The following is a 72,089-nucleotide window of genomic DNA, read 5'->3' on the forward strand; positions in this document are numbered from 1 at the left end:
TCTAAGCAAATTATATTAAATTTTGAGCTAATTGAATTCAGTTGTCTTCTCTTCTGAATTCACCTTCTTCCAAATCTTGAAGCAACTCCTTGTCAAAGACACAATCCTTTTCAGAAGTGAAGCTGGATGGCCTGACTGGTTGAACTCCAACTGACTTTAGCTTATTCTTGAACTGATTGTACCTTTTAATATTCTTTTCACAATAAGCTTGAATCAGATCAGCTGTTTGAGTTTTCAACATGGATGAATATCCAGCAGTTCTTAAGTGATGTTCCATCGAGACAAGATGCTTAGCAGAGTAGCCTTTAAGAGATTGTTAATCGAGCTGGCAGATTTGAAGACAGTCAGACTTAAAGAATCTTACCTGATGAGGATTGTTGACCACTTGAGGACTAGCCCTGCTGGCAAACTCTTTGAGCCTTTCTCGAAGAACTTCATTCAATTCTGAGCTTCTCTTGACTTTGTTAAGAAGAACCCAAATCTCTGATAAAGAACGATTCTCAAACAGATGAAGTGATACCTTGAAAGATCCTTCACTCTGACAATATACAAATATGCTCATTTCATTTAGAGATCTGTCAAAGGCAGCTGTGATCCTTGAGACTTCAGTCTTGATAGCATTCATGTACACATCATTGTTTGGATTAGAGATCTCCAGCTTGTCAAGAAGATGTAGAAACTGCCTATCATTGTTTGTGCTCAGCTGAGGCATATCAAGTACTCTCTTAGCTTCATCCCATTTTTCACCAATCTTCAGTCTGACTTCTCTTCTCCTTTCTTTAGCTTTAATGTCATGAAGACGTTGCTTTTCAAGAGTTTCTGTTCGTTCAATGTTTTCCCTCATATCAATGATCTGGGATACCTTTTTGAGTTCAACTTTTTTTCTTTTCAACTCTGACTGCTGCTGCTGAAACTCTTTCTCAAAAACAGGATCCACTGGAGCTTCCTCTTCCCATTCTCCAAAAGCACTTTCCTCCTCAGCTTCAAAGAAACCATCTTTATCTTCCAAGACTGGTTCAGTGGGAATGTCAAAAATATCAAAGTCATCCTGTTCTCCACTATAGTAGACATCATCAGCCTTCCCTGTGCCTCCAGCAGAAGAATCTTTTTCTTTTCCCTTTCCACTTCTCCCTTTCTTCTCACCCTTAGTTGAGGAATCCTCTACAGACTTTCCTCTAGACCCTCCATGACCTCCATTACCTCCAGAGCCTGAGCCTCCACCAGACGGCCCTTCAAAGAAAGTCCTTTGTTCTTCATTAGGGCAGTGAGAATTTTTAATCATGAAATATAAGTGCTTCATCCCTTCATTGAGATGTTCCATGCCCGTTTCTATCTTTAGAAATCTGGAGGAGTCCAGCGAATGATTCATTTCAACCAGGTCTTCAAGAGAAGTCATTCTTGTATGGAGAGAGCAGAAGTTTGAAATGTCTTCAGCTGATAAAGTTGGAGATGCCTGGATTGAGTTAAGCTTTGGTACAACAGAGGTCTTCAAATATGATATTTCAGTCCTGATGAGAGCCAGCTGATTATTGACAGAGGTGGAAGAAGAAGACCGTTCAACCACTTGTGCTTTGAATGATTGAGCCTCAGCCTGACTTTTTGCAAGTTGTTCTTTCAGATCAACAATTTGAGCTAACAGATTTTCAGTGTTTGTGTCTGTGTGTGCGCTCACCTGAATATCTCTCCTGTTTGATTCACTCAACTCACGTGCTTGTGTATCTCTCAATATTATTGCTCGTGAGGAGTCTTCCAGATGCTGATCTTCTGTAACTGCAATTGAAATCACCCTAGCCTCTTCAAGAGAGGTCAGTGGTTGTGCAATGGGAATTCGCGAGTCCCGATCCTCAGTCAAACCTATCTTTTCATGTGAAATAGATGTCTGAATTGCTTCAGGGATAGATTGACCGAGTTGCCCTCCACTTTCTCCAGATAAATCTGCGAGTGGAGAATCCCGTGAGGGAGCCAGAGGTGTTGGATCTGGGAGGGGAGAAAATGACTCTATTAAAGGTGGCTGAGAGTCAGATTTTCCCTCAGAAGCATGTAACTGCTCTTCTGCCGTAACTATGGCAGGCACTGTAACCGACTCAATGTCCACTCCTCGCTCTGTGTCCTGAGTATCATCTATTGGTCTGTATGCTTCCATTATGAGTAATGGAATTGTGCTTGACTCAGTACATGATGCCATGGCCCTATGGCGAATTTCAATAGATTCATCCTGTTGAGAGAATGTCTCTAGTAACTGTTCAGTGGCCATTTCAAAGTCCATGTCCTGTTGGGAGGACAAGGATGGGCTTTCAGATGCCTCAGTAAATGTTCTTCTTTTCTTGGGAGGAGGCAGAGCCGAGGGTTCATTCATATCCAACAACATACTACTTCCTACTAACCTTCTAGGCAGCATTTTAGACAGTGGGGGAGAGGTTGAGATAGGTTGTGATTGTTTGTTTGGCTCTATGACCTGGGATTGAAGCTGTGGTTCTACAACTTCATGGTCAGCCCTATCAACCACTGAGGGTCTTTCAACAGAAGTAGGAATAGTTTGTGAGTGAGAAATTATTACCTGTAGCTTTGGCATTAATAGGAGAGACAGGAGGTATGAGCACAATATCTTGAGCATGAGTTGGAAATGGAAAAGCTTTAAGTATAATTGGCTGTGAGATCAGAGATTCCTGATCCCCCTCCTCAGCTTCTTCAATATTCTCTGATGGAGGCTTATCCATGTGCCTTCTTGCTCTCATTTTCTTTAATTTCCTTGATAGTGAAGGAGTTGCTTTATCATCAGAACTTACAGTTCTTTTCCTCTTCAAAGTATCAGAACTTTGAGCTTCAGCATTTATCTGAGAAGTTTTCTTTTCAGCTGCTATTTCTTTCTGAAAATCCATATTTTCAGCTTCAACAGTCACAGGTTCTGATGCATGAACCTGTGCTTCCTCATCATCTGACTCATCCCTTAGAATCATCTTCCTTCTCTTTGGTTGAGGTTGAGGAACAGACTTTGCCCACTTAGGCATAGAAGATGAAGGTCTGATTGAAGGTGCTGATGGTTGTTGTTGTGAGGATTAAGCTAGTTGAAAGTATGTAATAGATGGTAGGTTGAGTTGGTTGAGGTTGAGAGGTGATTGGTTGTGTAGTTGTTGGAGGTGCTGATGGAGGTTGGGTTAGTTGGACATCAGGATATAAGGCAGCATAGGTGGCTGGATCAGAATTTACCAAGACTTGTTTGACATATGTAGGAATTTGGAGGGGTCTCAAAACAGTCTTCTTATTATCAGTAGATAATAAGTCAGTAAAGGCTCTCTTAGCAAATTTAAATGGTTCAATTAACTCACTTGCTAGTTGGGGTGCATCAAAGCAACAAAAACTATAAATAATTTGACAGAATCTAGCAAAGTAAACTATCTTTCTATCTTCTGTCATCCTATCCCCAATAAATCCTAAAATAGCACTTGCATAATCAAAATGAGTTTTATTAATGAGAGCATACCCGATTTGTTGACTAAAAATTGGGATTGCATCAAAATTGGAACATTTGTTGGTAAAGGCCTTTGTGATGCAGTCAAAGAAGAAACTTCATTCCCTCCTTATGTGATGTCTCTTCAATTGACCCAGCTTTGCCAAAGTCTTTTCATACCCAGATTGGCCATCATCTGTTGAAGAGCTAGCTCCTCAACTGTTAAACTGTAGACACAGTTTTCTGGCAAATGTAAAGCCTGTCGAACTGTAGCCATAGTCACTACATGCTCATCCTCCCCTGTTGAAAAGATAATACTTGGGGACCCATGAGCACCACCATCATCATACATGCCACTTCTCCAAAACTCCAGCACTTGAGTTTCAGAGATTGCTTCCGGTTGGGTCAAAGCATACCCAATCTCAGAGTTAGCAAGGAAGTCCTGAATGAAGTGACGTTCTGATGAAGCTTCACCCTTTCTTAGAATAGCCAAGTAGTTGTTGGGAACAAACTTAGCTCTATTGAAAATAATGTCTTTTGGCGCCATTTCTGTGAAAAATCAAATGAGAAAAAAGAGTCTTTGCAAGGTGTTTGATAAAATGCCTGTATGAAAAATAGCTTCAGAGAATATTAGTGAGAGAGAGAATAAGAGAGATTAAAGAAAGAAAAGTAGGTAAAAGATTATAAAATCTTTTAACCCCCATATATATACTCTCTTTTGACAACTATTATGATTGAAGTAGAACATACTTTAGACACCTGGCAGCATATCATTAGTCAAAACATTATTAGTGGGCACGGGTAATAAGCAGAGTAATAAATGTGCACATGCAGTGTTTCAAGGAAAACACGCTTCCCACTTACTAAATGATTATGACTTTTTTATCTCACCTAATTATATTCTGATAAAATATGACCGTTACAGTATTTACCACAAATGAGTCAAGTAAATAAATAATGCCACGTAAGCATCAGAGTTTCCATCAGGATTTAATATCAGAACTCAACTATTATCAGATTTTAACAGTCATCAGAACATGGCTTCTGTACTCAAAAATTGAATGTTTGTATCAGTGATTCTTCATACAAATACTGATTTGTTTCTTCAGAATTTAATCATCAGAACTTCCATCAGAACTTGTCCTCAGAATTTATGCATATGACACTTAACTGTTTGTCTAAAATAACTTAATCACCACAGTAATTTTCATCATTCATATGGAGTGATAGTGTGTGTATTAACAAAATAACAGATAAAGATTAAAGTCTGATAAACTTCAGTACATCTTAGAAATAAGGCATAACTAAGAAAAGTGCTTAAAATCTGACATTAATAATGAAGTCAACTATAGAATAAATTTATGCAAGAATCCACCTCAACTGTTTGTGCTCATTATATGCATATTTTGAAATTCCTTTTTACACTGGCTTCTCAGTGTAAGTGAGTTACAACTACTATCAGAATTTATGCTATTATCAGAGTATTTCTCCAGTAATCAGAGAATGTGAAAAGTCACCAAGAAAAATTTATTTGCTTTTCTAATACATATTACTTAATACCAGAAATGCACTTGGGTATTCCCTTCCACATATTTACTCTAGATCTCAAAGGAGTACCTGACTTTAATTTTCTTTTCTTTTCTTTTCTTCAGATAAGTGAGGCTTATTGTTAGTCCCTTAACAATATGACAAGAATTACAGAAGGGGGGTTGAATGGAATTCTTGAAACTTTTTCTCGAAATAAAAATGTTCTAACTCGAATATATATATATATATATATAAGTGTGAACTGATTAGCACAATGCAGAATAATTACTTAAATGAATCAAAACACAAGTAATTAAAAACAAGAGTCTTTAAAAACTTTCTGGTGGATTTGAATGATTCCACCAGAGATATATATTATATATCGAGAGAACCCTGTGTGCAAAATGCTCAGAGCTGCTTACAAGTATTAAACAACTAAGAATGCAGAGAAATGCTAAGAATTCTGCTTACAAATGTTTCTCTGCGTGTATCTAAGATATTTCTAGTTGCTACTTCTTGGTTTATATATATCACCAAGATTACAAAGTAATAAGACAGGATAATAAAACAAAAACTACCTAGTCTATTACAATGCTACTTCATTACTCTATTCCAGAATCTTTAAATATCTTCATAATAACATGGAAATGGCAATGCTTCTTTGTTCTCGAAAACCCAATTAAATAGGCTACCACATTCCATTTGCATCCACTCGACGCATGTGACTGTGTTGTCCCTGTCAACAGATATTTGAATTCTTTATCCGTCAGGTTCATGATCATCCGTCGAGATATTGATCATCCGTCGGGTTGTTGATCATCCGTTGAATTCATTGTTTGTTCATCCGTCGGGTAGCAAACATACACTTGACTTCATTTCACTTATACAGAATTACAAGACATCACCTATGTACAATTAATTAACCTATTCTGCATATCTAACTAAAGTCAACATGACTTGAGTACTACTACAGTTTCTAAACAATGTGTATGCAGAAATGTGCTTCAGACTTATTGTTACATAAGCTACTCACTCGATGGATAATAAGTCATCATCCGTCGGGACTATATTTAGTCATCCGTCGGGACTATGAACCTTATCCGTCGATTGCTACAAGTTTTCACTAAGTAAAATCTACCAAGATGTTTTGTTCATGAAATTATCAAGTACACAACATTTACACAACAATCTCCCCAATTTATGTCTACTAGAACTGTAGCCATAAATTAAGAGACACTTGATGATAACAAAACATCTTAAAAATACAACTTTAAAAGAAAGTAGATATTACTGAAAAGTGCTTCAATTAACAAAATGTACAAAGTTTTGCTCACAGTCATTTTCAAGATGCTCCTCTAGCCTGAGCAGATTTGTCTAGTTCCTTGAAGGTCTGGATCTCTTTCCAAGCTTTCTGTTGTTTTCCTCAATCTGATTTTGGAGCTGCCTGTGGAATTCCAATTCATCAGATTCTGAGAGATTTAACTTTCCTTGCATTTCTAAAAGAGTCTCATTGCTGGAGATGCTCAATTGGTATTCTAATCTGAAAAATCTTCTCACTCCTTTGTCATCCATGAACTCCATCAGCCAGTAGGGCCTTAGATGCACTCTTCTTCCTGTGTAGGGGATAATTAGAGTCTTTGGGAGTGCATCTTTAGCTCTAACACTCCTTAGTTCTTTAATCTTCTTTAGTACCAATCTTCTTGCAGTAATATTGAACCCAAAGTTCTTCTTGAAGGATGAATAAACTTTAATCAATACATCTTGGCTTTCTTGAAGGATCCTGTGAAGTGGCCACTGAATCTCCTTTCCTCCTTTGTACTTGAACACTAACCTTTCAGGTAGGTTTCTGTATACATCAATTCCCCTCACTTTATCTAGTTCATCTAGATAGAGGTTTAGATCATAAAATTCTTTGATGTCACACAAGTACATGTAATCTCCCTTATTGACTTTAGATTGAGCTTTGACTATAGATTTGGATTTGAGAGGTGACAACTTCATTTTCTTGACTGCTCTTGACTTTGTTCTCTTTGGCTTGTTAAGGATTGGCAAATAGAAGTCAGGAATTTGTATGTTCTCCCATTCTACTGGTTCATCCTTAGGCACAATAGGTTCACCATGGATGTTCCTGTAAGGATCTACCACTTTGATATCTTCAAATACCACAGAGGGTTTGATGCTTGAGTTGTAGTTGGAGTGGATTCCTTGGGAAATTGATTCTCCAATTCTTTATCAACAATGTCCAGTTTCCTTTTAGTTTTTTTAGCCAATTCCTTGATTCTTGGAGATTTCTTCTGTTGTTCAACTTGCTTCTTTGATTCAATAACTTTATATGGATGAGAAGGAATTTGTTGTGATGAATTTACAGCATGTAGCTTGGCCAAGATAACAATTTGCTCTTTCTTTTGTTTAGTCTTTTTAGCATCCAGAGCAGCTTGCTTCTTTTTCTGCTTCAATCTAGCCTTTTCTTCTCTCTTTGCTTGAGCAAATTGAGGATGTCCAGCCACCACACAAATTTCTTTCCCATTCCTGAAAATTTTAGCAATTCTTCTTTTTGAAGCTGAATCAGCTGGATCTTCGTAGAAAGTAATTGATCTTGACAGAAGCTTCTTTTCATCAGGCTTAGGTGTCTCATACACAATATCCAAAGGGTTCTTCAATGATGATTTTGAGTAGTTTACCCTTAGTTTGAGAATTGTTTCAGCCTTTGGAGATTTGATGTAGGATGGCTGTCCTCTTTCCAGATAGTTCATGCTCATCTCATTCACACTAATTTGCTTGACTTGAGAGTAATGGATGGCTGATTTAACTGGCTCCTTGACAAGTTCAAACTTCTTCTGTATTTCCTCATCAATCTTCTCCCAGTTGACTAAACTCAACTTCTCCTAATCAGCTGCTCTAATGTTGGCTGCTGCTGCATTGATAATATCAATATCGTCTGTAACTAGTGGCTTTGAGATAGTAATTGAAGGCACAATTACTTTACTGATTTGAATCTGAAGCCTCTCCCCCTCACTTGGTCCTTTCTCCCCCTTTTTGTTATCATCAAGTTGAGTAGAGGAGGAGGTTTGAGCAACCATCAATTTTTGAAGTAAATCTGTCTGTTGAGCTTGATGAAGATGAATGGCTGTTAAAGATGCTTCCATGGCTGACATTCTTGTGTCCAAGGCATCTATCTTGGTTGACAGATCAAACTTTTTTCCTTAATTGCCTCTTGATGTCAAGCATTGTAGCTTCTGAAAGTTTAGAATCTATCTTGTCTGAAATGGCCTTCTTCATCTCCTCTATATCACCCTTCATGGTGTTTACATCCCTAGCATGCTGGAAGCCCTGGATTTGTTGAAGTTGCAGGGAGGCTAGATGTGCCTGAAGGATCTTCTTGGTGCTGGCATTAGTAGTGGTTTGAAGAGCAGTATTTGTCTGATTAATTAGCTGGATCAGGGTTGTCTTGAAGTAGTGCTCATCACAGTGCTTTGAAAATGCCCATGATGGCATACCTGATCTTGAACTTACACCTACTTCTCCCCCTTTGTCCATTGTCTCATCTTCACTATCCCCACTCCTATCACCAAAGAAATCAGCTGATCCACCAGTCTCATAGTCCATATCACCAACTGTAGAAGGCAAAGCTGTGATGGCATCCTTAGCTCTCATTATAGACTGTGTGGTATTCACCAAATTCAGCATCCTTTTTGTATTGTCATTGCCCTATTCAGCTAGGAGTTGATAAGCTGGAATAGGGTGAGTAAATACCTCAACATCAAGGGAGGTGGAATCTATAACAACTTTAGGATGCTGAGATAGTCCCTCCCTGTCTGCATCCTGGACATTCATTAACTCACTAGCAATGACATCCATCCTTATAGCTCAAGTACCTGCATATCTCTCATTTTCTCTCTTTTGTTGCATCAGGGTCTCACCCTGGCTCCCCACCCTCACACCCTCACCTTCACCTACTAAGGTGGGACTCCTCTCACTTTCTTTTGCCAATCCTGAAGAAATGGATTGCATAGTTTCACTCATTTCCTCTCCTTTTTCCTGGGAGCAACCCAGACTCTCACTCAAAACACTTTTCTCTCTCAATCCTAAGAGTGACTGTACAACCACTAAATCTTCTACACTTGAAATAAATGAAGTTTGAAGCTGTGCAGAGATACTCGACGGATGAGTGATATCCATCGAGTGAGTGGTTTTGCTATCCGACGGATAACTGCTGTTAAGCTTATTAGTCGGGATACAATCACTACTCGACGGATGAACAATATCCATCAAGAGAGTAGAAATGAATGAACTAGGAATAGAAACTATTGTTGACTCTGTGCTGATTGAAGATATTTTGGGCACAGATGATACAACAGTTCCTGAAAGAATTGGCAAGTGAGCCAACAAATAATCTAAAAGATGATGCTCACTTGCACTAGATTTTGGCTTCCCCAATAGAGTTAAAGAAGGGGAATCAGGAATTGATGTGTTTATCATATCCACATCCAGAGAATTTGTTGGTGAGTTTGGTGTTTGAGGTGCTTCTATGACTAGAGATTTTGGCTGTGACTCCACATTTATTGGAGCCATATCAAACTGAATTTGTGAAGGTGCAGTGACTGTGTCTTTAGCACCAGTTTGCACAGTGTGTGTACCCTGTGCATCCCCAAGGGTTTTAGATTTCTTCTTTCTGGCATAAGTTTGGGGTGAGCTTGTGTCCCTAACCCTCTTGGCTTGTGCTCTTGGTTGAGAGCTTTGTTCAATGACTATATCCTTTTGGGATGATGCAGCTAGAAATGAGCTTTTATCCTTTTTAAGCGCTGCAGTTTGTTGGAAAACTGCAGTGTGGCTAGGCTAGGATCCACTCAACTCTCTAACCTTATTCTTGGGGTTTCTTTTATGTTCACCCCTTCCCTCACCTATCTTGCCCTCCTTCACACTCCCCTCTTTGGTTTTAATGGATTTTTCAACTGGCATCTTTTGGGAGATACCAGAGGGGGCTTTCTTTGATTTGGGTTTGAAAATTTTTGCAGTTTTGATAGCTTGGGTAGGCAACTGTTTGGTCATTGACACAGTTGCCATAGCCACACTGGAACTCAAAGAAATTGGTGAGGTTGGAATAGTGGTAGGGATAGATGAACTTACCTCACTTACCTGAGGTGCTTGCATTACAGGAAAATAGAACAATGGCACATCCTTGTGATGATTGGCCCTGTTCAAATCTGCAATGAGCCTTCTCTCTTGAACCCAACAATCTAGTTTGTTGTTAGGGTTCTCAAGCACAATCTCTTCACATAGGTGGTTAGCTAACATCATAAAGAATCTAGCATAATACACATTTTCACCTCTTTTATTTAACTCTCCTAATTTAAATCCTAACTCAAACAAGACAAGGTCACTGAAATTATAGAATTTGTCTGTAACTAGCATGTAGAGCATGTTAAGCATTGAGATATTGACTGAATCAAAATTACCGACTTTACCTGAAAAGACATTTGTCACAACATCACACATAAAACTCCATTCCTTCCTAAGACCCATTCTCCTAATGTCACTTAACTTAGAAGTAGAAAGAGCATAGTTCATGGAATTAAGCATATTGATTATATCAGTGTCAGTGTGTGGTGAGGTCACGGTGTTATCAGGAAACTTGAAACATGCTTTTATAACATCACTATTGCTACAGAACTCTTTACCTTTAATGGTGAGTGTGATTATCTTATCTGTTGAGTTGTAGGTAGCAGTGGTCTACATCTCTTCAATAACTTCACATAAGATTGTGGGTGATTCCAGCATGACATAGTTGAGCTTGCAATTCTTCACAAAGTCCATCATCTTGTGATAGTCACCAGATTGCTGAATACCCTTGTTCACCAGTGCAGTGAAATTGTTCTTCTCATAAATGAACCCAGTTTGAGACATAATCTTTACAATAGGTGCCATTGTTAGAGAATAAGAGCTTGAAGAGAAAGAAAGTAAGTGCTTTGAGAGAGAATGAAATTAGAGCAGTTGAATTGAGAATGATAAAAGAAAAGCGATTGAAATGAAATACGCTTTTATACTATCTCAAAAATAACTGTTAAAAAATAATAAAGTAAAATAAAGTAACCAATAGAAATTGCCTACAATAGCCGTTTAAAAAATAAATTGTAAAAATTCCATCCATTATCCGTCGTTTTATGCTTACAAACTATAAGTATACTCGATGGATAATGTACAGGGAATTAACAACTGAGATTAAGATAATTCGACGGATGAGGATAAACTGTTATCCGTCGAGTCATAAAATATTCCAGAAAAATAATTGATTTTAATTAGCAAATAGTATATCGACGGATGATCAAGCTTGATGGATAAAGATCATCCGTCGAGATGTAAATTTTGACTTAGCCAAAATTTCATCCAAGGCTGAAAAATCAATTAAATTTCTGGCTGCATTTCAACTTGCAAATTAACTCATATAGATTTAAGAATAATTAAGCATACCTAACTCACTTACCAACCTTGAAAAGGTGGATTCATCCAGTGGCTTGGTAAAGATATCTGCAAGCTGCTTCTCACTTGGAACAAAATGTAGCTCCACAGTACCATTCATTACATGTTCCCTTATGAAGTGGTACTTGATATCTATGTGCTTTGTCCTTGAATGTTGTACTGGATTTTCAGTGATGGCAATTGCATTTGTGTTATCACAGAAAATAGGAATCCTCTCAACTTGCAAACCATAGTCTAGCAATTGATTTTTCATCCATAATATCTGTGCACAACAACTACCAGCAGCAATATATTCAGCTTCAACTGTAGAAGTAGAAACTGAATTTTACTTTTTACTGAACCAGGACACAAGCTTATTTCCTAGAAATTGACAGGTACCTGTTGTACTTTTTCTATCAATTCTACAACCTGCATAATCTGCATCCGAATAACCAGTTAGATCAAAACCATAATCTCTAGGGTACCAAATGCCAAGTTTTGGTGTTCCCTTGAGATATCTGAAAATTCTCTTAATAGCTATTAAGTGAGATTCTCTAGGATCAGCCTGAAATCTAGCACATAAACATGTAGCAAACATTATATCTGGCCTACTAGCTGTTAAGTACAAAAGTGAGCCAACCATGCCCCTATAACTTGAAATATCCACAGACTTTTCAGTAGTGTTTAATTCAAGCTTAGTTGCAGTGGCCATGGGAGTTTTTACAGATGTGCAATCCACTAGATCAAATTTCTTAAAAGATCAAAAATGTATTTAGTTTGACTAATGAATATTCCATCACTAACTTGCTTAACTTGTAAACCAAGAAAGTAAGTCAGTTCTCCCATCATACTCATTTCATACTTACTTTGCATCAATTTGGCAAACTTTTTGTAAAGTTTTTCATCTGTAGAGCCAAAAATAATATCATCTACATAAATTTGAACAAGTATACTAGAGCCATTAACATTTCTAAAGAATAAAGTTTTATCTACAGTACCTCCTGTGAAATGGTTTTCCAAAAGGAACTTTGATAAAGTGTCATACCAGGCTCTAGGTGCTTGCTTCAGTCCATAAAGTGCTTTCAAATGATAATAGACATGTTCTGAAAAATTTGGATCTTCAAAACGAGGAGGTTGACTGACATAGACTTCCTCCTCCAAATCTCCATTCAGAAAGGCACTTTTGACATCCATTTGATAGACTTTGAAATTGGCATGGGCTGCATATGCTAAGAAATTCTGATGGCTTCAAATCTTGCAATAGGAGCAAATATTTCATCAAAATCTATTCCTTCTTGTTGACAATAGCCCTTAGCAACCAATCTAGCTTTGTTTCTGACTACTATGCCATTTTCATCCATCTTGTTTCTGAATACCCATTTGGTTTCTATTGAATTCTTTCCTTTAGGCTTGGGCACCAGCTTCCATACATTATTCCTTTCAAATTGGTTTAGCTCCTCCTGCATAGCTAAAATCCAATCAGGATCCAACAAAGCTTCTTCTACCTTCTTTGGCTCTTCCTTGGTAAGAAAGCTACTGTATAGACATTCTTCTTGAGTTGCTCTTCTGGTTTGAACTCTAGAAGAAACATCACCAATTATTAGCTCAAAGGGGTGATCTTTTATCCATTTTCTTTGTTGAGGTAGATTAGCTCTAGATGAAGAGACCTCATTGTTGTCTTGATGTGTGATTGAGTTTAGATTGTTAGAAACTCCCCTGAGTTTGTGGATCTTTGATTTGAGAAAGGGGAACTTTCTATAGGTAATCTATCTTGATTTCTATCTTCTCTTGATAACCCGACGGATGGTGAGTTTTGAGTACCGACGGATGAGGCTGGTTGTCTCCCGACGGATAACACAGATTGCCTCCCAACGGATGAAGCATTATGCAACTCGACAGATGTTGAGTTTTGTGCTTCATTGGTAGTGGATTTTTCTGCATTATCCTTAATTACGGTTTCTTGATCTCTTTCATCATCACTATCATCACTAACCATCTCCACATTGTCGAATTTGAGGCTCTCATGGTAATTTCTATCTTGTAGTCCTTCAATCTTTTTATCATCAAACACAACATGTATTGATTCTACAACAATGTTGGTTCTTTGATTGTAGACTCTATATGCTTTACCAACAGCATATCCAACAAAAATTCCTTCATCTGCTTTAGCATCAAACTTCCCATTTTGATCAGTTTGATTTCTCAGAATATAGTATTTGTAGCCAAAGACATGAAGAAAATTTAGAGTTGGCTTCTTATTCTTGAACAGTTGATATGGAGTCATGCACCTTGCTTGATTAACCAGAGAAATATTCTGAGTGTAGCATGCAGTATTAACAGCTTCAGCCCAGAAATATGTTGGCAGTTTAGATTCTTCAAGAATTGTCCTTGCAGCTTCAATAAGTGGTCTGTTCTTCCTTTCCACTACTCCATTCTGTTGTGGAGTTCTTGCTGCTGAAAACTTATGCAGAATCCTATTTTCCTCACAAAATGCTCTCATGATAGAATTCTTGAACTCAGTTCCATTGTCACTCCTGATTCTTCTAACCTTGAAATCAGGATGATTATTGACTTGCCTTATGTGATTGATGATGATTTCACTAGCCTCATCTTTAGACTTGAGGAAATATGTCCAAGAGAACTTTGAGAAATCATCTACAATTACTAGGAAAAATCTTTTTCTTGAGATAGACAACACATTGACTGGTCCAAACAAATCCATGTGCCGTAGTTGCAAAGGTTCTTCAATTGTTGAATCAAGTTTCTTCCTGAATGATGGTTTAATCTGCTTCCCTTTTTGGCAGGCATCACACAGTCCATCCTTAGAAAACTCCACTAGAGGAATGCCTCTAACCAGTTCTTTTTTTACTAGCTCATTCATGGTCTTGAAGTTTAAATGGGCTTCTTGTGCCATAGCCAACTTTCATCCTGACTTGCTTTACTGAGAAGACAAGTAACAGATTCTGCATTAGATGAGTTGAAATCAGCTAGGTACACATTTCCTTTTCTCACACCAGTGAGAACCACTTTGTTGCTTCTTTTATTAATCACAATACAGGCTTCTGAGTTGAAGGTTACTGAGTTGCCTTTATCACAAAGCTGGCTAATACTCAACAGATTGTGTTTGAGACCATCCACTAAGGCGACTTCCTTAATGATGACATTGTCCTTTGAAATCAAGCCATATCCCACAATATAACCCTTGTTGTCATCTCCAAAAGTAATACTTGGGTCAGCTCTCTCCTTAAACTCTGTGAGCAGGGTATAATCACCAGTCATGTGTCTTAAACAACCACTATCCAAGTACCAAAGATTCTTTCTGTTTCCCTGCACACATCAAAATCAAATCAAGTTGATTTTGGTACCCAAGTTTTCTTGGGTCCTGCCTTATTAGCTTTCTTTTTCTGTTTCTTAGGCTTTATCTCATTTGACTTGGGGATATCAGATTCATCCTTGGTCATTTGAGTTGGGCCTTTGAAACCATTCATTGCAACAGAATTATCATGCATATTATAATCAACAGGGAATAGCATGCTATTAGTAAATATATTATTCCAGTAAGGCATGCTAAATGGCATTTATGGCATACTAAATGCAGCATAATAAGGATTAGGTGCAAATGGCATGTTAGCAAACTGTGCATTCATATTCTATGTAGATATAGCATTCATAGGCATGAGAGGCATGACATTCATGTTAGGAAAGTGAGGTGACACAGACATGGAAGTAGGCATGACAGATTTGCAATTAACAGACAAATGATTTACACTACCACACTTGACATAGATTTTTCTAGGAGCATATTTATCAGGTGTGTAGTTATTGTGTTTGTTAATCCCTACTTTACCATTTCTATTGTTTTTCTTTTTAGTCTCTATTTTTACCTCAATCTTTTCAAGTTTATCACTTAACTGTTTGACAGTCATGTGACCAACATTACCCTTTTTCCCTTTCTTAACTTGACTCAATTCTCCTGAAACTAAGTTCTTGGAAACAGACCCATACTTCTCATTCAGCTTAACAAGTTTGGCTTTACTGATAGGCTTGCTCACAGCCGACGGATGAGGATTTTCATCATTCGACGAATAACCCTTTTTTTATTCGACGGATGATCCTCATCATCCGTCGAGTCTACATCTGTTAGCACTCCATCTACCAAATTTGGTTCTAGTTTCTCTTTGTTCTTTTTCCAGGATGCATCACAGAAAGACTCAATTCCTTGAACTTTGGTGATTTGAGCATGGACATCCCTGGATGTTTTCCATGCCTTAATCACCTCTTGTTCACGCTCGAGCTGCTTCTTGAAAATTTCTTCTTTCTTCAAGGACTCAGTTAATTCCTCCTTGGAAATCTTACACTCAATTCTTAACTTTTCAAAATTAATGAACTGAGACTCAAGCACATTATTTCTCTCACTAAAAAACAAATTATTTTCTTTGATTTTAGCATTTTCTTTAGTAAGAGACTTAAGTGTAACACGCAAATGATATAACTCTGTAGACATGTCATTTATGGCATCATTACACTCAGCTTTAGATAAATGTGCAAGGTTTATAGTAATTACCTGATTACTTGAAGAACTTGTTTCTGTCTCATCAGACTTGGCCATTAGGGCTAGAATAACATAGCCGACATCTTCATCTTCGTCCAGACCATCTGCTGCCTAGTCATTTTCTTGTGTTATGAAAGCCCTTTCCTTTTGTTTGAGCAGCTCAAAGTATTTTTGCTTATAATCCACAGGCTCAAACTTTTTCTTACTGGAATCTGACTTCCTACACTCACTAGCAAAGTGCCCTGCCAAGCTATATTTGAAATATTTGAATTTTGATTTATCCACCATGTTTCTATTTGGCTTGGCTGCTCCAAAGTTCTTCTTGAACTTGAGCTTGGATAATCTCCTGGAAAGAAATGCTAGGTGTTCATCAATGCCCTCCATGTCATCTTGGCTCAAAGAATCTTCATTATCAGCTGCAAGCCCATTGCCCTTGCTTTCACAGACCCTTGAAGTTAACTCAACAGCTTCCATCTTCACTTCCTTCTCTTTTTCCAACTCAGCAACTAGTGCAATGGATCCACCTTTCTTCTTTCCTCTCTCCATCCTCTCATCTTGCTCTATTTCAAGCTCATAAGTTTTCAGGATGTCATAGAGTCTCTCCAAAGTAAACTCCTTATAATATTATGAGTTTCTTAATGAGACTGTCATTGGTTTCCATTCCTTTGGAAGAGATCTAAGGAATTTCACATTGGAGTCTTTTGTCTGATAGACCCTTCCATGCAACTTTAGAGCATTTAGTAGTTTTTGAAACCTACTAAAAGTGTCAGTGAGTGACTCACTTTCTTCATTATGAAAATGCTCATATTGCTGAATCAGGAGCTGCATCTTGTTTTCTCTAACTTGCTCAGTACCATCACAGATGATCTGTATTGTATCCCAAACATCCTTGGCAGTTTTGCAGTTGATAATGTTGTCAAACATATCTCTATCAACTCCATTAAACAGGATATTCATGGCCTTTTTATCCTTCCCGACTTGTTCAATGTCAGGATCAGACCATGCATGCCTTGGCTTGGGGACTGATGGCTCGTTTCCTCTTGCAGCTCTCATTGGAATATGAGGGCCTCTTTCTATGCAGTCAACATAGGCCTCATCTTGAGAAAGTAAATGAAGATGCATCTTTACCTTCCAATGATGGTAATTATCTTTATCCAGAAAATGGATCTTGACTCCAACATCCTTCTTGTTCATCTTGCTGTATTGTTTTGATCTTTAAACTCTTTGTAAGTTAAGAGCTTGCTCTGATACCAATTGTTAGTACCTTAACAAAATGACAAGAATTACAGAAGGGGGTTGAATGGAATTCTTGAAACTTTTTCTCGGAATAAAAATGTTCTAACTCGAATATATATATAAGTGTGAATTGATTAGCACAATACAGAATAATTACTTAAATGAATCAAAACACAAGTAATTAAAAACAAGAGTCTTTAAAAACTTTCTGGTGGATTTGAATGATTCCACCAGAGATATATATTATATATCGAGAGAACCCTGTGTGCAAAATGCTCACAGCTGCTTACAAGTATTGAACAACTAAGAATGTAGAGAAATGCTAAGAATTCTTCTTACAAATGTTTCTCTGCGTGTATCTCAGATATTTCTAGTTGCTACTTCTTGGTTTATATATATCACCAAGATTACGAAGTAATAAGACAGGATAATAAAACAAAAACTATGTAGTCTATTATAATGCTACTTCATAACTCTATTCCAGCATATTTGAATATCTTCATAATAGCATGGAAATGGCAATACTTCTTCATTCTCAAAAACCCAGTTAAATAGGCTACCACATTCCATTTGCATCCACTTGACGCATGTGACTGTGTTGTCACTGTCAACAGATATTTGAATTCTTTATCCGTCGGGTTCATGATCATCCGTCGAGATATTGATCATCTGTCGGGTTGTTGATCATCCGTCGAATTCATTGTTTGTTCATCCGTCGGGTAGCAAACAGGCACTTGACTTCATTTCACTTATGCAGAATTACAAGACATCACCTATGTACAATTAATCAACCTATTCTGCATATCTAACTAAAGTCAACATGACTTGAGTACTACTAAAGATTCTGAATAATGTGTATGCAGAAATATGCTTCGGACTTATTGTTACATAAGCTAATCACTCGATGGATAATAAGTCATCATCCGTCGGGACTATATTTAGTCATCCGTCGGGACTATGAACCTTATCCGTCGAGTGCTACAAGTTTTCACTAAGTAAAATCTACCAAGATGTTTTGTTCATGAAATCATCAAGTACACAACATATACACAGCACTTATCAAGCATGTGGTTCATCCTTAAGATTTACTGACATTCAGAATTTGACAGATAAGAAGCAAAAATCTAGTTTGTGACTTAGTAATAAGATACACAAAGTAAATTTGACTAAGCTCAACATCAGAATTTCTTATGTTAATGAATTTCCACATAAACAACTAATTCAAACATGGGATTTCTAGTATGTTAAAGACTACTAGGTCAGCATCTAACACATTAATCCTCATTGGATTGAATAGTCACAGAACATTCAAAACACTATCAGAGTATATAGATCCACATCAGATAACAATCAGTATTTAATGTATTACAATTTAAGCACAGATTACATGAATATAAGACAATCTATAAACACTGATCATGAAGTCTGATGCATGAGAATAAAAACTAAGCAGATTTAGAGAAAGAACCTGAAACCATTCCAAGTTCATTTACCAGTCTTGTAAAAGTAGCTTCATATAGTGGTTTTGTGAAGATATCTGCTAGTTGTTGATCTGTTGGAACAAAATGTAATTCCACTGTACCTTCCATCACATGTTCTCTTATGAAATGGTACCTAATGCTGATGTGCTTTGTCATTGAGTGTTGAACTGGATTACCTGTCATAGTAATAGCACTTTGATTATCACAGTAAATAGGTATTTTAGAAAATTCTAACCCATAATCCAGTAACTGATTCTTCATCCAAAGAATCTGTGCACAACAGCTTCCTGCAGCAATATATTCTGCTTCTGCAGTTGATGTGGAAATTGATTTCTGTTTCTTGCTAAACCAAGAAACCAATCTGCCTCCAAGAAATTGGCAGCTTCCACTTGTGCTTTTCCTTTCTATTTTGCATCCTGCAAAATCTGCATCTGAGTAACCTATTAGCTTAAAATATGATTCTCTAGGATACCACAATCCTAGATTAGCTGTACCCTTGAGGTACTTGAAAATTCTTTTCACAACTATTAGATAAGGTTCTCTTGGATCAGCCTGAAATCTTGCACAAAGACAGGTAGCATACATGATATCGGGTCTACTTGCAGTTAAATAGAGTAAAGAGCCAATCATACCTCTATAGTTAGTAATATCTACTGATGAACCAGTATCTTTATCTAACTTGGTTGCAGTGGCCATGGGAGTGGATGCAGTTGAACAGTCTTGTATTCCAAATTTCTTCAGTTAATTTCTAGTGTACTTAGATTGATTGATAAAAGTACCTTCTTCATTTTGCTTGACTTGAAGTCCCAGAAAATAGCTAAGTTCTCCCATCATACTCATTTGATGTCTTGACTGTATTAGCTTTGCAAACCTTTCACATAGTTTGACATTTATAGAACCAAATATGATATCATCAACATATATCTGTACTAAAAGTAAGTCCTTTCCATGGTTGAGGTAGAACAGTGTTTTATCAATTGTACCTCTGTGAAATCCACTTTCTAGAAGGAATTGAGCTAAAGTCTCATACCATGCTCTTGGAGCTTGCTTAAGGCCATAAAGTGCTTTACCAAGCTTGTAGACATGATTTGGAAATTTTGAATCTACAAAGCCTGGAGGTTGTTCAACATATACCTCTTCTTCCAATTCTCCATTGAGAAAAGCACTTTTCACATCCATTTGAAAGACTTTATACTTTTTGTGAGCAGCATAAGCCAAAAAGATTCTTATGGCTTCCAATCTAGCAACTGGTGCAAATGTTTCATCAAAATCAATACCCTCATGTTGAGAGTAGCCTTTAGCAACCAGCATTGCTTTGTTTCTTGTAATTATGCCATCACCGTCAGTTTTGTTTCTGAACACCCATTTTGTGCCAACAATGGATCTGTTCTTTGGTCTTGGCACTAGGGTCCAGACTTTATTTCTTTCAAATTCATTCAACTCTTCCTGCATTGCTTGCACCCAATCAACATCTTGAAGAGCTTCTTCCACTTTCTTTGGTTCGGTCGGAGATAGAAAAGAATGATAGAGACATTCATTTGATGTTGTTGTTCTAGTTCTGACACCTGCTTCAGGATCTCTAATTATTAAGTCAGGTGTATGTGCTTTAGTCCACTTCCTTGTAGATGGAAGTTGTTCTTTAGAACTGGATCCTCCCCCATGATCCATGCTGTCTCCATCAGCATTTTATGATGCTCCCACTGAAGTTATGCTCTCTGAGACTTCAGAATTAGAGTTGGATCCTTCAGGATTTGAAGAATCAGAGTTTCCAGGATTATCAGAATTTAGCTCATCAGAACTTGATGAATCAGAACTTGAAGAGCCAGTGATAGGTTCTGATGCTTCTTGAGAGTCTTGAGATGTGGTAGGATCATTAGCTTGCTCCCCCTGGATAGGTGCATTTTCCCTTTCAGTAGTTACCACCATTTCAATGACATCAGAACTTAACCCGTCAGAACTTACAGGATCAGAGTTTAAGTCATCAGAATTTACAGTATCAGAATTTAAATCTTCATTTTCAAATCTCAGCTGATCATGATCATTGAAATCTTCAAGTCCAGTAATCTTCTTATCATTAAAAGATACATTGATAGATTCCATGACAACCCTTGTTCTTAAATTATAGACTCTGAAGGCTTTTGTGGAAAGTGGATATCCAACAAAAATTCCTTCATCAGCTTTTAAATCAAATTTTGACAGCTGTTCGGGATGAGTCTTAAGAACAAAACACTTGCAACCAAATACATGAAAGTATTTCAGATTCGGCTTCTTTTTCTTCACCAACTCATATGGTGTTTTTCCATGCTTGTTTATGAGTGTAGCATTCTGTGTAAAACAAGCAGTCTGCACAGCTTCAGCCCAAAAGTAGGTTGGTAGCTTTGCTTTATCAAGCATAGTTCGTGCAGCTTCAATGAGAGTCCTGTTCTTTCTATCTACAACTTCATTTTGCTGTGGATTTTCAAGTGCAGAAAATTCCTGTTTGATTTCATGCTCTTTGCAGAACTCTTCCATGATTGAATTCTTGAACTAAGTACCATTATCACTTCTTATTATTTTAACAGAATCTTTGACCAATTTATCCAGCTGTTTGACATGATCAGTTAGAGTAGATGAAGTTTCATTCATCTTGTGCAAGAAATACACCTAAGTGTATCTTGTGAACTCATCCACTATAACCATAGCATATTTCTTCTTTGCAGTAGACATGGCATTGACTGGACCAAATAGATCAATATGCAGTAGATGATAAGGCTCAAGAATTGAAGATTCAGTTTTGCTCTTGAATGAAGATTTTCTTTGTTTTGCCTTTTGACATGAATCACAAAGGCCATCAGGAGCAAAAACTGATTCTGGCAGTCCTCTCACAAGATCTTTCCTTACAAGCTCATTTATGTTATTGAAATTTAAATGAGAGAGTCTTTTGTGCCAATTCCAGATTTCTTGAATTGATGCTCTACTCAACAGACAGATTGCAGAACCATCAGAACTTGTTAAAAGTCTGGCTTCATAAATGTTACCATGCCTATAACCTTTCAGAACCACTTTGCCTGTAGAATTTCTTACAACTTCACAGTGTTCTTCAAAGAAATCCACATGATAACATCCATCACAGGTTTAACTCACACTTAGCAGATTGTGTTTAAGTCCTGAGAAAAAAGTTACTGTTTCAATGATGACATTCCCAAGATTGATATTGCCATATCCCAGAGTTTTTCCCATGTTGCCATCTCCATAAGAAACTCCTGGGCCAACTTTCTCCACAAAGTCTGATAGCAGGGCTTTATTTCCAGTCATATGTCCTGAACATCCACTGTCCAGAACTAGGATATTTTTCCTGTTGCCCTGCAATCACAAAGACTACTATTGGTTAGTTTTAAGGACCCAGACTTGCTTGGATCCTTTGGCCTTTTTAAGTTTGTTATCATTTGCAGCGGATTTAATTTAAGAGTTTATGCTAGCATGCTGTTTATCAGAATTTATATCAGACTTTGCATCAGACTTTACACTAGAAGGAATAATACTAACTTTCTTCAAAGAAGGTTTTATTTGATAATAATCATAGTACAAACTATGATATTCCTTAAAAGTATAAATGGAATGCCATAAACTACCACAATGAAAACAAGGATTTTGTGGCTTAAACCTAACAGACTGACTCTTAACTCCTGATCTAGGAGGTAAAGAGTTTATATTCTTATTCTTCCTGCAAAAAGAAGCAAGATGGTTAGAGTTTCCAAAATTATAGTATTTCTTTCTAGGAGCATTAGGAACAGGCATATAATTATTGCTTTTATTCACACCTTCCTTACCATTCCTATTTTTGCTAGCTTCTTTTACCTTGTTGACATTTCTAATCTCTTTCAGCTTATACTTAAGCTGCTTCTTTGTCATTAAGCCTATGTTTACTTCAGCTAGTTTATCCTGTTGTAATTTGTCAAAAGTTGACTTTTCTTTAACTTCTGTCCTAGAGTCTTTCATCTTTTCACAATCAGACTTTACAGTTTTTGCTACAAACTTAACAGGATTTACCTTTGGCTTAGCAGTCTGTTTAATAACAATTGGCTCAATTTAAACAGTTTCTTTCTCACTTTTATCATCTCCATAACCTAAGCCCTCTTTCCAGTTTCCACTACTTAGTAAATTCTGAGTTGTTCTTCCAGAGTTAGTCCAAGTTCTGATAAATCCTCTTTCCTGTTCTAAATCAGTTTTTAGAGATTCATTCAATTTTAACACTTCATCCTTAACATACAAAGCATCGTCCCTTTCTTTCTTAGTTTGATGGAGAAAAACTAACTCCTTTTCTAAATAGTCATTCCTAATTTTAAAAGCAAAATTTTCAGATGTTAATCTTTCACATGTTAAAGTCTGATCTCTATAAGTAATGAACATGGTTTTAAGATATAATCTCAACTCAGTAATATCATCAGTATGAAAAACATAAGTTGTTTGAGGTACCTTTAATTCAGCAATTTCAGGACTGCTATCGGTATTTGCCATCAAGGCATAGTTCACGTCATGTTCAGAATCTGAAGTATCTGTCCAGCTTTTCTTCTTTGTGACAAGTGCCTTGCCTTTGCCGCTTTTTCCTTTCTTGCAGTCAGGAGATATCTGGCCTCTTTCACCACAATTATAGCATTTGACATTTGAGTTGTCTCCTCTGTTAGACTTTTCTTTGCCTTCAGACTTTCTGATCCTTTCTTATCAGAACTTCCACCTTTCTTGGAAAACTTCTTGCCCTTTCTGAATTTCCTGTAGGCTATCTTTGTGATACCCTTTACCATAAGAGCACACATTTGCATCATCTCTTCATCAACATCTATTTCAGGTAAACTTTCAGTTTCTGAATCATCATCATCAGAATATGATGACTCTGAATCAGACTTTATGATGAGAGCATTTCCTTTGCCCCTCTTTGAGGCAACCACTTTAGGAGATTCCTCATCAGCTTTAAGAGCAACTGTCCTTGACTTTCTTCCATGCCTCTTGCTCCTTTGATCCATCTCAAGTTCATAAGTCTTGAGCATACCATAAATTTCATTAAGAGTAGTTTCAGTAAGGTCATAGTTGTCTCTTATGGTAGTAGACGTCAAATCCCAATTTTCAGGAAGAGCTAAAAAAATTTTAGATTTAAATCTTCAAGATCATACTCCTTGTCCACCAGTGACAGATCATTCAACAGTTTGAAAAACCTGTCATATAAATCAGTTAATGACTCATCAGCTTTTGAGTCAAAGTGCTCATACTCTTGCGTGAGTGTAGTCCTCATGTTTTTCTTGATTGCATCAGTTCTCTGGCATCTTGTCTCCAAAGCATCCCATATCTCCTTTATAGTCTTGCAATGAATTACCCTGTTTGACATGACATTATCAATGGCACTATGCAGCAAATGCCTTACCCTTGCATCCTTGGCAATAGATGAGATGTCTTCAGCTGTGTAATCACCTTTCTCCTTTGGTATGGCCTTTGTCGGTTGATCAGCAACTGCAACAGAGAGCTTGGTAGGCTTATATGGTCCTTCATGAATCCTATTAAGGTATTCTGGATCTGTAACTTCCAGAAACATAGCCATCTTCACTTTTCATATGAGATACTCAGAATGTCTCAGTATGGGAACCCTAATAGTCTCATATCGACTGTGGGTTTGGGTATTTTGAGTTTCTTGAGTTTTGGTGGGCTTGGTTGGAATTTGTGCTCCTTCAGACATGATTGTTTGGATCTTTACTGTATGTGTGTTAACAGAAAAGCTCTGATACCAATTGTTAGGTCACACAACACTGTAGAAGGGGGTTGAATACAATGCTTATACAATCAAATCGATTTAACACAAGTATGTAACAAAAATCAAGTATATTCAATAAACTCTGTTACAATATGAACTGTTGTTCTCTCTCAGTGATGAACAAATATCACTAAGAGCTGCTAGGTTACAATGTATAATCTTCTCGATAATAATAAAACATATAGTGTAAACCCTAAGTCTGTGTTTATATAGTACACAGTTACAAGATATATTCTAATTGATATGGAATACAATTCTGTCTCCTAAAATATATCAATCAGATATCTTCTACAAGTCTTCCAGTCTTCTAACTCTTTCCATACATATCTTCTATTATTTTAGTCTCGATCTTCTCCTGTAAATCAGCTTCATTCCTTATCTGAAAGTCTTCCCGCACTTAAGTTCTGATATGACCTTAAGTTCTGATATTAAGTTCTGACTTCCAGTAAGTCCTGATTTTAGTAAGTCCTGATTTGTCCTATTGTTAAGTTCTGAAAACTAAACACAAATCATATTAGACATGACATCTCAAATATATCTAACAATCTCCCTCAACTTGTAAATTATGCAAAATATACAAGTTAATAGATTTGATGATGTCAAAAACATTTAAGTACAAATGCAATAAGAGTTTAACTAGATAACAAACTATAACTTACAGTCCTTGTATCTTTTACCAATCTCACTGAGTCAATCTGAATCCAAAATGATTCTTGACAAAGCTTGATATCAGCTTTTCTTCTTTAATCCTCAGGACTTGAGATAGTGTAGTCCTGATTTGCTTCATCTCTTCATTCTGACTTCCAATCTGGTAGATAACTCACCAAAACACCTTAAAGTAGAATTGTTAAGTGTCATTTAGAAGTCTTCAACGGATAACCACAGTCTGTTTATCTGTTGAAGGAGTAGCTTATATTAATAAGTTTGTAGCACATTCTGTACACTATGATAGATGAGGGATTTGTGAGTTATAGTGATTTCTAAGTCATGTTGACTACTAGAAAGATATACAAAAGGTGGGCTAAGTGTAGATATAAAATGCCTTGTAATTTTGTATAAGTGAAAGAGTATCAACTGCTAAGGAAACACCTTCAACTGCTAAACTACAAGTTTCAATGGATGACTCAGTATGCCTTCAACGGATAAGCTAGTCAAGAGATCTTCAACTGATATCAGATAAAGCTTCAACAGATGCTAACAAGAAAGCTTCAACGAATAACACTAGTATATTATCAAAGGATGACAACAATGAAGCTTCAACGGATGATCAACAAGATAAAAGTTGATAATGACTTGATAGAGGCTGACAGAGTCACATGAGTTGATTGTGCATAAAAGGAATGTGGCAGCCTGCTTACAGGGTTTAAAAGAAAATAAAGCATTTCTATTTCCATGCAAAACAAGGTCGTTCAAAGATGATGTATCTTACTTCGATTGCATTGGACAAAGAGATGAAGAAGCATGTTCATGGACCTAGCTGTTAGGACTTTTATTCTTGTTTATTGCACATGTAAACTTGGTCCAATATATAAATCAAGTGTAGAAAGTATTTAAATAACAAGAACTCAAGAGTTTAGTAAGCTTTATCTTTATAAAATACTCTCAAGTTCAAAGTTGTAAAAAAATACTTGTAAGCAGCTGTGTGTAATTTGCATCACAGAGATTTCTTCAAATATACATCTCTAGTGGAAAGACAAATCCACCAAAAAGTTTTTAAATATTGTGTTTATTTACTTTGTGTAAGTAGAATACTTCAAAAGCTTTATCTGCAATCTTGCTTATTCAAAAACAAAGTTGTATATTCTATAAAGAGTTTTTCAGAATAGAAAAAGAAACCAGAATTCTATTCAATCCCCCTTCTGTAATTCTCCTGTTGTATTGTTGGGAAATAACAAATACACAAATTTTAAATGTGAGGGCATGAGTTACCTCCTGGATTATGTGTGTGTGCAATGCATTACCCTCATCTTGCTTCTAGAATTTTCACATGATATCTAGTTTCAGGTTTCACTAATACAAAACTGGATTGTTACGTCGCACATTTTACCTTGCATATAAAATAGTCTGACGTATATAACTCTTTACACGTCGGGTTTTTTAAAAAGGTGACTTATATTAACACTTTAAAACTACTTTTTATGTCGGGTAACAAAAAAACCGACATATATAATTGACATATACATCAGTTGAGTTAATGTTAACGCATTAAAGCTATATTTATGTCAGATTTTTCACATCCAATATATAAAGTTGTTACATATATACGTTATTTTTAGGAACCCCACGTATAAGAGGGTTATATATTTGATGGCTTACTCTAGACCGACATTTAAAATACTTTTTATTAAAATATTTAAAGAAAAAATAATTTAATTTAGAAGTATAATGTATGCTGGAGAAGGCGTACATCAGCTCCGGTTAGAGGGGTTGAAAGCATATTAGTACGGAGAAAGAAAAAATTGGTAGACCGTATCGGTTTTGGGATGATCATTAAATTTGGAAATGGAGCCTTTAAATCTCACAGGTGACATGACTTTAGATATGGCGGCTTGGAGACGACGAATTCGAGTAGTTGAGACTGTTTCTAGTGATTTGCAACGACTTCAGTTATAGAGTTTTTTTTTGTTATTTATGTAGGATTGTGTTACATTTTACTTAATATCTAATCTTTTTTGAAAATTTTATTTAAATAAACTTATTTGTAGATGTTAGTGTTTGAGTTTGATATTTTTTAATATTTTATTTGTATGTTAAATACATTATTTAAATTGAAAAAAATATTGGGTGGAGGACCTATATACCAATTTTGTGGGAAGAAGTGACGAAATAACCTTTTGACTGCATTCATAGCCCTATTTTCCCACCATATACGCATGATATGTATGCGTGACCACTCCCTGGTAATTGTTTTCATAATTTGATATTATCTTCAACAAAATTTCAGTTTGAAGTAAACACGCCAGTAAAACGTGATCTCGAACACGCATTGTGAATAATCATCAAGACTCCTGACGGATGACAAACATAGTCCCGACAGATGATCAAATTCATATAGCTGTTGACAGTGACAACACAGTCACATGCGTTGGGTGTTTGCAAAAGGAATGTGGCAGCCTGTTAAGCAGGATTTTGAGAACAAAAAAGCATTACCATTTCCATGCAAATGTGAAGATATTCAAAGATGCTGGAATAGAGTAGTGAAGTAGCATGGAGTTAGACTAGATATGTTTTGTTTTATTATCTTTTCTTACTTTCATGTAAACTTGGTGATATATAAACCAAGTGTAACAAGTAGAATAATTAACACAGCAAATACATTTTCCAGAGAAATATATCAAGTTGTATTCTGTAAGAATTTCTCTGTAGTTTATTTGTTCTACTTGTAAAGCAGTTGTGAGGTATTCAGAGCTTCACATAGTTCTCAAACTGATATATATATATATGGTGGATACATTCAAATCCACTAGAAAGTTTTAAAACTTGTGTTTGATTACTTAGTGTATTAATTTCAATTATCTATCTATTCAACACTTTAGCAAATCAAACAATGTTATATGTATTAAGTTAGAACTCTTTGAAAATCTCTAAAAGAAGCCAGAATTATATTCAACCCCCTCCTTCTGTAGTTCTTGTTGTATTGTTAAGGAATAACAATTGGTATCAGAGCAAGCTCTTGAAGTACAAAGAGTGTAAAGATCATAACAAACAATAAGATGAATAAAAAGGATATTGGAGTTCAAATTCCATTTCTAGGCAAAGATAATTATCACCACTGGAAGGTGAAGATGCACCTACATCTTCTTTCGCAAGATGAGGCCTATGTGGACTGCATAGAGAGAGGTCCTCATGTACCAATGAGAGTTACAACTGGCAATGAGCCATCTGTTCCAAAACCTAGGCATGAATGGTCAGACCCTGATATTGAGCAAGTCAGGAAAGATAAAAAGGCCATGAATATATTGTTCAATGGAGTTGATGGTGATATGTTTGATAACATCATTAACTGTAAAATAACCAAAGAGGTTTGGGACACAATTCTGATTATTTGTGATGGTACTGAGCAAGTTAGGGAGAACAAGATGCAGCTACCGGTTCAACAATATGAGCATTTCCACTGTGAAGATAGTGAGTCTCTCACTGATATATTTAGTAGATTTCAAAAGCTACTAAATTCTCTAAAGTTGCATGGAAGAGTCTATCAAACAAAAGACTCTAACCTCAGGTTCCTTAGATATCTTCCAAATGAGTGGAAGCCAATGACAGTCTCATTGAGAAATTCACAGGATTACAAGGAGTTCACCTTAGAGAGACTATATGGCATCCTGAAAACCTATGAGCTTGAAATAGAGCAAGATGAAAGGATGGAGAAAGGAAGGAAGAAAGGAGGGTCCATAGCACTGGTTGCTGAGTTAGAAAAGGAGAAAGAGATGAAGGTGGAAGCTGTTGAGTCTACTTCAAAGGTCTGTGAAAGCAAAGACAAAGGGCTGGTAGCTAAAAATGAAGATCAGTTGAGCCAAGATGACATGGATGATATTGATGAACATCTAGCATTCTTATCCAGGAGGTTTTCCAAGCTCAAATTCAAGAAGAATTTTGGTGCAGCCAAGCCAAACAGAAACATGGTTGATAAGTCAAAATTCAAGTGTTTCAAATATGGCTTGGACAGGTCATTTTACCAGTGAATGTAGAAAGTCTGATTCCAGCAAAAAGAAGTTTGAGCCTATTGATTATAAACAGAAATACTTTAAGTTTCTCAAGCAAAAGGAAAGGGCTTTCATCATACGGGAGAATGACTGGGCTGTAGATGGATTGGATGAAGATGAAGAAACAAGATATGTCAATCTAGCCCTAATGGCCAAATCTGAAGAAACAGAAACAAGTTCTTCAAGCAATCAGGTAATCACCAGTAACCTAGCACACTTATATAAAGCTGAGTGTAATGATGCAATAAATGACATGTCCACAGAATTATATCACCTGCGTGTTACACTTAAGTCCCTCACTAAGGAAAATGCTAAAATTAAAGAAAACAATTTGTTTTTTAAGTGAGAGGAATAATGTGCTAGAGTCTCAGTTTATTGAATTTTAGAAATTGAGAATTGAGTGTAAGATTGCTAAGGATGAATTAACTAAGTCCTTGAAGAAAGAAGAGATTTTAAAGAAGTAGCTTGAACGAGAAAAGGAAGTGATTAAGGCATGGAAATCATCTAGAGATGTTCATGCTTAAATCACTAAAGTTCAAGGTATTGAGTCCTTTTGTGATGCAGCCTGGAAGAAGAGTAAAGAGAAGCTTGAGTCCAATTTGGTTGAAGGATTTTTTACAGATGTGGACTCGACGGATGATGAAAATTATCCATCAGATAATCAAAAGGATTATCCGTCGAGAGACAAGGAGCCACATCCGTCTACTGTGAGTAAACCAGTTAGCAAAGCTAAGCTTGCTAAGTTGAATGAGAAATATGGATCAGTTTCTAAGAATTTTATTCCAGGAGAATCTAGTCAAGCCAGAAAAGAAAAGAAAGTAAATGTTGGTCATTTGTCTATCAAGCAATTGAATGACATATTAGAAAAGATTGAGGTTAAAACATAAGCTAAAAAGAAAAACAATAGAAATGGGAAAGTAGGAATTAACAAATATAACAATTACACACCTGATAAATATGCACCAAGGAAAATCTGTGTTAAGTGTGGTAGTGTTAATCATTTGTCTGTTAATTGCAAACTTGCTATGCCAACTCCCATGTCTGTACCCTCATCTTTTCCCAACATGCATACCATGCCTATGAATGTTATGTCTACTCTGAATATGAATGCACAATTTGCTAATATGCCATTTGCACCTAATCCTTATTATGCTGCATTTAGTATGCCTCAAATGCCATTTAGTATGCCTTACTGGAATAACATGTTTGCAAACAGCATACCTTTTCCTGTTAATCAAAATATGCATAATAATTCTGTTTTAATGACTGGTTTCAAAGGTCCAACTCAAATGACTAAGGATGAATCAGAAATTCCCAAGTCAAATGAGATCAAACCTAAGAAACCAAAGAAGAAAGCTAACAAGGCAGGACCCAAGGAAACTTGGGTACCAAAATCAACTTGATGTGATTTTGATGTGTGCAGGGAAATAGAAAGAATCTTTGGTATATGGATAGTGGTTTCTCAAGGAACATGACTGGAAATTCTACCCTGCTCACTGAGTTCAAGGAAAGAGCTGGCCCAAGTATTTCTTTTGGAGATGACAGCAAAGGTTATACTGTGGGATATGGTTTGATTTCAAAAGACAATGTCATCATTGAAGAGGTTGCCCTAGTGGATGGTCTCAAGCATAATTTGTTGAGTATCAGCCATCTTTGTGATAAGGGCAACTCAGTTACCTTCAATTTATAAGCCTGTGTTGTGACAAATAAAAAGAGCAACAAAGTGGTTCTCACTGGAGTGAGAAAAGGAAATGTGTACTTAGCTGACTTCAACTCATCAAATGCAGAATCTGTCACTTGTCTACTGAGTAAAGCAAGTCAAGATGAAAGTTGGCTATGGCACAAGAAGCTGTCCCATCTAAACTTCAAGACCCTGAATGAGCTTCAAGAAGGAATTGGTTAGAGGAATTCCTCAAGTCGAGTTTACTAAGGTTGGATTGTGTGATGCCTGCTAGAAAGGAAAGTAGATCAAGGCATCATTCAGAAAAAAGCTTGATTCAACAATTGAAGAACCTTTGCAATTTTTGCACATGGATTTGTTTGGACCAGTCAATGTGTTGTCCATCTCAAGAAAAATATTTTGCCTAGTAATTGTGGATGATTTCTCAAATTTCTCTTGGACATATTTTCTAAAGTCCAAAGATGAAGCTAGTGAAATCATCATCAATCACATAAGGCAAGTCAACAATCATCCTGACTTTAAAGTAGGAAGAATCAGGAGTGACAATGGAACTGAGTTCAAGAATTCTATGATGAGATCATTTTGTGAAGAGAATGGGATTATGCATGAATTTTTTGTAGCAAGAACTCCACACAAAAATGGAGTAGTGGAAAGGAAGAACAGATCTCTTATTGAAGCTGCAAGGACAATGCTTGAAGAATCAAAGTTACCAACATATTTTTGGGCTGAAGCTGTGAATACTGCATGCTACACTCAGAAAATTTATTTGGTTAATCAAGCAAAGTGCATGTCACCCTATCAATTGTTCAAGAATAGGAAGCCAACTCTGAATTTTCTTTATGTCTTTGGCTGTAAATGTTATATCTTAAGGAATCAAACTGATCAACATGAAAAGTTTGATGCTAAAGCGGATGAAGGAATCTTTGTTGGATATGCTGTTGGAAAAGCATATAGAGTCTACAATCTAAGAACCAACATTGTTATGGAATCTATATATGTTGTGTTTAATGATAAAAATATTAAAGGACTGCAAGATGGAGATTTCCATGAAAGCCTCAAATTTGATAATGTCGAGATGGTTAGGGATGATAGTGATGATGAAAGTGATCAAGAAATATTGGATAAGGATAATGTAGAAAAATCTACAACTAATAAGCACATAATTTAACATCTGTCAAGTTACAAAATGCTTCATCCGTCAGTAGACCATCTGCCTCATCCATCGGGAGACAATCAGCTTTATCCGCCGAGATACAAAGTGTATCATCCATCGGAACAACGAGAGAAGCTGAGAGTCAAAATAGATCACCTACAGGAAGTACCCCTTTCTCAAATCAAAGATTCACAAACTCAGGGGGAGTTTCTTATAATCAAAACTCAGTCACACATCAAGACAACAATGGGACCTCTTCATCTAGAGCTAATCTACCTCAACAAAGAAAATGGACTAGAAATCACCCTTTTGAGCTCATCATTGGTGATGCATCTTCTAGAGTTCAAACAAGGAAAGCAACTCAAGAAGAATGTCTATATAACAGCTTTCCCTCTAAGGAAAAACCAAAGAAAGTAGAAGAAGTTTTGTTGGATCCTGATTGGGTTTTAGCTATGCAGGAGGAGCTAAACCAATTTGAAAGGAACAAGGTATGGAAGATGGTACCCAAACCTAAAGGAAAGAATACAATTGACACCAAGTGGGTATTCAGAAACAAGATGGATGAAAATGGCATAGTAGTCAGGAACAAAGCTAGTTTGGTTGCTAAGGGCTACTGTCAACAAGAAGGAATAGATTTTGATGAAAACTTTGCTCCTGTTGCAAGACTAGAAGCCATCATAATTTTCTTAGCCTATGCAGCCCATCCCAATTTTAAGGTCTATCAAATGGATGTCAAAAGTGCCTTTCGAAATGGAGATTTGGAGGAGGAAGTCTATGTCAGTCAGCCTCCTGGTTTTGAAGATCCAAATTTTCCATAATATGTCTACTATCTTTTGAAAACACTTTATGGGTTGAAGCAAGCACCAAGAACCTGGTATGACACTTTATCAAAGTTTCTTTTGGAAAATCACTTCACAATAGGTACTGCTGATAAAACTTTATTCTTTAGGAATGTTAATGGCTCTAGTATACTTGTTCAAATTTATGCAAATGATATTATATTTGGCTCTACAGATGAAAAAGTTTGCAAAAAGTTTGCCAAATTGATGCAAAGTAAGTATGAAATGAGCATGATGGGAGAACTAACTTACTTTCTTGGTTTACAAGTTAAGCAAGTTAGTGATAGAATGTTCATTAGTCAAACCAAATTTATTTATGATCTCTTAAAGAAGTTTGATCTAATGGATTGCACATCTGCAAAAACTCCCATGGCCACTGCAACTAAACTTAAATTAAACACTACTGAAAAGTCTGTGGATATTTCAAGCTATAGGGGCATGGTTGGTTCACTTCTGTGCTTAACAGCTAGTAGGCCAGATATAATGTTTGCTACTTGTCTTTGTGCTAGATTTTAGGCTGATCCTAGAGAATCTCACTTAGTAGCTATTAAGAGAATTTTCAGATATCTCAAGGGAAGACCAAAACTTGGCATTTGGTACCCTAGAGATTCTGGCTTTGATCTAATTGGTTATTCAGATGCAGATTATGCAGGTTGTAAAATTGATAGAAAAAGTACCTGTCAATTTCTAGGGAACAAGCTTGTGTTCTAATTCAGTAAAAAGCAAAATTCAGTTTGCACTTCTACAGCTGAAGCTGAATATATTGTTGCTGGTAGTTGCTGTGCACAAATTTTGTGGATGAAAAACCAATTATTGGACTATGGTCTACAAGTGGACAAAATTCCTATTTTCTGTGATAACACAAGTGCAATTGCCATCACTGAAAATCCAGTACAACACTTAAGAACAAAGCACATAGATATCAAGTACCACTTCATTAGAGAACATGTGATGAATGGTACTATGGAACTTCAGTTTGTTCCAAGTGAAAAGAAGCTTGCAGATATCTTTACCAAGCTACTTGATGAATCCACATTTTCTAGGTTGATAAGTGAGTTAGGTATGCTTAATTATTCTTAAATCATTTCAGATATTTTCTTGTAAGTTATGATGCAATCAGAAACTTAATTGATTTTTCTGATTAGATGAAATTTTGGCTAAGTCAAAATTTACATCCCGACGGATGCTCATTATCCATCAAGTTTGATCATATGTCGAAATAGAATTTCTCAATAAAAATCAATTACTTTTCTGGATTATTTTATACCCAAGGGATAATTGTTTTATTCTCATCCATCGAATTTTCTCAATCTTAGCCGTTGGAACTCTGAACATTATCCATCGGATATATTTACAGTCTATAAGTATAACACGGCGGATAATTGATAGAATTTTGACAGTTTATTTATTTTAAACGGCTATTTTGGGCTACTTTGATTGGTTACTTTATTTCACTTTATTACTTTTGACAGTTTATTTCTAAGACAGTATAAAAGCAAAATTTATTTTCATTCTTTTCTTTTATCATTCTCAAATTAATTGCTCTAACTCTCCTCTTCTCCAAAGCAAATACTCTCTCTCTCTGCAAATTTCTCTACTGTAACAATGACACCAGTAGTCAAAATCATGTCTCAGTCCGGATTCATCTATGAAAAGAACAACTTTGTAGCTCTTGTGAACAAGGAAATTCCAGCATCTGAAAACTTTCACAAAATGATGGATGTTGTGAAAAATTGCAAACTAAATTATGCTATGCTGGAATCACCCACAATCTACTGTGAAGTTGTGGAGGAGATGTGGACAACTGATGTGTACCAGTCTTCAGACAAAACCATCACTCTCACCATTAAAGGTAAAGAGCATTGCATTAATGGTGACATTATCAAAGCATGCTTTAAAATTCTAGATAACACTACTACTGTTCCACACACAAATGCTAATTTAGTTACCATGCTTAATTCTATTGGCTGTGCTCTTTCTACCTCTAAGTTAAGTGAGATTAGGAGGCTAGGTCTTAGAAAAAAGTGGAGTTATTTGTGTGATGTAGTTACCAAAGTATTTTCTGGTAAAGTAAGTAATTTTGATTCTGTTAATATTTCCATGCTTAACTTGCTTTATATGCTAGTTATTGATAAGTACTTTAATTTCAGTGACATGATCATGTTTGAGTTAGGTTATAAGTTAGGGGAAGTTAATAAAAGAGGTAAAAGTGTCTATTATGCTAGATTCTTTATGATGCTTGCTAACCATCTTATTGAGAATATTGCTATTGAGAACCCAACCAACAAACTGAATTGTTGGGTTCAAGAAAGGAGAATCATTGCAAATCTCAACAGAGCAAGTCACCACAAAGAGGTGCCCCTCTTCTACTTTCCAATCATGGAAGGCGCTCAGGTAATTGATTTAAGAACCACTGTCTCTACTCTTCCAACCTCACAAATTTATTTGTCTTTAAGTGTAGCTCTGGCATCTGTGTCAATGACCCAACAGATGCCTACCTAAGCTACCAACACAAAATCTTTAAAATCTAAAACAAAGAAAGCCCCCTCTGGTGTCTCTCAAAAGAAACCAGTTGCAAAATCTACCAAACCTAAAGAGGGGAGTGTGCAGGGTAGTGAGTTGGGTGAGGGACATGGTGAAAATCAAAGAAACCCTAAGGATAAGGTTGGAGAGGTGAGTACACCCAAGCCTAGCCACACCACAGTTTTCCAACAAACTGTGGTGATTAATAAGGAAATTAGCACAACTCTAGTTTCATCCTCCCAAAAGGATGTCACTATGAAACAAGCTCCCAACTAGGAGCACAGGCCAAGAGGGCAAGGAACACAGTTCACGTCAAACCTATTACAGAAAGAAAAGATCTAAAACCCTTGGGGATGCACATGGAACACACACAGTGCAAACTGGAGCACAAGACTTGTTGGATTTTTAACGCAGCGGGGCATGGCAAAACACTTTTACACATATAAAATCCAAATAAAAGCATACAGATCATGAATAAAAAAATTCGAGGGATCGAATCTAACCTTTAAAATAATTCGGAGACAACGATCTGAGATCTTTAGCAGTTGCTCCTCAAGTGTGAAGCACTCCACCGGTATCCACCAAGAAAACGATGTTAAGGAGGAGGAAGGAGGTGGAGAGAATTGGGTTTTCCAAACTTTTTGGGTTTTCGGGTTTGATGTGGGTTGGAATAAAATAGGGTCTGTAATAGTGTATTTATAGGCAAAATTTTCAGCTGAAATTTTCCATAAATAATATTATTATTATCCCATTTATTATTCTCATTAATAATTAAAATACCTTTTAATTATTAATCCTTTTTCTAAACACTTTAGAAATAATTCTCTCTCTTGATTTAATTTCCAAAAATTAAATCCTTTAATTAATAATATTAAGAACTTTTCTTAATTAATTTATAATCAATTAAATCTCATTTAATCAATTATTAAATTTGCCAATTAATTATTTATTTCATAAATAAATAATTATTTAGCCATTATTAATTAATTCCTCCACCATTAAATCATTCTCTTTTTATGGTGTGACCCTGTAGGTTCAATATTAAGCCGGTAGTAGATATAAATAATAATAAAACTATTTTATCATTATTTATATAAATTCTCTAATTTATTAAATATGATTAATTAATTAATCACATTTATTCTACATCGTGAGGGATACTTCTCAGCATATCGCGACTATCCGGATAATATGAATTCACTGCTTAGAATACCAAGAACCTATTCAGTGAATAGTTACCGTACAATAAACTCCTTCTACCCTACAATGTCCCGATTAAATACAAGGCATGGATCTCGTGTCAAGCCTATCTAATTCAATCACTTGCTTACCATTTACTATGCGTAGTTCTATGCAAATTAGAAACTCCTTTCTAATTTCATTCACTCTGGCCAGAGATTCCTGAACTAGCATAAGTGGATCAGCCTTGAACATTCGCTTCCTTCACTGGAAGGGGTAGATCCTTTATTGATCATACACTATCTTCGTGTACAAATTCCTATACCCAGAAGAGCCCTAATAATTATCCCTGGAGACTAAGAACTAAACCAAAGCATAGTTCAGTGTACACAAGATGACTATGATGACCTCAAGTCTAAGGATACTTGTACAATTAACACTATATGAACAACTGCTGGCACGTGAGTGAACTCCATCAGTTGTTCAGCTGTGTGAGTCATGTTCAGTGAACTTATTCTATAATAAGAACCTACATACTAGCTATAGTGTCACCACACAAATGTCTATGAGAGCAGACATCCTTCATAATGAAGCAAGCATAGTATATACCGATCTTTGCGGATTATTAATTACCAGTTAGTAATCCTATGACCAGGAACTATTTAAGTTTAGAGTCATCATCTTTTTAGGTCTCACTATTATGATCTCATCATAATCCATAAAAAGCTTTACTCTAAACTATGGTATATCTTATTTAAACACTTAAATAGATAGAGCCCGTAATAAAAACAAAACAAGTCTTTTATTAATATCAATGAAATCAAAATAGATTACATAAAAGTTATTCCTAAATCCTCATACATGATTGGACTTAGGACATATTCCTTTCAATCTCCCACTTGTACTAAAGCCAATCACTCTGGTATCTAATACCCATCTTGTCTTTATGACGATCAAAGTGACTTTTAGAAAGTAGCTTTGTGAGTGGGTCTGCTATGTTGTTATGTGTGTCAACTCTAATTCAATACAATACAAGAAATGTTACCGCGCTCCCACTAACCCTTTTGTAGACGCATAGTTCATCTTCGTTTTTGATAAAATCAAACTCTTTGATTGTCTCATCAAAACAAATGTTCCATCTTTCAAGAAGCCTGCTTTAAACCACATATGGTTCGCAGCAGCTTACACACTAGGTTTTCATTTCTCTTGGAAAGAAAACCATCTGGCTAATTGCCAGATCTCATAGTCGTAGTAAGCAGCATTCGCAAGCAAAATCCGAACTGATTTTAACAGGGCTACAGGTAAAAGGTTTCATCAAAGTCAATCCATTGCCTTTGTTTGAATTCTTTTGCCACAAGCATGGCCTTATAGGTCTCCACCTGGCCATCTGCTATAATCTATCTTTTGTATACCGTATACATAGATTCCATTCTGGATTTCATGGCACTATGCCATTTCTCTGAGTCAACACTACTCATAGCCTCATTATAGGTCACAGGGTCATCATCATCAATGATCGACAACTCATTGTCATTCTCAATGACAAGGCCATCTTACCTCTCAGGTTGGCGAGACACTCTCCCTGATCTATGAATGGGCTGTTCCACAAAAGGTTGTTCAGTCAGAACAGGTGTTTCCACTTGATCCGTAGTAGTTTGTGCTTCTTGAACTTCATCAAGTTTAATTTTGCTCCCACTGTTTCCTTCAAGGATAAACTCCTTTTCCAAGAAGGTAGCATGTCTAGAGACAAACACCCGATGATCGGTGTAAAAGTAATACCCTAAAGTCTCTTTAGGATATCCCACAAAACTACATTTTACGGATCGATATTCCAGCTTATCTGGGTCAACTTTCTTGACATAAGCTGGACATCCCCAAATCTTAACGTGTTTAAGACTCGGTTTCCTTTCTTTCCATATCTCATATGGAGTTTGAGGAACAGATTTGGAAGGCACCTTATTTAGTAAATATGCTGAGGTTTCCAATGCATAACCCTATAGGAATACTGGAAGATTTGCATAGCTCATCATGGACCGAACTATGTCTAACAAAGTTCGATTTCTCCTTTTAGATACCAATCTGGAGGAGTCCACTGGGAGACTATACCATTTACTTTGAGATAATCTAGAAACTCTCCGTTCAAGTATTCACCACCTCGATCTAATCGAAGAGTTATAATACTATGTTTGGTTGTTTCTCCACTTCATACTTATATTCTTTGAACTTTTCAAAGGCCTCAGACTTGTGTTTCATCAAACATATATCCGAATCCAGATCTATCATATATGAAAGTAATGAAGTATGAAAATCCACCCATGGCTTGCTTAGACATTGGTCCACATACATCTGTGTGTACCATTCCTAGCAAATTTGCAGCCCTCTCTCCATGTCTACTAAATGGAGACTGCAGTGCCACTATAAAGTCAGATTTTCATCATCCCTTTTCTTTTATTAGTTTGTTCAATCTGAAGCAAATTATGTCACATATATATACAGACCATTATTTAAAGCACCACGTCCATAAAGAATATTATCTCTAAGAATAGAACATTCATTATTCTCAATAATAAATGAAAATCCAGCCAAGTCTAACATGTGAATAATATTCCTCACAATCGAGGGAACAAAGTAACAATTATTTAAAACAATAGTCTTGCCCGTAGGCATATGTAAATGAAATGATTCTACATCTTCAACAACAACTCTTGCTCCATTTCCATCAGTAGAATCACCTCCTCTTCCTCAAGAGTCCTACTTCTCCTTGGTCCCTGCAACAAATTGCAGATATGAGAACCACAGGCGGTATCTAATACCCAAGTAGAAATTTGATTTAATGACATATTCACTTCTATCATGAACATACCTGAATCAGAAGCGGCAGTCTCACTACCCTTCTTCTTCTTCAATTCTGCAAGGTAAACCTTGCAGTTACTCTTCCAGTGCCCCACCTTGTTACAGTGAAAGCAAACAACTTTGCTCTTGGGGTCTTCAGCTTTTGGTGGAACCGGCTTTTCTTCACCTACTTTCTTCTTCTTGGAAGAGTTCCTCTTCCTTTTCTTAGGATTGGAACCTTCACCAATTAGAAGAACAGAACTCTTCTTGGGGGGAAATTCGATTCCGCAATCTTTAACATGTTGTGGAGTTCAGGCAGGCTGACATCCAACTTATTCATGTGAAAGTTCACAACAAACTGCGAGAACGAACTCGGAAGCGATTGCAAGACCAAGTCTTGGCTCAGCTCCCCATCCATGGCAAAACCAAGTTGTCCAAGACGTTCAATCAAATTGATCATCTTAAGTACATGGTCATTCACAGATGATCCCTCAGACATCCTACAACCGAACAAGTCCTTCGATATCTCATATCGAGCTGTCCTCCCTGCCACATCATACAACTCTTGTAGATGCATGAGGATAGTGTGAGCATCCATATGCTCATGTTGCTTCTGTAGCTCAATGTTCATGAAAGCTAGCATGATGCATTGAGCAACATTTGCATCATCTATCCACTTACGATACACAACATGTTCATCATTATGTGCATCACTAGCAGGTTCAGTAGGCTTAGGTGAGTCAATCACGTATTCCAACTTCTCAATCCTGAGAACAATTCTCAAGTTTCGAAGCCAGTCAGCATAATTAGGACCAGTCAATTTGTGAGCATCTAGTATGCTCCTGAGTGATAGTGCAGAAGACATAATGTATATTGTAAATCTGTAAATGATAAACACATAACAACACTTAGCAAATATTCGATTTCATTTCAAAACACTATATTAATCGGGTCTTTATTCATAAGTGGCTCCCACTAGTTTTCCTAATTTATTCAACCCCCTACGTGAAAAATTAAGCATTCATAATGCTAGTGGGAATAGGGATCCTACATTCCATTACACGACCCCGACTGTAGCACGAACCGCCATGTAATGTTCAATAGGCAGACAACTCTTGTCAGTTACATCTCATGTTATTCCCTAATCAAACTTTAGCCTCTTGAATAATTGAGTCTCGGCTGTAGCACGACAAACTCAATATTCTAAGTCAAGTCAAACCCAACATTCCGTACAGTTGAATCAGTCCCCAAAGGCCCACGGCTGTAGCACGTACCGACCTTTAGATTCTTATTCAATGTACACATCTCTATGTAATAGACAAGTATTTCTTATTTCGAAATCAAAGCCCTCAGCTGTAGCACGAACCGACAATAATTCAAAAATAAGAACTACTTTCTATCATGTTGGAAGGCTATGACCGACACAAGCCCGTTGTATCATTGGCCAATTACTACTTGATATTATTTAATTTTAGAGGGATTATATTACGTTACAATCATAATCATATTATAAAGAAATTCTTCCTTTTAAATTAAATATTTCAAATCAATAATCAATAATCAGATGATTCCCAGATCAGGTGGAGCATTGTCAAGAGGCGTCACATAATAACCCTTTCTTACAGATAGAAATCTGTTGTTGACAGAATCATCCTTTCTCTCATATCGAAAATTCATATTCAATTACGTGTTTCATAAACACAAGAATCTCATGATTGTATTCATAATATTATTATTAAGGTTATGAAACAATTTCACTATACTAGGTTGTCTAACAAACGCCTTATGTTTATTTAAGTTCACCTGAATCTATCATCGCATGATAAACTAAGCATATATCACATATATAAACATGAATAAACATCAAGGTAGGCATGTTATATCATCTAGCACATTAGTCTAAGCATTATACATCTCTATGTATCACATGAAGCATTTAAAAGCAATTAAAAACAGTCAAAAACAGCTTTAAAACACTTATTTGGAAATATAAACAGTTCAAAACTTTTATATAAACTAAAATTGATCACTCCATTAGATCCGTCTCGGAAAAACGAATCCAACGGTATATTGCACGCCCAAAACGGAGTTACGAAACTCCCGGAAAATCAATTTTAAAATCAACAGACGGGCTGTAACGCATTACAGGAATGCGTTACAAGCCCTGTAACGCATTCCGGTGATGCGTTACACCCCTTTTAAGCCATTAAATGGTGTAACGCATTCCGTGAATGCGCCACAGGGGTGTAACGCATTCCCGAAATGCGCGACACCCTTAATTTTTTTTTCTTTTTCAGCAGCCGCCGCCTGCTTTCTTCTCGGAAAACGAGCCGCCTGACATTCTCTGTCCTTCTCCGTGCAGCATCAACAGCAGACAACACAGACACAGCAGATGGAGTACAGATATATATACATACTTACAATTATATATATATGATTATTTAATACGAATTTTAATTGAAACAACTTCAAAAATTCATAATAAAAAATCTATACATCATAAAATTATGAAAAAAATACCCAGACGATCTACAACACTTGTAGAACCCAGATCAACATTCAAAATTATTCTGAGAAATGATTTCTCATCAGACAAAATTAATCCATAATATAACTTGTAAAAATCATAATTAATTCATACAAGCACATAAAATTCTGAAATTTTTACCACAGATCTATATGCATACAACCTATGCTCTGATACCATTGTTGGATTTTTAACGCAGCGGGGCATGGCAAAACACTTTTACACATATAAAATCCAAATAAAAGCATACAGATCATGAATAAAAAAATTCGAGGGATCGAATCTAATCTTTAAAATAATTCGGAGACAACGATCAGAGATCCTTAGCAGTTGCTCCTCAAGTGTGAAGCACTCCACCGGTATCCACCAAGAAAACGATGGTAAGGAGGAGGAAGGAGGTGGAGAGAATTGGGTTTTCCAAACTTTTTGGGTTTTCGAGTTTGATCTGGGTTGGAATAAAATAGGGTCTATAATAGTGTATTTATAGGAAAAAATTTTAGCTGAAATTTTCCATAAATAATATTATTATTATCCCATTTATTATTCTCATTAATAATTAAAATACCTTTTAATTATTAATCCTCTTTCTAAACACTTTAGAAATAATTCTCTCTCTTGATTTAATTTCCAAAAATTAAATCCTTTAATTAATAATATTAAGAACTTTTCTTAATTAATTTATAATCAATTAAATCTCATTTAATCAATTATTAAATTTGCCAATTAATTATTTATTTCACAAATAAATAATTATTTAGCCATTATTAATTAATTCCTCCACCATTAAATCATTCTCTTTTTATGGTGTGACCCTGTAGGTTCAATATTAAGCCGGTAGTAGATATAAATAATAATAAAACTATTTTATCATTATTTATATAAATTCTCTAATTTATTAAATATGATTAATTAATTAATCACATTTATTCTACATCGTGAGGGATACTTCTCAGCATATCGCGACTATCCGGATAATATGAATTCACTGCTTAGAATACCAAGAACCTATTCAGTGAATAGTTACCGTACAATAAACTCCTTCTACCCTACAATGTCCCGATTAAATACAAGGCATGGATCTCGTGTCAAGCCTATCTAATTCAATCACTTGCTTACCATTTACTATGCGTAGTTCTATGCAAATTAGAAACTCCTTTCTAATTTCATTCACTCTGGCCAGAGATTCCTGAACTAGCATAAGTGGATCAGCCTTGAACATTCGCTTCCTTCACTGGAAGGGGTAGATCCTTTATTGATCATACACTATCTTCGTGTACAAATTCCTATACCCAGAAGAGCCCTAATAATTGTCCCTGGAGACTAAGAACTAAACCAAAGCATAGTTCAGTGTACACAAGATGACTATGATGACCTCAAGTCTAAGGATACTTGTACAACTAACACTATGTGAACAACTGCTGACACGTGAGTGAACTCCATCAGTTGTTCAGCTGTGCGAGTCATGTTCAGTGAACTTATTCTATAATAAGCACCTACATACTAGCTATAGTGTCACCACACAAATGTCTATGAGAGCAGACATCCTTCATAATGAAGCAAGCATAGTATGTACCGATCTTTGCGGATTATTAATTACCAGTTAGTAATCCTATGACCAGGAACTATTTAAGTTTAGAGTTATCATCTTTTTAGGTCTCACTATTATGATCTCATCATAATCCATAAAAAGCTTTACTCTAAACTATGGTATATCTTATTTAAACACTTAAATAGATAGAGCCCGTAATAAAAACAAAACAAGTCTTTTATTAATATCAATGAAATCAAAACAGATTACATAAAAGTTATTCCTAAATCCTCATACATGATTGGACTTAGGACATATTCCTTTCAAGACTCAGTCACTGCACCATCTCAAATTCAGCTTGATGTGGCTCCAATAAATGTGGAGTCATAACCAAATTTTTTAGCGATAAAAGCACCTCAAACACCAAACTCTCCCATAATTTCTCTGGATGTGGATATGATAAACACATCAATTCCTGATTCCCCTTCTTTAACTCTGTTGGGGAAGCCAAAATCTGGTGCAAGTGAGCATCATTCTTTTGGATGATTTGTTGGCTCACTTGCCAAGGATCTATTGAGACATCCGTGCCCAAATTTTTATCAATCTACACAGAGTCTACAATAGTCTCCACTCCAAACTCACTCATTTCTTTTATCCCAGTGGATATTGTTCATCCGTCAGCTAGTGATTGTATCCCGGCGGATGTGCCTAACAACAGTCATCCGTTGGCTAGCCTAACTACTATCCCGATGGATGTTCCTCATCTGCTAGTACTCTCTACACACACTGAAATTTCAACTATTGTTACAAGTGTAGATGAGTTAGTAGTTGTGCAATCACTCTTAGGTCTGAGGGAAGGGAGTGAAATGAGTGAGAGGCTGGGTTGCTCCCAGGAAAAAGGAGAGGAAAAGAGAGAAAATATGCAGGCTATTTCTTCCAGCCTGGAAAAAGAGAGTGAGAGGAGTCCCACCTTAGATGGTGAAGGTGAGGGTGTGAGGGTGAGAAATTGAGAGAAAAGCAGGTACATCTGAATGAGAAGAGCCCATTGTAAGTGAGTTAATGGATGTCAATGAGGCTGACAAGCGACAACTAATTCAGCAAGAATATCAAGCTGTTTTAGACTCTATCTCTTTTAAAGCTGAGACATTTACTCACCCTGTGTCAGCATATCAAGTTCTAGCTGAACAGGACAATGTGGCTGCAGAAAAGATGCTTAACTTGGTACACACAACTGAATTAATGCAAAGAGCAAAGGATACCATCACAACCATGCCACCTAGAGCTGGTGATGATGTTGACTATGGTACTGGTGAGTCTGAAGACTTCTTTGGAGATGATGTGATGATGGTGAAGAGTTCATGGATATAGGGGAGAAGCATGCCCTAGCTCTAGATCAAGCATTCCTCCTTGGGTGTTTTCTAAAGAGTGTGATGAGCAGCATCTCAAAATAACTCTTTTTCACATCATCCAACAGACACACAATGCTCTTCAAGCCACTACCAATGCTAGCACCAAAAAGCTTCTACAGGAACATATTAACTCTCTGCAACTACATCAAATCCAAGCTCTTCAACACAACCAAGATCAATTCAATCAAGACAGAGATTGACCAAGTCAAGAAGAGTGTCTCTGAAAGATTGGATGTTACATTTCCAAATACAACAATATTGGATATCAATAGACAGTTGAGGAGAAATTCTAATCTTGCAACCAAAATGGACTCTTTGGACACCAGACTACAAGCTGTAGAAGCCTCTCTAATAGCTATTCATCTTCATCAAGCACAACAAACTCAGTTGCTGCAAAAGTTGGTGGCTGCACAAACTTCTACCTCCACTCTACTTGATGATAACAAAAAGGGGGAAAAGGAATCAACAATACAAGTCAATCAAGCAGAGCCAACCAGTGAGGGGGAGCATGTGGTAAATGTTCAAATCAGTCAAGTAATTGTTCCAGAAATTACTCTGCCAAAGCCACTAGTATTGGACATCATTGATCTGATCCAAATAACAACTAGTGAACTTGATTCAAAGACAAATCCAAAGATGCTTGATGTTGCAGCTGTTGAGAAGGAACTAGATGAAAAATGGAAGAAGATTGATGCAGATATTCAGAAGAAATTTGGTCAGCTACAGAAACTAGACAAGAATTTTCATCACCATTCTCAAGTCAAACAAATCTCTATGAATGAAATGAGTCTAGGTAGCTTGGAAAAGGCCAAACCTCATGCATCAAATCTCCAAAAGCCAATCTAATTCTGAAGCCAAAAAGGAACTATTCAAAGTTCTCAGACAAAAATCCTATGGATCTTATATTTGAGACACCTAGGCTAGATGAAAAGAAGCTATTGGCAAGGTCAATTGCATTTTATAAAGATCCATCTGATTTAACTCAAAAGAAGAGATTTGCCAAAATCTACAGGAATGGAAAAGAAATCTGTGTGGTGGCTGGACACCCTTTGTTTGTAGAAGCTAAGAAGGAAGAGAAAGAAAGGACCAAGCAAGAAAAGAAGCAGGCTGCCTTAGATGCTAAGAAGCTTAAACAAAAGAAGGAGCAAGCTGCTATCTTGGCCAAACTTCAAGATGTCAAATCTACAACTGAGATTTCTGAAAAAACACCTGTAATTACTAAAGCTCAAGATCACCAAATGCAAAATGAACCTCCACTGAAAAGAAAATTCTGATACAAGCTTTATTCTAAAAGAAAATTGGACTTCAGTGATGAGAAAATGGAAGACTATATTCCCAAACAGTCTACAACTTCAACTCAAACATCCAAGCCCTCGGTGGTGCATGAGGAATTCAAGGTGGATCCAACAAAGAACTTTCATGGTGAACCTATTATTCCCAAGGATGAGCCATTAGACTGGGAAAGTCTGCCAATTCCTAGATTTAACTTACCTATCTTCAACAAGCCAAAGAAGACAAAGATTAAAGCAACCAAGAAAGTGAAGCCTGTGACTATTAGATCCAAGACCCTAACCAAATCTCAACCCACAGTCAATAAGGAGGATCTCTTATACATCTATGACATCAAGGAGTTTTCTGAAATAAACCTCTACTTGGATGAATTGGAAGAAGAGGGATTGATGCTCATAAACATCTTCCTGAAAAGCTGGTGTTTAAGTACAAGGGAGGGAAAGAAATCACATGGCCACTTCACAGGATTCTTCAAGAAAGCTGCTCTGTACTGATTAAGATCCTCTCATCGTTCAAGAAGAACTTTGGTTTCAATATAATTTCAAAGAAGTTGGTTTTAAAGAAGATAGAAGATCTAAGGAGTGATAAAGCCAAAAATGCACTTCCAAAAACTCTTACAATTCCCTTCACAGGAAAGAGAGTGCATTTGAGGCCTTATTGGCTGATGGAATTCATGGATGATAAGGGAATCGGAAGATTCTTCAGACTGGATGACCAATTGAGTATCTCTAGCAATGAGACTCTATTGGAAATGCAAGAAATGCTGGATCTATCTGAAGCTGATGAACTTGAATTCCACAGACAACTCCAGAATCAAATAGAAGAAAACAACAGGAAGCTTGGAAAGAAATTCAGACAATCAAGAAAATAGAATTATCTGCTCATACTAGAGGAGCACCTTGATAATGATTGTGAGAACTCTTTGTACACTTTATTTTGTTCAATTTTCAATAAATATTGTAGCACTTATCAGTTTTATCTACTACTTTTTAATCTGTATTTTTTAGGGTGTTTTGTTATCATCAAGTTTCTCTTAATTTATGGCTACAATTCTAGTAGACATAAATTGGGGGAGATTGTTAGGAATATGTTATGGACTTGATGATAAGTCAAACAAAACACCTTAGTAGATTTAACTTAGTGAAATTTGTAGCTCTCGATGGATAATCTAATATAGTCACGACGGATGAAGTTTATAGTCCCGACGGATAACAATTTGACATCCATCGAGAGTGTAGCTTATGTAACAAATAAGTACTGTAGCACATCTCTACAAACAACCTGTTTTAGTCTAGTAGATTGTAAAGGGTTATCTAAGTCATGTTGACTACTAGATTGATATGCAGAATAGGTTAACCAATTGTAAATATGAGATGTCTTGTAATTCTGTGTAAATGAAATAAAGTCAAGTGGCAGATAGACTCCCGACAGATGATCTAAAAGACTTTCGACGGATGATCAACAAAGCTCCCTACAGATAATCATCAAGACTCCTGACGGATGACAAACATAGTCCCGACAGATGATCAAATTCATATAGCTGTTGACAGTGACAACACAGTCACATGCGTTGGGTGTTTGAAAAAGGAATGTGGAAGCCTGTTAAGCAGGATTTTGAGAACAAAAAAGCATTACCATTTCCATACAAATGTGAAGATATTTAAAGATGCTAGAATAGAGTAGTGAAGTAGCATGGAGTTAGACTAGATATGTTTTGTTTTATTATCTTGTCTTACTGTCATGTAAACTTGGTGATATATAAACCAAGTGTAGCAAGTAGAATAATTAACAAAGCAAATACATTTTCCAGAGAAACATATCAAGCTGTATTCTGTAAGAATTTCTCTGTAGTTTGTTTGTTCTACTTGTTACAGCTGTGAGCTATTCAGAGCTTCACAGAGTTCTTAAACTGATATATATATATAAATATATATATATATATATATATCTGGTGGATACATTCAAATCCACCAGAAAGTTTTAAACTTGTGTTTGATTACTTAGTATATTGATTTCAATTATCTATCTATTCCGCACTTTAGCAAATCAAACACTGTTATATGTATTAAGTTAGAACTGTTTGAAAATCTCTAAAAGAAGCCAGAATTACATTCAACCCCCCCTTCTGTAATTCTTGTTGTATTATTAGGGAATAACAACGTCACACATTTTATTTCGCATATAAATAGTTTTACGTATATAACTCTTTATACGTCGATTTTTTTAAAAGGCGATATATATTACTCCCTCCGTCCTATTGATATGTATACAAATCGTTTGGGCACGGAGGTTAAGAAAATGTGTAATTTAGTGATAAAAAGTAAGAATAGTGGGTAAAGTGGTGGGTCCAATCAATATTTAATGTATATAGTGGGTGTAGTGGAAGAAATGAGTGGATGTAACTAGTAAGTGGGTGGTGTTAATTTTTATATTTTAAAATTTTACTATTTTGGGTAAGATTTGGAATGTATAGAATTAAGCGGGACATCCAAAAAAGAAAAGTGTATAGAAATGAATGGAATATAGGGAGTAACACTTTAGAACTACTTTTTACTCCGATTTATTAAAAAAATGATGTTTATAGATATACATCGATTCAGTTAATGTTGACGTATAAAAGCTTAATTTGTCGGGTTTTTTACACTCGATGTATAAAGTTGTTACACATGTACATTGGTTTTAGGAACCCCGCGTATAAGAAGGTTATATATATGACGTCTTCTTCTAGACCGACATATAAAATATTTTTTATTTAAAAAATTTTTAAAAATATATTTTAAGTTTGAAGTATACTGTATGCTGGAGAAGGCGTGCATCGGCTCCGGTTAGAGGGGTTAAAAGCATATCAGTATGGAGAAAGAGAAAATTAGATAGACTGCGTCGGTCTTAGACTGACCAATTAAATTTGGATATGTAGGCTTTAAAACTCACATGTGACATAACTTTAGATAGGGCCACTTGGAGACGACGAATTCGAGTAGTTGAGATTATTTTTAATGATTTGCAATGGCTTTATTTGTAGAGTTTTTCTTATTATTTTTTATGTAGGGTTGTGTATCTCCGTGGTTTTCAGTATATTTCGATGCATATAAATATGTAAAAGACTACTTGACGATGTTATTCTCTTTGTGGGTAAGTCTAATATGGATACAATCATGGGCTCATGTATATTCTCACACACTTTATAATTTTTGTTTGTTGGACTGGTACTCTCAATTATCTTTTTTTTAGTTCTTGCACATATATATTCATCACTCCTTATATTTGTTGCACTAAGTCGGGGGTTTTCACGAAAATAGCCGTCCTGCTCTTCAGAGTAGGGGCATGGTCTGCGTACATCTTATCCTCCCCAAACACTACTCTGAGCATTATATACTGGGTATTTTTGGTTTGTATGATGGAGTTAATTTAGACTCCATTCGCCCTCAATTCCAAATCACAATCCCGATTGTAACTTCTCTATCACCAGGGCCCCAAAACTTTTCATTTCAGTTTTGAGATTTTAGATGAAATTCATGATATTGACATCCCTCTCTACTATATTGGACTACCCTCGTTCATCTTCAACCATTCATTTGTCGTACACTTCAAGGATACTCTATTTAACTTTAATTTGTCTTCAACTTAAAGGTATGAAGTTTATGAATGTGTTCAATGTAATATATATATACACACACACACACACTCACATATAACTGTTAATGACAATTGGGTTCGTGTTTTCTTCTCTTCCAGAATCTGCATTGGTTCTTTTCATTCTTTCTTTCTCAATATACACACAACCTATACACACAAAACCCTTACAAAAAAATCCTTGTTTAATCCCTCTCGATCTAAATTAAAGATATGTCTTTTAGCTAGCGCATATCTTAATTTCTTTATAAATTGTTTTTCTTTATAAATTGTTTTTCGTATTTCACTCCCCCCATACATATTACAAATTATATGATGTTATAATCTTGACATTGTTTTTGGGTTTTTTGGTAAACTTAAACTAAGAACAGAGGAAAGAAAGTATAAGAAACATAAAAGATAAAATAAACTTCATTTCATTTCATTCATGATCCCAAAGATAAGAACTACAATGTTTTATATATATATATATAATAGCTTCAATAACATGTCTGAGTTTGCTAGTTAATGTGCTTGTATAAAATGGCTCAATATTATCGTAAGGCCCAATGAATATATCTTGATTCCTGGCCCATTCATGACATTACCTCCCCCTTGAAATCATCATTGTCCTCAAGGATGAATCCTGTCTGTAAATACTTTCTCATAGACTATGGACTCTGTATTTAATGTACTAGTGCACTGTGTGTGGCAACAACATGTTCGGCCATAGGCACTGCTTCAATATATATATAATAGCTTCAATAACATGTCTGGGTTTTCTAATGGGCTTGCATAAAATGGCTCAATATTATCGTAAGGCCCAATGAATATATCTTGATTCCTGGCCCATTAATGACATTACCTCCCCCTTGAAATCATCATTGTCCTCAAGGATGAATCTTGTCTGTAAACACTTTCTCATAGACTATGGACTGTGTATTTAATGTACTAGTGCACTGTGTGCGGCAATGACATGTTCGGCCACATACACTGCTTCAATATTATCGTAAGGCCCAATGAATATATCTTGATTCCTGGCCCATTCATGACATTTCCCCCCTTGAAATCATCATTGTCCTCAATGATGAATCCTATTTGTAAACACTTTCTCATAGACTATGGACTCTGTATTTAATGTACTAGTGTACTGTGTGCGGTAACGACATGTTCGGCCACATACACTGCTTCAATACATGCAAGTTCCTCGATGTCTGATAACTCATTGATAGCAAGGGCAATAACAGTTTGAGCTTGTGTGACTTGTTTTTCAGGCTGAAATAAACTTTTATAACCAAATGCAAAGGCTACCATTATGTGCTCCCCTTCTGTTAAGTCAGCAACCAGTGCAGGATATGTATCTGGGTTGATTTTATCCATGTTTATAGACGTACAAACTTGTGCAAGAATCTTTCGGTTAGCTATTGGAAGTTCTATTTTCTCAGGCCATATCTTCCAACTCAAAAGGTCCTTACGAGATAAAGGACTTTTAGGGCAGATGTAGAAGGGAGTCTCTTCAGCTTCCAAAGAAAAATGTATATCACGTCTTGAAAGCTTGCTCGCTATAAGCACAGCTTCTGCTAAGCCTTGAATTGGAGGAAAATAGTCTTCAAGTGTAACATCATCAAAGGCAAGCTCAACACACCCATCAATCACAGGCACTATAGTGGTTAAGTTGGACTAAATCCCAAAATGTTGCATTTTTTAGATAAATCTATGAACTCAAAAGCCATCAATTTTCACCCCTCATATTATATTTTGTTATATTTCATCAACCAACTTCTCCACAAAAGCTACAAGCCCAAACTTACAGTATACTGATATTTCATGCCACAACTTCATGATAAATGATGGAGGCCATTCGACAAGCTTGTTGTTATCATAACAGAGTTCATACACTTTTCTATATTCTTGTTCACAACTTCCACCTGTTAACATATCAAATTTATAGTCACTACAACGACTTCGAGAAGAATAATCATTGAATTTGGAACTACAAAGGAAGGAACCTATGATACTAATATATGCTGCAATTTCAGGGAAGAATTCAACACCAAGGTGCATACTGTTCTCAATGACCTTTGGACAGTTATATTCACCATTTGAGAAGTCGTAAATATCAATTCTCTCCATTTGAGCCTTCCTCGTGTTCTCAAGAATAGTAAAAAAGCACGTGTCAATTATAACAAGCCTGAGCTTATACTTTAGATTCCGAATACAATATATTCTTTTAAGATCATTTTTCTCAGGTGCTAGAATCTTCACATGGTACATAGGCCCCAGGTGCTAGAATCTTCACCTGTCATAAATAACTCTCCCGACAGATTCACCACCCTTGTAAATGGCATCCTTGTAATGACCAAAATCACATACCTCATACCTATTCCTCTTAATTGTTTCAACTCACAATGTAATTTGAAGATATTTCCACATCGATTGCTCGCTACATCCCATGAAGTAAAAATAGACTTTGGCATCTCGAAAAAAATGTAACACATTCTAATTTATAGCACCTTGATTACATCTCCACCAACTTTGATTCAATAAAATCATTTGATCTAGAACCAACCTTGATTATAATTTCTTGCATCATCCCACTTCCTTGTGTTTCTATCAGCAACCTACAAGTTTTTACAATACTTGTCATGGTAAGATCATTATTATCTCCTGCCACTGCATAAACAAATCCCAAGCTACTGCTTCTCCCAACTGAATAAGCACGGAGTGCCAATTCGATCAGGATACCATGTTAAGTGAATAAGTACGAACTTTTGAACCTTTCAGCAACGCAAAATGAATATTGTATGCAACTAAAAGAGATAGAACAGTAACACAATCAGTTCTTGGAACATCATATCGAGACTTATAACAAAATCAATTAAATAACTTCGGATTCATGAATTCCATAATCGTATATGAAATAACAACACTCCAACTATCAAGTTCTTTTCGGGGAACTTTATCAAACTGACAAAATAGATATACGAATCACATATCTATGAACCAACCAATGTCATCACAAGACGATTTCAGTGGAACATATAATTGTTATTCCCAAACAATCTAACAAAGAATTATAGAAGGGGATTTGAATGTAATTCTGGCTACTTTTCAGAATTTTAAGAACTGTTCTACTATGAATATATAATTGTATTTGATTTAGCAAAATTGCAGAAAGAAAGTATTGAATAAATCAAACACAAAGTAATCAAATACAAGTATTTAAAAACTTTCTGGTGGATTAAACTTTTCCACCAGAGATATATATTACATTGAGAACTCTGTGATGCAAAGTTTGCACACAGCTGCTTACAAGTTGAACTTACAAGAACAGAGAAATTCTTTACAAATATGGTTTTATCTATTTCTATGGTAATTGCTCACTCACTTGGATAATAGTTCTACTTGCTACACTTGGTTTATATATCACCAAGTTACATGATAAAAAGACAAACAAATAAGATAAAATGTTTCTAGTCTAATTTCATGCTCCTTCATTTCTCAATCAAGCATCTTTGAATATCTTCAGTTTAACATGGAAATAAGAATGCTTCTTTGTTCTCTAAAACCTGTAAATAGGCTGCCACATTCCATTTGCATACAATCAACGCATGAGACTGTCAAGTCACTATCAACTGCTCTTTTGAATTTGTTTATCCGTTGAAACTCAGTTAGATCATCCGTTGAAACTTTGTGGGATCATCCGTTGAGAGTCTGGTTGATTATCCGTTGAAGCTTTAGTTGATCATCCGTTGAAGCCTTGTGGAACATCCATTGAGACTATCTTCATAGCAGTTAACTCCATTTCATTTATACAAGATTACAAGGCATCTAATATTTACAATTAGCCAACCTATCTTGCATATCAATCTAGTAGTCAACATGACTTAGAACATACTACAATTTTTAGTTCTAAGGCATTACAATATGCAGAAATGTGCTTCTAAACTTATTAATATATAATCTACCCTTTCAACGGATGTTAAAGTGATCATCCGTTGAAAGCTACAAATTCACTAAATTAAATCTACTAAGGTGTTTTGTTTAACTTATCATCAAGTACACAACATATTCCTAACAATAATCCAGTATCCTTAACGAGTAACTTTTAATCACATAAGTTTTTAATACTTCCGGCTAGAACTTCGAACTTACCATCATTCTCATGTAGCCTATAAAATGTTCTTTCACCTACTCCATCAGAACTAGCTAAATTTCTATGAAGCTTTTTTCAAAATGTTCATATTCTCTTCTATTATCATATACAATTACCAGCCCAAACAATTTCATGATCCTAGCAACTACATCCTTAACAGGCCTTTCATCAATCATTATTATGTGCATCATATCTTTATAAGGCTGAAATGACTCTAGTTTAAAAAATTTAACGTTACTCTGCCTTTTATTTCCACCATATCGAACTTTACCGTGTTCATTTTCATGAAGATTATAAACCATTTTCTAATCATTCTTAATGAGTTCATTGCAGAAAATTAGTGTTAAATCTCTCTACGTTGACTCGACATGAAAAATAATAGAGGTAGAGGCATGTAAAGGGGATGTTGTGCCTTGGATACCATATACCTTCTCAAGAGTTTCATCAAACATATAAGAGGCATATATTGCAGATTCTGACACTTTTAATTATTTCAAATTCTCACTGTCCTCAACAACTATTTTCCCAACTTCACATAAATCATCAAGCCTATTATTAATCAAAACAGGAGTAGGGTTATTAGAATACTGATTTAACTTATTTTAGGATCTCTCCATAATTGGATTTGACAAATCAACAAGACACTTCTCCAATCTCTCAAGTACACTACATTTGTCCACCCACTTCTCATTTGTTTCAAGTTTCAAAGGATCTTGATCCTAAGAACAACCTTCACAAGCTTCAGAACTTCCTTCAAACACATCATCTAGAATTGATATTTCAGCAACTCTCTTCTTTTCATCGATTATCATCTTGATTTCAGTGAGTTTAGAATTCAATTAAGTGACCTTGTTATCCAGTTGATGTAGTAAACACTTTGTATTATCAGAACTTAGCATTAGAGATGTAGTAATGTTATGTGTTTGGTAAGTGGTGTAAAAATGAAATGGTGGTTCCGGTGGCGACTGAATGTAGTGATAAACATGAGGATGTAGTGATAAACATGAGGAGGTGTTGGCGGAAGTATATACTGATATGTGAGGTATTGGAGGTGGTGTGTAAACAGGTGTTATAGAGGATGTGTATTGGTAGGCTTGATAGAATTTAAGGTTACAATTTTGAATTGGGTACGTAGAATATGTAGTGAAATTAGCTCTGATGCTATTTGTCATGATCTTAACACTGTTTTTGGGTTTTTTTTGGTAAAATTAAACCAGGAATATAGGAAAGAAAGTACAAGAAAAATAAAATATAAAATAAAATTCATTTCATTTCATTCATGATCCAAAAGACAAGAACTACAATGATATTTATATAATAGCCACAATAACATGTATGAGTTTGCTAGTTAATGGGCTTGCATAACCTGGCCCAATACTATCCTAAGGCCCAATGAATATATCCTGATTCTTGGCTCATTCGTTACATATATATAGTATTTTTTTTATTAGTTAATTGCTAAATTATTTTGGTGAATGCTTTTTCTGTATTAGGAAAAAATATAATTTCAAGTTCAAATTTCTTTTATTAATTATAGTGTATATATTGTGGCTAATTTAATTTATGACTTAAGTGTATTAGAAGATGAATTTGTGTTATGTAAAGTTTGGCTGGATGCAGATCTTGTGTCTAGGAATACATTTACAATGATAAAACCTAAAGATGTGGGTTACAATGAGTATATGTTGTGAATATATGTTCAATGCTAATGCTACATATACTGTGTAATAACCTTGTCTACTAATTAGCAGAGGGAATTTAGGAAAGCAGTGTTTAAATGTTGCGTGATCTAACTAGTGTTTAAATGTTATCATCTACATACTTTAGATTTCTTATTAATCAAATTCTATGATGTGTAAATTTTTGTACCGACCTGCATGCAGTCTCGGATAATGCATATAATTTATATTTAGACATTTATAGAATAATTTATCATAAATTATTATTAAAAATGACATGTTGGTATAGAAATAAAAAGATGACTTGTTATTTTAAAGGATTATGTTCTGCTTCTTCAAATATAGGTGTATTTTTCTTGGGGATTGCATTTTAGTCATGAAATTTCCCTAAATATTTCATTATCTTTGACTAAAATATAATTCATCTTGTCTATGAAAGGATTTAAATTTGGTACAAGGATTCAACATGTTAATATCAATTTTTTGTTTGTGTTTATAAATTACCAGAATATGAACATATGCATATAAACATGTTAAGGTAAGTATTAAAACTATATAATAATATCACCTTCTTTAATAAGAATGTGTTTAGTAGGGAATCTCCCCATAACCGTACGAGAACATTGATTGGATGAGCTCTTATGAAGATTTATTTTTAATGAAATCTTAGCATGTGAAGGGATGTTTGAGAAATTTTTATTTATCATCTAATTCAAATTTATAAAGTATATTATAAATTAACACAATAAGATATGTTTTACAAGACATGCCTGTATCATAACAAGACTAAGTCAAAATTGACAGCCCTAAGAATTAGTTATATGATAATCTAAATTTATATTTTGTGCTGTATTACTTGAGTTTGTAAAAATGACAAAGATTAGACTGGAGTATTTTTCTGTAAACAGTCTCAAGCCTAAGAATAAATTCTGAAAGAAGATCAAAAAGATCATGCCTCAGAGAAATTGTGAAGAAGATAGGAGTTGAATAAATCTATTTTTGGAAAAATATTCAAAGTCAAGACATCTACAAGTCACAGATCAAATCATATAAAGAAGTCATTCGAGAACTGCAGAATGACTTATCGAGAAGTCCAAAATAGGTTATAGAGAAGTCTCAGAGATATCGACAAGCCAAGTGAAGACATGAAGAATGGAGATATTAACAGGTCAAATTATCATTAGAGATCTCATAGATATCTACAAGTCAAAGTGTATATAGAGATCTCTGACATATCGACAAGTCATTAATGCATTAGAGAACTCAGAGATATCGACAAGTCAAAATGAAGATATGAAAATTGGAGATATCGACAAGTCAATTTTCTCATTAGAGATCTCAGAGATATCGACAAGTCATTTCTACATGCAAAAATTTGGAGACCTCGACAAGCCAAGTTCACTTATAGAGAACTTAGAGACCTCGACAAGTCAAAACACCTATAGAGAACTAAGAGATCTCGATAAGCCATTATACTTATCGAGATGCCAGTTCTCTATAACACCAAACTGGAGATCTCATTATAAAGCTCAAGTACAAAATGCAAAAAAGTTAAAGATTCAAGATTATCAATCAACAAACAATCTAATCACTTAGATTGAAAAGTCTACAAAAGCAGCTTGAAGAGTGCAAGATCTAAGGCCAAAATTAACTGGCGAAGGATAGTCACAAATATACACGATTTGCAAAGATACACTAAGCGAGAAATAGAAAGCTTTAGAGATAACTTAAAGTAGGGTTTAATACATCTTATTATATGCTGTGTAAACCTGTGTTTACTAATCTATAAGGTAAACACCGGTTCTTTGCTTTAAAATAGTATCAAACAGATCTAGTTTTTCTTGTAACTCTCTCAAGGAAGAAGCTGAGTTCTTTACTTACAAAGAACCCATGATTTGTAGCAAAACACTAGCTTGATTTTGATACAAAATTAAGTGAGTTCTGAAATATTGTGTGCACTGTGTTATTTCAGTTAACATAGTGTTACTGCATTTCTAATTTGCTTTGTTAACCAAGCAACAAATATTTAAAAAGCCTTAAAATTATCTAAAACAAATTCACCCCCCTTTGTGTTGTATTCATTACCTAACAAGTGGTATCAGAGCAAAATCTGAAAGTAAACGGATTAAAAATCTTGGAAGAATGAATACATAGAAGATTAGCAGTATCAAAATACCACCCTTTGACAGAGCCAACTATACATTATGGAAGAAGAAGATGTTGCTGTATATAAAGATGGCCGACAGATATATATTCAGATTCTCAAAAATGGTCCTTTCACTACCATTGAAAGAGTTGAGGAATCTAGAGATGGAGACATGGTTATCCCAGCTCATTATGCCCCTAAAGATCCCTCAAAGTACACTGAAACTGAAAAGGAGAAAGTCTCTCTAGATAGTGGTTTGAAACTCATTCTAATAGAGTCACTTGAGAATGTAATGTACAATAACCTTATTGTTAGTCCTAAACTATCGTAGAAGGGGTGAGGGGGTTGAATACGATACCTACAATCTTTTTTGATTAATTTACAAGTTCTTCGTTATAAGTACGGAATCAAAATAGACACAAAAATAATTCGAGGAATATGTTGTTTTATTAATATAATCCTTGAGGTTGCTACAATCTAATCAATGTATTAATTAACTACAATAAATTCAACAGCATAACACTATATTTATAAGGATAATAAATGAGAAGCTTTAATGGAACTCATGTAAACTAAACTGTTCTGCTGAAGAAGATAACCAACTGAAATAAACTTTAATTGCTACTTTTGTAGTATTCACAAACAATTGGATATGTGGCTTTATTTACACCACATATTTTTCTTGTTTATGCTACAATTAATCAATGGAAAACACACCAAGTCTGTTACTTGCGACCCTATAGAATAGGGTTACTTGCGACCTTGATTTCCTCTGTTAACTGAGATACTTCCAACTACTTAATAGTTATTTACGACCCTGTGACATTAGATACTTGCGCCCTTGAATTCCCCTGTTCTGAGAAACTTATGACTACTTGCCTTGGAGATATTCAGTTGCAAGTTACTTGTGACTCGATGCATCTCTAAGGCTTACTTGCGACTGGAGTGCTTCCTGTAGGGTTACTTGTGACCAGTCTATTTGAATTAGACAATTTATCACCTTGCTTTTACTTACGACCTTAGAGTCACAGAGGTGAACATTTGACTTAACCAAATTTCCTGGAATCTTTACTTGCGACCTTGTAACACTAGAGGGTATTCTTTGCCTTAGAAAAAATCTAGGTTTCAATAACTGTATCACTATTTAAAGTTCCTTCTGAATAATTAAATCAAACCCTTTTTGATATGATGATGCTTGATGCACTGGTCTGGTTCACAAGCAACTAGCATGAAATGATTAAATTCAATTTCTTTGATAATTCTGAGCTGATACATCTTGGTTGATTATCCATTGCTTCAAACACTGAACCCTTGATCTTTAATGCTTCAAATCAAACTATGTAACTGATACTGCAAGTCCTTTGGTGTCTTATTCTTCATGGAGGTTTGAACATGTTAATGAACTTCTTCCCATGACCTGAGTGTGGACTTAAAGAGTCATTTGCATTTTGATTTTTTGTATGTATCATATCTTCATCTTTTAGGGTTACTGTGCTTCACAGTTTAATATTGTTTATCTGTTTCTATTTTCATGTTGAGTTATAATTGCTCGATTACATGTTACATTACATTATGCTTTACAATCCCCCTATTTAATTGTTAGAGTTCGACAAACAAATCCCTAAGAATAACTCAACTTATAATAATAAAAAGTACAACCTCAAAACAGATAAAGATATTAAATACATTTTGGATTATATATTCAATTCCAGATTTCTTAAGTTACAAATTACAAAGAAATGTTCCTATAGCCTGAACATGTATTCTATGTCTTCCTTGTCTTTGTTATTTTCTACTTCTTGCCTTTGCTTCCTTCTCCTTTTTGAGTCTGATCAGACTTTCTCTTAGTGACTTTCTTCTTAGGATCTAAAGGTTTTGGAGGAGATTCTTTCAGCTCATCCAATCTAGCTTGTACACAATCACGAGCTTCTATTTTAAGTGCATTGACTGGAGGTGGATTATTCAGCTCATGAAGCATAATCTCGAGATATTTGACTTTGGTGCATTTAGGAACAAGATCAAATAATAGTGATGATTTTCTGGCCATTACGAAGACTGCTATCCTTTTTGGATGTCCTCGTACTCTTTTAGTGTCATTGATTGATTCTTCTTCCATCACTTCATCAAGTATCTTAATGATAGGAATCAAAGCAACCCTTATCCTTCTTACGTGTGGATATTTTGACATCCATCAAGGCTTGATGTATTGATTCCGATTCACTTGTCCTGAAGTCTTTGTTCCTGATCTTGCACTTGTTGACTTTGAAGACTAGCTCCCCTTCACTGTTAGTGTTGATTATGGGTTCATTGTCTTTCAGAAGATTAATTTCTGGTTCTCTATTAATAAATATTATCTCATGATAAGCACTTGTAACCTTCTTCATATCCTTCTCTGTATCTCTTATCATTTTATTATTGAGCCTATAAGCATATAGAACTTCAGCAGCTTTATAATCTACTTCTGATCTTTTAATACCTGGAGCTTCCAGTTTAGCTCTTTTGCTCCTGAGTTGACTTTCTAGGAAAGTGAGTTGTTGAAAACAAATGGTTCTTATGTGTTGGTCAGACATGGTGATATTTTGCATCCTTCCACCTGCAAATACTTAGATCGCGAATGGATACATAAAGGCTTGAGAAGATACATCTATCATCATTCTCCAAAGCTTATCTCCGAAGTATTCATTTTTTTTTGATTTCAACCATGGGATTTTTTAGGATAGGACAAGCAGTTCCATAATATTCAGTTTCTTTAGTACACTGTAGACACTTTCATCTGTAGACCATCTCTGTGATTGACAGTTATCTTCCATCCATTCTTCAGAATGTTCATAGTGGTGCCAGTAATTATGCTACTGAACTGATCGTAGAACTCATGGATGTTGACATAGTCCTTTCTGTATTGCTCCACAGTTCTCAACAGATTCGAGTTACCAGGGTCTAGATAATGAGATGATTCTGGTTTGTCCATTTTCTGCTTTATTTCTTCCCATTTGCTTCCTATCCTGTTAGCTCGAAGATATTCTTCTCTTGCCTCTCTGTTCTCTTTTCTTTGAATAGCTCTCTGAATTCTTGCTCTTGATCTCTCCATTTCTTCGTGTATTTATGTATAAGAATGATTGATTTTCTCCGACAATCCATAGAATAAACAGTCATCTAAGAAAGCATCTTCATCTTCAAACTCTTCATTCTCAGTAATGATCTTTCTCTCTTCCATAGCCACTTCTTCAAATCTTAGCTCACACCCCATCGGAACATCACTTTCATCTATTTCACCTTCCTCCAGTTCCTCTTTAGAGAATAAAGGTCTTGGAGCAACAAATTTTTCTGAGTTATAATGATTTGGCTCAGATGACCTGACTGATCCCCCTGAGTTGTTACATTCTCCTTAGTGAATCTTGACTTGAGGAGCACCCTTTCATCAATTCTATTTTCTTCCTCTTCCTTCTCTTCCTGTATCTCATCTCCAAACTCATCATAGGCAGCTCCAGTAGTCTGAAAGGCATATTGAAGTAGAACAACAGAGATGGCTACTTTTTCTCATTCTTCTACCCTTTTTTCCCCCTCAATTGTGTTATCTTTCAGAGCTGGTGTTGATTGAGCAGGTAAGGTCGAGACAGGGATCTCGAGAGAAATAGGCAGTTGCTTGCTGACTGAGGTCATTGGCCCAGTACTGGCAAGAGTCGCTTCAGAAGAGACCGGGATCGGCGCCTGCTTGCTAACTGAGAGCTTTGGCTCAGTATTGGCAATTGCCTTTCCTTTTCCTGTGTGAGATAGAGATTGCTCAACGAATTCCAATAGACTGGTGAATTCTGCTTGTCGATGTTCAAGTTGTTCAGAAAGACTGGCGATTTGATGATCCCTGAGAGATAATTCATCCTTGAGATATTGATCCTTAAGAGCCAGCTGTTCTTTGAGATAACTGTATCTGAAAGCCAGCTGCTCTTCAAGGTAGGATTTGGTGACATACTTTGACATATATATGGGTGTATTTTGGATGGTGGGTGTCTCACAGGCTTCTTGTAGTGTATCACTCATCACTCTATCACTCGGTTTGGGGTGATGTGTGTCACTCGATCTTACAGATATACTCCACTCAGAGCTCCGAGTTCCAGATGTACCTACAGAAGACACTGTAGCCATCTTTGAGGAGGTCAGTAGTGGTGCAATGGGAGTTCTCAATTCCAAATCCTTGTCTGAGACAAGTTTCCTGTCATCACTAGATGACTCATCCAGAGTTAGAATCTCTGGAAGGAGCACTGAGGCCGTCATATTTGGCATCTGATCCCCAGCTTCCTCTTGTGTCTGTGAAGACATATTCCCCTTAGGCTCACTAGTTAAATCTAGTTCATTGCCAATGGGTTGTCAAAACACGCCTATATCAGATCCACTATCCGCAGATGCATCCAGGTTTATTAGTCCTGGGGAGGTAAGTGTTGTGCTAGATTTGGCAGCGATTACAGCACTCGCTCCTAACACCTGTGAAGGCAGTTGGTCCGTTGAAGGACCTAGAACTGGATATTCTAACCGTAATATGGTTGAATTCCCCATTTCCGTCAATACTTCCTCACCAAATAGAGATCTTCTAATTGACTTATTTAGAGCTTCAAGAGCGTTAGTATCTGAGAGTGTGTTTGACTTATCACAGGATGCCTTGGCCGACAGACAAATTTCAATAGACCCACCTTGTTGAGAAGATGGATCCAGTAATTGTTTATGTGCCTTTGCAGCAAGTGTATCCTTTTGGGAAGATACATGGGAGGTTACAGTTGTCTCAGTGGGGATACTACTTTGCTTCGATGGAGACAGAGCTGTGGGTTCACTCAATGTACCATCCTTATTTGCTGCATCATGTGCAATGTCTCCCTCTACACTCATGGGATCATTAAAATCCAGGGATTGGGCTAGGAGATTTTAAGATGTGTTTGTTGGCTCTAGAGGGTGGTTATGAATTAGCGGGAAAACAAACTCATTGCCTCCTGACAGTATTTGTTCTTGAGTAATTTGTGTGCGAAATTCAGCAAGATTAAGTGAATCTTTATCTATTAAATTATCAAAAGTAGTACTCATGGAAGATTTATTCATACCTGCAAGGTCTGGCCTGTAAATATTTGTTACAGATTGAGTTGGCTCAACTTCCTCTTGATGTTCAGTAGCTTCAGGTTGAGAAACCTCTCCTGTCTGTTCACCAACAACAGGTTCTTGATCAACAATCATTGGTTGAGCTTCAGGGTTAGGCTGTGGATCTGCTTCATGTCCACCCTGTCCCTCTTCATCATTCTCATTTGCAGCATCAGGTTCTGGATTATTGGGTTCATGATCATCTTCATTCTCAAAATCAGGTCCTTGATTAAGGGAGTCAAATTACTCTTGCTTGAAGTCTGTCACATACATGGGGTTGTTGTTGGAATATGAATTTTGTCTGTACAACCTACCCACCATTTTGGCAGACACAACTGGAGAATTTATCATGTTGTGACTAGGAACCAAGGCCTTCTGAGCTTCTGTGAGTTTGGCATTGAGAACAATCTGAAGAAATCTGACGTATAAGATGTAGTCATGTTGTTGAGCTTGATTTTCCAGTATCTCTTTCAAGAACAGTCGTTCAAAACTGATATGAATGTTCTGAGCGACAACCACTCCAACTAGTCTCATGAAATGAGTGAGTCCATGAAATCCATGTTAGGTAATGAATTACACACAAGGGGGGGGGGGAAGGTGAATGTGTTTTTGTGTTTTTAATGCTTTTCTTGAACTATTTTGGTTGTGAACAAAGTAAATCAATTGTTGTAGTGAAATGTGTTCATGCAGAAATTAAACTTGCAATAATAAAGAACACATATTTTTCAAAACTTATTTATATTAAAATTAAGAATGTTTTGCTACAAAATTTTTAGGCTCTTTGTTGATAAAGAGCTTAACTTTTTTCTTGAGACAATACAAGAGTTCCTGATCTAAAATTGTTACTTCTAACAAAGGACTAGTGTTAACTTTATAATTTAGTTAACTGCTGGTTTACACAGTGTATAATAAGACATGCTATTAACTTTAGTAAACTGTCACTTGTCATTTCCATTTTTGGAAAAGTATATCTTCCATTTGTGGCTTAGCATATCTTTGTATACTGTAACGATTGGGAATTTTCACGAACTAATTATGCGAGTAAAGTGTAATTATGTGAATCATATGTTATTATGTGAGAATGGAAATATTTAAATAAATATTATATTCCAGTTTGACGTGTCAGCTGGTATAAAGAGAATAATTGTGAAGCGTAGTTGAAAACGCTCAGCGTCGGGCCGTTAGTCAGGACGCTACCCGTTACGCGAAGAATGAATATTAGAAAAAAGTAAAATTTTATGATTAAGTATATTTCATTACGATACGTGATATGTGAATCCATGTTAAGGTGCATGATTATGTGATTATAAGCTTGTATGATATTATTTGGAATTTTAGAAAATAAGAAGTGCATTAATTGCTATTTATATAGGTTATAAATGCATTTTTATTCTTTAAGAAAAACAGTTTTTAAAATTATTTTTATTTATAAATTTCGAATTTGATTTTATTAAATTCCTGAAATTCTAAGCTATTTTATGATGTCACTCTTGTAATCTATTGATTTATATGGTTTTATTTATAAAATGTATTCTTTGTAATGAATTAGATTGATAATTATTAGATTACCTAATTGCCCTTGCACGCATTTCCACTCACAATATAAGAGAAGGGTAGTTGTGTCATTAACCACCCCGCTATCTCATTTCAACTTAGTCAAATGACCATATTATCCTTGCATGCATTTTTGTGCTAGTAGTGAGAGAAGGGTAGGTTGGTAATTTCACAATTCCATTAACTTTTGAGAATAAAAAGATGAGACAAAAGCTTGTTACTTCCATCATCACTTCATTCATTTCATTTCTCCCATCTCTCTCTTTTCTCCTTCTTCTCTCCCGGTTCTCTCTCCCTCTCTCTCTCTCTCTCTCTCTCTCTCTCTCTCTCTCTCTCTCTCTCTCTCTCTCTCTCTCTTCTACATGCAACATCAAATCCTACTTAGAATTCAAAGATCTTGCCATTTATCTTCATCCTTTTCAATTCTATATCCATATACTTTTTGCATGTAAGCGTTTAAGGAAGTTTTTGCATAAATATCTCTTGGTTATATCTAAGAAAATACAATTTCTTAGTGTATGACCTTAAGAGAGAGAGTATAGTACATAAGTTATGTGATTTTCTTAGTTTGTTTTGGAGATAGGTTCGACCTTTGCTATTAAAAAGGTGGGTTTTGATTTTGATTCAAAGTTTACAAAGGGTTTTGGTTCGAATGAATGAGTTTTGCAAAATGGTTTTAATGTTCGATTGGTTTTGATGATATATATATAAACCTTTGTTTTTGAGTTGGTTTCCTTGGATGCATGTAAAGTCCTAAGTGTAATCAAGTTATATTTTGTTTGGTTTGGAAAGAAGATGGGTTAAATGATTAGATCATGGGTTTAATTAAGTTGGATTTGTGATTTAGAGTATTGCATGTTGAGTTGATTGATTGCATGTCGATTCTACAAGTTGTTTTGTTATTAATTGGGTTATTGTTTAATTTCGAAATAGAATTTGGTTTATATTGGATATGTGAGTAGATAAGTATGAATAAGTTAAGTTTTGATTATTAAAATCATGGATTTCATTCGGTTTTCAAAGGAATAAATGATTGAATTTATGCATGTTAAGATTTTGTTCAAAAATAATGGTTTGGTTCGGTTTTTGATTTAAAAGAAATAATTTCAAGAAGTGTTCTTGTTTGGAATGGATTAAAAAAGGTTTAATTTGTAAATGGAACCTTACATGTCGATATTTGATAAATTGTTTGTGTTTTATTGAAAAAGCCGAATGGTATATGGTATTAAAAAGGGTTGATTCAAGTTATTTGGTCAATTTGATTTTAGAGTCTAATTATATGGTTTGTGTAAGATTGATTTGGTGTTTAAAAGATGTTTGGTTAGTTGCATGTCAAGTTAAGTGGTTTCATGTTGATTTCTTGGCTTAGTACCATTTGTTTTGGTTCAAATTTTATAGTTAAAAATGAAGGAATAGTTGTTTGGTTGTCGAGTTATTTAGATCGTGATTGTTTTGTTAAGATATAGATTTAAGTATACAAGTATATACTCGCTATGTGTTATATGAGTACTCTATGATTATGCTTGAATATATGAGTTAAGTATATAAGTATATACTACTAAGTGCTATGTGAATATTTTGTAATTATACTCGTGTATATAAGTTAAGCTTTAATGTGAGTTGGGATAATCGTTAGACGTTCAGGGAACGTCAAGTGTGAATAAGTATCTAATTAGGGATTATGTTTTGGATTGTAGATTCAAATAGCGGAGGCATTCAGGATTGTAGATTCAAATACTGGAGGCATTCAGGCTAGAAAAGGGAAAGGAAACTTAGGTGGCAGTAGTTCAGCTTCAGTAGTTCAGTTTCAATTTCTGGTAAAGCAGGAAAGCGATTTAAGGCAAGTAACTCTACCTTGTCTTATGAATTGATATTGCTAATGCCATGATAAAGTGGTGATTTTTTTTATACTTGTGATAAACCTGTTATTGATTTCTTAGAAACCTTAATATTGATTCTTGTGATAACTTGTTATTGAATCATGTTCGGCCCTTTACAACCACTTGATTGATTCTTACCCGATTACATTGCCTATTTCCTTTGTCACCCTATGATCTCGTAAACCCTAAGAGAACCTTTATGAGTTCCCTTGCGAAATGTCTTGAGTAACCTGAATTCTTCATTAACTTGAATACCTTTGCCTTGATGATTAATTCTCTTGAATACCTCGAATTTGATTTCTAGTATTGCTTCAATAATTCCCTATATTGACCATTGCTTATAATTCGAATTCCTGAAACTACATTTATTTGATAACTATCCTTTATTTCCATATCCAAACTTTGTAACTGGATGTACGCCATGTACTACACTTGATATCAGACACCCCTACCTTTGTTGATTATCGTTAGAACTCCTTTTCAATACTTCTTCCTTAGTTGTTGAATCATTGATATTCATCCTTGATGACCCTTCTAGTATGAGTATAGTTCTTCTTTTGATAAGAATCTCGTAATCCTAATCCTCTGATTGTTGATCGTAGTCTTATTGTTTGGAATCCCTTAAAAATTGATATGATTCTTTCATGCCTTAAGAACTTTTGAAATGTTATTCTTTATGGCATCTAATTCTTATAAAAATGCAAAGTTTTTAAAAGTTGAATTGCCAAAGGGGCAAAATGTTTTCTTGAGAATTGCCAAAGGGGAAAAAATATTTTCTTGAGAATAGTGGATCTGGACTAAGATGCATATCCTTTCCACACTTATTATTTGAGGCTTAAAAGCTGCCTCGGGATCCCACCAATATTATTTAGAACCCAGCGAGGTTCGGGATTACTTCGCGGATGATCACCGGCTGTAATCCGTAGCGTCAATGATTTGGTTAAAAAGTTTTGATTTGAATAATGATGCCATGATACCATATATCCTGTTCCATGATATTATTATGCTTTTCTGATATGATTTCTGCTATTGAATTGTGATGAATGTCGGCTTTCACCCTATCTTGATCCTTGATTCTTGAAAGCCCAAACCTTTCTTCATCACCTTTGTATAGCCAAAGATAGAAATTTTCCACCTAGAGATTTAAAAGTAGAATGCCTCAGATTTTGTTATTGTTATTATATTGCTTTATAGAACTTCTATTTAGTTACTTGCTGAGCTTTTGTGCTCATTTATATTTGCTTTGCTCTAACCATGGCAGTTAAGAAAGAAGATGGCCAGACTTAGGCGTTCAGCTCGCATGAGCATTCCTGGCAGTCCCTACCGTACCATAGGTTTCCAGATGCCAGAGCAAGTAGCAGTGAGTGTGAGCATGCGTAGTAGATGGAAGGATTCTTTAAGTTGGTTCAGATACAATGGGTTATCTGTCGGTTCCATTTAAGAATTAAATGAAATTGAATTCATTAATATTTTGGGTTGTAATATATTTATTTTGGTTGGTAGTTGCAATCTTGTCTCAAATTTAATCTTGTGTAGATCCTGTTAGTAGTTAATCGGAGTTTAATATATCTGTTGATATTATTAGTTTTATGGTGTGTGAGTCCTCATTTCCTAACCCCGAGATTGAGATCGTCACACATACTGTGTTAACTTTGATCTTCCTTTGTCTAGTTAATCTTTACCCTTGATCTGCACACTCTTTGTAGACTTGTCAATCCAGCTGGTTGGATTGTTTGTTGATTGTAAATCTTGGATATTGAACTGATCTGCAATTTTGTACTTTGAGATTTTACCTCGAGATCTCTAGTTTGGTCTATAGAGAACTTGACATCTCGATAAGTATATTGATTTATCGAGATCTCTAATACTCCTTTGTAAATTTGACTTGTAGAGGTCTCTGAGTTCTCTATAAGAGAATTTGGCTTGTCGAGATCTCTAGTCTTCATATCTTCACTTTGACTTAACGATATCTCTGAGTTTCCTAGTGGCTTATTGACTTATCGATAACTCAGAGTTTTATAGTCAAGTTTGACTTGTCGATAACTCAGAGTTCTCTAGTGAATTTTGGCTTATCGATATCTCTGAATTCTCTAGTGGAATTTGACTAATCGATAACTCAGAGTTCTCTAATGAATGTTGACTTGTCAATAACTCTGAGTTCTCTAGTGAAGAAATGACTTGTCGATATCTCCAATCTTCATGTCTTCAATTTGGCTTGTCGATATCTTTGAGTTCTCTAATAAAGAAATGACTTGTCGATATCTCCAATCTTCATGTCTTTAATTTGGGTTGTCGATATCTCTGAGTTCTCTAGTAGCTTTCTTGAGTTCTCTATAAGTCATTCTGGAGTTCTCAAATGACTTCTCTATAACACTAAATCTATGACTTGTAGAGATCTTGACTTTAAAATTTTTTTCCAAAACAGATTTATTCAACTCCAAGCTTCTTTATAATTCTTCTGAGGCATGATCTTCTCGATCTTCTTCTAGATAGAATTCTTAGGCTTGATACTGTTTAAAAGAAAAAGACTCCAGTCTGCTCTTTTACATTTTACAGACTTTAAATGTTACAAATACAAAATCAAACTAAGATTACAGTACAACTTACTTAGGGTTGTCAATTTGACTTAGTCTTGTTAAAATACAGGCATGTCTTGCACAACAATCTCCCCCAATTTGTGAGAAGATTGCTTAACACAAATTCATGCCTGTCAATAAGACTAACCCCAAGTTTTGATGGAAGCTAAGATTAAAATATACAAATTGACAAAACTACAACTTTTATATACAAGAAGATTTACAAAGTTAAAGTAGTTACAAGCATCAGGTAAAGGCTGTTTTTGCTTCTGTTTCTTCTCTAAGGATATCCCTTAACTGAACAAGAATTTCAAGTTCTTCTACAATAGGTGTCCCACTTAGAGCTTGTACTAGTTTGATCCTATCTGCTTTTGGATAACCACTATCTAGTAAATCAATTCTAAATCTTGAGAATTTTCCAGCTTTGATGTTCAGAAACTTCCCATCTTTTGAAATTCAGCTCATTCCTTTAGCCTTGAGCTCTTCTGATCTTTTCATAAACATTTCAATCTCTTCATCATATTTTCTTTTTCTTTCTTCATATTCAGTCTCATTTCTTTCTCTTCTTTCTTTCCGTTCAATCAACCACTCAGCCAAAACTGAACTCCATGCTCTTATCGCAGTATCCTTGTCTTTTAGCAAGCTTATCATTCTCTTGATTTCTGTGGGAGAGAGAGAATCCATCAAAGTACAGCCAAGGAAAGTGAAGGACCCATCTTCATAATAAATTCTGACTTCTTTTAAGGATACAAATTCAGACTCTAACTATTTCTTCAGCTAATTTTTGAAAGTAATCTTCATCTGAGATGCACCAATTCAAGGGTAGAAAGTCATTTTGCTTGAAATAATTCTAGAGAGCCCTTTCAGCGACTTCTACTTTCTCTGTAGGCTTGACTTTTCTAGGTTTCTTCCCAACAGACTTGAAATTGATTTTGAGTGAAGGCTTGTCTAAAGGTAAGGTAGTGATTTTCTTGAGACATGTTTGGTTTGAGGTGATTGGTGTTTTAAGAAAGGTATTTGGAGTTTGTTTGTATAGAAACTTTGGATTAGAGGTTAGAGAAGGTTTGATATTTGGGATAGTTGATTTTGAAGGTTGAGCTAAAGGTTGAGCTAGTTGTGTTTGGATTTTTAGGGTTTGCTGTGGTTCTGAGCCATCATGTCTCCTCTTACTCCTTCTCTCACTTGCTCTCTTCTTCTCATCATTTTTCTTATCATCCTCCTTCTTCTTCTCTCCACCCTTGCTTCTAGATGGCTTAGTGGATTGACTTGGATTTGAGCCCAAAGGATTTTGATCATCTTTCTTCTGCTCATCATCATCCGAATTATCCTTGTTGATTTGAGTTTTAGGCAAGTTGGCTTCAACATCACTCAGGTATCTCCCCAATAACTTAATCATCTCTATATCTTCAACAAACTTACTCTTCTTTCCCTTTAAAGCAGTTTCCAGGATCATGATTAGCTTCTTATTTTCCATGACACACTGTTTAGGGATTTGGAAGTGTTTGAATTGTTTGGTGGTAGTACATATGTATGCGACTCCCTTGCTTGGCTGTAGGTATGCTTTTGGAAAAGCAGCCACTTGAGCATTCTTCAGTTTAGCCAGCAATTATGTGTCTTCATGGATCACATGTAATAACTCGAATTTTTAAGACCTTGTAAAAAGTTTAATGAATAGTAACCCTGACGGACGGGAAAAACTTTTGAGCCCACAGTATGTAGTGCATGAGAAAATGAGTTTCGGAGTTGATATTATGATTATACGTACCAAATGAGTGTATGAACGCTATTAGTTTTCGAAGAAAACGAACTTTGAAAAATGACCATATTTACAACTCATCGAGGATTACGGGAATCATAATATAATTACAAGATTAAAACCCTATGGATTTATATCCAAGTATGATAATTTAAAACATAAGGAATAAATACGAAAGGAATTACGTCGCGAACCATTTACGAGTAAGTATTACGAAAACGTTTAAGCGACCGAGCGAACGCGTAAATGATTAAATAAACGTAACACACTAAATAACCATGGTAAGAAAGTAACCATGGTTACTTTATCAAATAGTGAGCTAGATATAGGATGATCAACCAAGGCTAATCAAATAGTGTGCTAAGAAAGCTAAAACAAGTAGCTTAGCTTGTAAACTAGGAAGCTACTTAGATTTGTCCATGGATTTGGCACCAAGAATAAACCAAGGATTATATACTACGAGAATATCAAATCAATATAAGATATCACCAATCCCATTTCCTAGACGCAACCAAGGAAGCAAGTATAAAACTCTCTCCCCCTTCTTCATTGTTTCCATTCGGCTTCTTCTTCTTCACCAAGGAAATCAAATTCAATTCTTCAAGTTCTAGCCATGGTTAAATCCTCCCATTAATTCTCAAGATTCCTAACAACCAAATCAAGGTAAGATAATTCTTTGATCTCTTTTTATCAAGGTTTGATGGGTGAAATAAAATCAAGAAAGTTGCTAGTGAATAGTATGAATAGTAACTCTTCTTTGGTTTCTTGATTTCAATGGTGGTTTTAGGTTCCAAAAATCATACCAAGCACTCCCAAGACTCCACCATCCTCAAGAACACATCTCAAGCTTTCAAGAAAGGTAAAAATCTTTGACCCAACTTTATTTAAGATTCAATTTCAAGATCTTTTTAGTATGTAGTTATAAACCTAGTTTTAGAGGTGATATGGTTGAAATCTTGATGTTTAGTTAGGTAGATTTAAGGTTGATTGTTGTTGCCTCAAGAACATGATGTTCTTGAGAGGATTTAGTGTTTTGATGATGATATGGTGATTTTTGGTAGTAGTATAAAGATTTAAGGCGTAAACAAAACTCCGATCATAAACGTAATCTCGTTAAAACGAACAAAATGTAATTTTAAGTTTCTGCAGAAAGTCCCGAAGATGTAAACTATAGTTTCTTGAAAATTAACCCTTGATTATGATAGACAATGTTATAAGGATCGTTTAGGTGCTTGAATCGTTTGATTCCGGTTTACGGATCAAAAGTTATGGCCGTTTTACTAAAAGTGATTTATGCGACAAAAACTGCTACGAATTACGAATTTTGAAAATATAATGGATCAACTTAAGAATGTTCATAAATCATGAAATTTTTACAGAGAGCTTCCTAATTTTCATAAAAATTTCAAGTGGAGATAATGATTTTTCAATTTTATAAATATATCGGAGCCGAGACCGCGCGATTAGAA

Source organism: Apium graveolens, chromosome 3 (genome assembly GCF_009905375.1).
Source record: "Apium graveolens cultivar Ventura chromosome 3, ASM990537v1, whole genome shotgun sequence".
NCBI classification, from domain to species: domain Eukaryota; kingdom Viridiplantae; phylum Streptophyta; class Magnoliopsida; order Apiales; family Apiaceae; genus Apium; species Apium graveolens.